Below are 70517 nucleotides of genomic sequence, written 5' to 3' on the forward strand. Positions count from 1 at the left end.
TCATGACGCATTGATCAAATGTGAAGCGCAGTTTGCTGCTTCTTTTGCTGCTTCTTTTGCTGCTGGCTCGGTGGATTTTGGTTGGAGAGACAAAACCTGCAGCTCAGAATCAGCGCAAAAAGACGTAATCACAGTGCGGACCGGACGCATCAGGATCGCTGAGCTCCGACAGCGTGTCCATCTACGAGCCGTCGGGTGAGAAAGCCGAGAAAGACAAAGCTGATTCTGATGCGTCGGGTCTGTGTTTACGTCTTTGTGTGGAGTCCGTGTACCTGCTCTCATCTGCTGTTTGGTTGTTGTTGAAATGGTTTTGTGAGCTTTAATCTGAGAATCTGGCAAAACACAGTTATATTTAAAAGTCAATTCAGGATTTAATGAATTGATATCGCTTTATTCAAGCTACTCACCTCCCACTTCCACCTGCACTTTCAACTGGACCACGGCCAATCAGAGAGGTCCCGCCCCTTACTATCTCTGATTGGTTTAGTCCACGATAGGGGCAAAATGTGTGTCTGTTGTTGACCACAGGGAAGGTTGCAGATTTTTTTTTTTGTTACCCGAACAGTTGGTCGATGCAACCAAATATTTTTTTTTAGTCCCACCACTGAAAAATTTGGTCGCATTTGCAACCAAATTGGTCGCACTCTAGAGCCCTGTGTACATGGAAGAAGTGGGAAAGAGGGCTTTGTGATCCTATTCTGGAACACCAGGGTAGGATCACATCTGTGTGAAAATCAAATCTTAGGGTGTACTACAATTCACCAACACATCAAATTCACCAGGGAGGATATGAAAAGTGGCAGGTTGGCCTTCTTAGACTGTGATACTTCCATCAGTAAAGGGGGACATCTAAAAGCTGATGTGTACTGGAAACCTATTTAAGGTTTAACCATAATATTTAAGGTTTGACTCTCATCATCCACTGGAGCACAAACTGGGTGTCATCAGGATGATACAGCAGCAGGGAAGCAGAAGAACTAGTTATGGTCATTATGCAAATGTACTGTTGCTAAGGAAACCTGCAGTCAGCTGAGATTGAAGAAGTCACCTGGATGAGTGATGTACATGCAGATGAACAGAATCAACTTTCTGGTAAGATAAAATCCTTCTATGCTACTCAAGTCTGGTGTTAGTCAGCCATGTGGCTGCAAACACTTATCCCACTAGAGGGCGCTCCGGTTTTACTTTGAACCAAGAAGAGGAGCAAAAACCAGCTACTGGTCTGCTACATTAATGTCTGCTCAGAGAAAATGTACTTTAAGTGGTCTAAGGAGCTTGGAAAGAAAAGCGTCTGGACTTCTTTAAGTTGCTTGAAGACGTTTCACCTCTCATCCCATAAGCTTCTTCAGTTCTGAAGAGAAACCAAGAAATGTAATCCTTCACTGCGCACATTAAGGCTGTGGATAAAAACGTAAAGTTCAACAGGGAACGCACAAAGGATAACTGTTTGCCTTTCCTGGACTGCACCGTGCACATTGAAGAGAACGGCAACCTCAACATTGAAGTTTACCGGAAGCCCACACACACGGACCAGTACCTCCTCTTTGACTCCCATCACCCTTTGGAACACAAACTTGGAGTAATCAGGACCCTACACCACCGGGCAGAACATGTTCCCTCTAAGCCTGAAGGGAAAAAGAAGGAACACACACATGTAAAGGAAGCACTCAAAACGTGCGGCTATCCTAAATGGGCGTTCTTAAAGTCAGCAAAGAGGCACAGAAAAGAAGAACAGACACCAGCGAGGGAGGATAAGAAGGACAGACGCAACAACATTGTCATCCCCTATGTAGCCGGTGTATCAGAGAAACTCAGGAGAGTTTTCTCCAAGCATGACATCCCGGTGTATTTCAGACCCAGCAACACGCTCAGACAGAAACTGGTTCACCCGAAAGACAAAACGCCAAAACACAAACTTAACAACGTGGTGTATGCTGTACAGTGCAGCGAGGAATGCTCAGACCTCTACATTGGAGAGACCAAACAGCCACTTCACAAGCGCATGGCACAACACAGAAGAGCCACCTCCACAGGACAAGACTCAGCAGTCCATCTGCATCTATGGCTACGTTCACACTGCAGGCGAAAGCACATCCAATCGACTTTTCTGACCCCATATCCGATCTTGCTATGACAGTGTGAACGGCACAAATCTGATATTTTCAAATCCAATCTGGGTCACTTTCGTATGTGGTACTGAATCCGATACATATCTGATGTTTTAGAAAGCGACTGCTGTTTGATGGTCATGTTGCATTAAATCCGTCTTTTATGTCACTGACACAAGACAGACGACAATTATCAGCGCCTGAGAAGACATCATGAACGCTTCCTGTCCATCCAGCGTAGATGTCAGTGAAACTGTTGGGAAGACAACGTTGGAGAAACGTGAACATTTTATTTGTACTGTATAATCAGCAGATTCTGACAGAAATTCGGAATCGGAATTGAGCATTAAGACCTGCAGTGTGAACGTAGCCTTAAGGTCAAAGGTCACTCTTTCGAGGATGCCAATGTTCACAGTTTGGACAGAGAGGACAGATGGTTTGAAAGAGTGAAAGAAGCATCTATGTCCACTGTGAGCGACCATCTTTGAACAGAGGCGGGGTTTACGACACCAACTCTCTGCCATCTATAATCCAGTTCTGAGATCCTCCCCAGACGCCTTAACGCCCACTCACATCCTGGGCCATCTGACCTCAGGAAATCACATGATAGGGTGGGGCCAGGTTTCCTAATGAGCTCACCCGAAACCCTGGCTGATTGGGACCCACACCCGTTTTCACACCACGGCTCATGTGATTAGGTAGAGGATCATCAGGGGGTTGTCTCTCTTGGGGAACCCTCCCATAGGGCTTTACAGCATCCTGCGATTGCATTTGTCCCTAACCATCGGGAACCCTCACATTAACTTTTATAGAGTGGAAAAAGGTTAGCGTTCATCGTCCAGCTTTACTGTGTCTGCTATGCTAACATAGCTGTGTCACTAGCGATCACATAGCACGTCATTATAAACCAACTAGCCCAACTTTAGTAACCCTACAAACATCACTGCTGTTTTGTGTTCTGTCTTCACTCATGTCTGAAGTGATAGCAGCGCTGTACGACTTAATTTTTTCTGAAATGCCTCAATCAGAACATGGTATATTATATTTCAATGGAAACTAGCGACCTAACTTCCTGCTAACTTCTCCGTTAAACTTAATAAATCCTGTTTTCCTGGATGCCTGGATGTTAAACATAATTGTTGCACCTGCCAATCAGCCACACTGATCATTTGATTAAATATGAAAGGATTTAGACAGTTTTTAACTCTCAGTGATGCTGCAGTGATCGTTTGACTTTTGGACCTGCAGCGGAGTTTGGGCCCAGACACAGCTAATGATGACAGACTTAAAGACTGGATTGGCTGACGTCTGAGGCCTGTAGCCAATAAATGCTCTCCAGGGCCTTTATAACTGGACTGATGCTGCATTCAGGGCCTCTGTGTTTGTGAAACTGCTGTTAGTATGTTAGTTAGGATCTGATCGTCTTTGTTAGCTTGTTGGTGTTTGTTAGCCTTCATTGATGGTCTTGTTAATTTAGCCAGAAACCTTGAGTGCCCATTCTATTTTGGTTTTCACCGTTTTCTCCTGTTTTTCCAGCCAGTTTGATGTTACTGTCCTCACTCGTAGACCAACTTGGGGATGCAACAACAGCAACATTTACTTTTAAGCAGGTGTGTTTGTTATTTTTATTCAGAGTTTTACATGGTATAATTTGGTGTTATTGCCATGACAACAGAGCCAACAGCGCACTGAAGCTAAACAGCAAAATAAAATCTGTAAGAAAAAAAAAACAAAAAACAATTTTTTTCCAAATGATTTAAAATTGTGGACACAACGGTACATACTGAATCTGCAAGGCACTTATACCAAACTGGAGCCCAGCAGCAGTAGCTTGCTATTGTGCCACACTGTCTTTAGTCTCCATGAGCAGCTACGATGCATATAGTTAACACAGGTGTCCTGCTTCTGTGTGATGGAGCATCAGAGATCAGAATCTGCTGCTGTGTCTCGCTTCTGTATCTGTCGAGCTGCAAAACACACAAAATAAACATGGATATGATGGATGGTTATAAATCATACAACTGCTTAAAGTCTGTTTCACTCTATAATTTACAAACTGAACATCATGTTGAAACTCTTAAGACTAAAAGGATCATTTTCTCAGAGACTTTTATGCAGTTGGACTTCTATTTGTAAACCTGCAAATGTGCAGCTGCACAAACATCTGCACTAAAGCTGAATCATGTTAAACTTCAATGAGTCTGAAAACAGTGATGATGAGAGCACAGAGGCTCTTTGAGCTCATCCACCTTTCCTCCGGGTAACAGCAGTGATGCTGATCATGATGATTAAGTAGAGCAGTCCAATCAGTGTGCGGACAGTCATGTGCCACAGGTGATCAGCAGCTGGAGGACAAAGAAACATCTGGAATCAGAGCCTCATCCACCACCAGCTACAGTCACTGATCACACAGTTATTCAGCTGTATGGGAACACAACTGAACACTTGATTATTCTGGTACGTTTGTCCTGAAACAAACACACTGGGTAACACTCAGAAATTAATATTTTGTCTAAATACTGGTCACAATAATGCAAAAGTCGTTCTTTGAATAACTGCTTTCATACCTAAGATTTCCTCAGGTGCTGCTGCCGCTGTTGCTGCAGTTCTTGTTGTCAGTGAAGTGGTCGTTGTTTTTGGTGGTGGTGTTCGCGTTGTTTTCCTGTCTGTGTTTAACATTTGAAAGATATAAAAGACAGAAAATGTACTTTAGAATAGTAACTTTACATAAAAAAGATTTTTTTAAAACATAACAGAACCCCATGAGTGTTGGTAATCAGCCCAGGACTCTTCGTTTCCAACTAATATTGGTCAGTTTTTGCTGGCCTCTGCAATTCGTCCTCTCAACCCACTGGCTCCAAAACCTTTCCCAGTATCCGCTCACGTTCGCCAACAAAGCATTGTCAGTAAATATATAGATCTAGCACAGCTCATTCTTCCACCACTCAACCAGCCCACTCCACCCATCATGCGCAGTCCGGCCCCATCTCAGGCAAAACAGCTCACTCCACTCGAGTTTTCTTTTGCATTTTCACTATACAGAGACATCTTCTGCACTACTTTCCCTTCCCAAAGACAAGTTCTCGATACCTAATTGACCATAATACTCGATCTCGCCCTACACTTCGGCAGCACCAGCTTTTACTAGTACCACATCCAGTTCACTTTTCAAGCAGCTGCTTGCCTACAACAGTTTGATCAGGACACATTCTGGGGCAGGAACTCTACTGTCGCTGTCCGATCTTCACTCTCCTGCAAGATATGCAGTGCTCCGTCACATCCTGCTTCCGTTTGTAGCATTCCAGCCCAAAGCAACTGACAGCCCATAAGCCACACATCCACTCTTACCTGCTTGGGTCCAGCCTCTAAACCAGAAATTTCCAAACCCACAGCATCCATTCCTAGCATGCCTTTGCCACAAGGTACAGACTGAAAGGGCGACCCATCGTGAACCTAGGAGGCCGCACCATTTGCAATAATTCCAACTCCAGAAACTGATTCCAGTTGCCTCATGTCTTAGTGCTGCTATCTTCACTCCTGCTCTTTTTGCGGCAGCGGCCATTCCTGCCCAGCATGCCCCCACAACCCCCCCAAACAATGACCAGTTTTATCTGTTTTGACACCTATACATATTCGCGCTTTAAAAGAAGCCTTAAAAAAAAAATCACCCTTACCCAGACTTGGTGAACTTTTTAGTAAAATGTTTTTAAGGTTTCCACCCAGGGATTGTTACCCAGCCATCAGGTCTCTTGTACCTGTAAAAACCTCCAGTCAGCTCTCAAAGACCCAGACGCCATTGAAAGCCTGCTCGCCAAAGAAGTTAGGAGGGTTTAATGAGTGGACCCTTTCCTAAACTGCCTGTTCCCCTTTTTCGCATCGCTACCAGAAAATATTCAGGCAGAAAGCGCATCATCATCATAAATGTATCTGCACCTCATGGGAGTCATGTTTTTAAATTAGAGATGTCATTCCCTGGAAACACCTGGAGAAACACAGCTGACCCAAATGAACCTGACGCCACCAGGGAAGCGAAACTGAACACATTGAACATGGAAACAAGACTTTCAAAATAAAACAGGAAAACATAGAGAGACGTAGACATGACAACCACACTTGACATTACAACAATGGTTTGTATCATATCTATCTAATAGACTCCAGTTTGTTCATGTAAATGGAGAGTCCTCTTCACACACTGAGGTTAATTATGGAGTTCCACAGGGTTCAGTGCTAGGACCAATTCTGTTTACATTATACATGCTTCCCTTAGGCAGCATCATTAGAAGACATAGCATACATTTACACTGCTATGCAGATGACACCCAGCTCTATCTGTCCATGAAGCCAGATAACACACACCAATGAGTTAAACTGCAGGAATGTCTTAAAGACATAAAGACCTGGATGGCCGCTAACTTTCTGCTTCTTAATTCAGATCAAACTGAGGTTATTGTACTCGGCCCTGAAAAGCTTAGAAATATGGTTGTGAAATGCACTACACACACACACACACACACACACACACACACACACACACACACACACTTCTTTATAGCGAGATGCCACGTTTATTTCTAGTTTTTGTTTGGTGTGACAGTCCAGTCTCAGCTCTTCCCAGCCTCCTTCCCGCTCCTCTCCCGTCTCACAAAAAAAGGGAAGAAACCGTCATCAGACCAAAAACCACCAGCTGTGTTCTCACCTGCCTCTCCAGCACCGCCCCGTTGAGCTCACTGCACCACTCCTCCCCTGCAGCTGAGCCAGGGACATACACCCCCACCGCCCGACTGAGGCCAGGGAGCCGTCTGGCCGAACCTACTTTCGTGGACAGGATGCGATAGCTGCCGTCTTCTCCACCTGTGGACGCACCTGCCTGCCCCCAAGTGGTGCCCCAGATACTGTAGCTGTGGTTGGAGAAGGGTGTTTTTTCCTTGGATTGGCAGACAAGGGAATCTGCCAGTAACCCTTGGTTAAATCCAGTGTCGTGAAAAAACGGGCTGTGCCCAACCGGTCCAGGAGCTCGTCGACCCGGGGCATGGGATAAGCATCAAAGCATGACCCTTCATTCACCTTGCGATAGTCGACACAGAACCGTATAGACCCATCCTTCTTCACCACAAGAACTATGGGGCTACAGCAGGCGCTGTGCGACTCTTCTATCACTCCCATTTTCAGCATTTCAGCCAATTCCCTCTGAACAATTTGCCGGTTATGCTCAGGAAGCCTGTAGGGCCGTGAACGCACCGTCACGCCAGGCTGTGTTTCAAAATGATGCTCAATGAGAGACCTTCGGCCGGGCAGGGGGGAGAACACGTCTGCAAAATGCTGCTGTAAGGCGTCAACATCCGCTTTCTGGGCCTGTGTGAGATGGTCATCACAAGGGAGGGAGGCGGGGATGATAGAATTTGGCCCCTCCGGCCCCAACTCCTCTCTCTCCTTAACCAGGCTTACCAGAGAAGCATTTTCAGGCTCTCTTCACGCTTTAAGGAGATTGAGGTGATAAATCTGCGGCGCTCTTCCCCTGTCTGACCTCATAGTCAATGTCCCCAATTCGCCGTGTGACCACAAAGTGTCCTTGCCACTTTGCAAGCAACTTTGAGCTGGAAGAAGGGAGTAATACAAGCACTGTCTCCTGGTGAAAACTGCCTGAGTCTAGCCCCTCTGTCATACAGGCGTTGCTGACGCTGCTGAGCCTGGAGCAAATTCTCCCGTGACAACCTCCCCAAAGTGTGGCATTTCGCTCTCAGGTCCAACACGTACTGAATCTCATTCTTGGCGAGGCCCGGACCGTCCTCCCAGCTTTCTTTAATCAGGTCGAGCACCCCACGCGGCTTCCTGCCGAACAGCAGTTCAAAGGGAGAAAATCCCGTGGAGGCCTGGGGCACCTCCAGCACTGCAAATAACAGAGGGTCTAGCCAGCGATCCCAATTCCGTTCATCCTCGTTAATGAACTTACGAATCATGGACTTTAAAGTCTTGTTCAACCGCTACACCAGCCCGTCCATATGAGGGTGGTGGACGCTGGTTAATGCCCAGTAATTCGTACAGTTCCCGCAGTGTGCGAGACATGAACGATGTGCCCTGATCTCTTTCGGGATTCCGACTCGGGACCTGAAACAGTGCCTGCGCCACACTCTTTGCAGAGATGTTGCGCAGCGCCACTGCTTCCGGGTATCGCGCTGCATAATCCACCAGGACTAACAGAAAGCGATAGCCGCGTGCACTCTGGTGAAACACCCCGATGAGGTCTGTGCCAATGCGCTCAAACGGGACCTCCATGAGTGGGAGCGGGTGCAAAGGCACTTTTGGTATGAACGGCTGATTAACAAGCTGGCAGGATGCGCACCAACGGCTCACATCCAGATGTCCGGCCAATAAAATCAGGCCGTTATTCACTCCAGAGTTTTTTCATATCCTATATGCCCTGCCATGGGGTTATAATGAGCCGCCTGGAAAATCATTGCCCCTCCATGAACTGCTCCAGCACCGACTTCTCCACCAGCAGCGTCTCCCCCTCTGACGATCCCGGCTGCAGCCACCACACCGCCGCGTCGTGTAGTTTCCGGGCCCAAGCAAACGGCCGATCCTCCCCGGCGAATATCCTCAGGGGCAAGATCCATCCTGTCCAACACCGCCCGGCTCATGTCCTCGAAGTTGCTCCTCGAGGAGCTCAGACGGCGGCCCTGAGTCTGCCGCCGTCTGAGCCTCCCCCGACAGCAGAGGAAGCAAACGTGGAGCCCACTAAACCTGCGGCCACTTCCAAGGTGGCCGCAGGTTTAGTGGGCCACCTTGGAAGTGGTTTAGCTCCAATCAGCCGCTCCAGAACCTGGGTCTGCCGGTCCGCCTGCTCCTTCAGCTTTGATCACGCTGGAGCGCCGCCTGGTCTTGGCTCATCTTCGCCATCTCTGCTGGCATTTGCGCCAGGAACTGCAAAGGCTGGGCAGCATGTGGGTCTGACATTCCCACCAGACAAGGTTTCGGCACAACTTGTGAAATGCACTTCACACACACACACAGTTCTTTATAGCCAGATGACATGTTTATTTTGAGTTTTTGTTTGTTGTGACAGTCCACAGTCTGGACAGCTCCGGTCTCAGCTGTTCCCAGCCTCCTTCCCACTCCGTCTCACTAAAAAAGGGAACGCCACCAGCTGTTTCCTCTCCAGCACCGCCCCGTTGATCTCACTGCACCACTCCTCCCCTGCAGCCGAGCCCGGGACCACACCTCCGCCACAGTGGTATCTAAGCAGATTCTTACTCTGGATGGCATTACCTTGGCCTCCAGTAACGCTGTGAGGAACCTTGGAGTCATTTTTGACCAGGACATGTCCTTCAACGCACATATTAAACAAATATGTAAGACTGCTTTCTTCCATTTGTGCAACATCTCTAAAGTTAGAAATATCCTGTCTCAGAGTGACGCTGAAAAACTAGTTCATGCATTTATTACTTCCAGGCTGGACGACTGTAATTCATTATTATCAGGAAGTCCAAAAAACTCACTGAAAAGCCTTCAGCTAATCCAAAATGCTGCAGCAAGAGTCCTGACAGGGACTAGAAAGAGAGAGCAGATTTCTCCTGTTTTGGCTTCCTGTTAAATCCAGAATTCAAAATCCTGCTCCTCACATACAAGGTCTTAAATAATCAGGCCCCATCTGATCTTAATGACCTTGTAGTACCATATCACCCTATTAGAGCACTTCGCTCTCGCTCTGCAGGCCTACTTGTTGTTCCTAGAGTATTTAAAAGTAGAATGGGAGGCAGAGCCTTCAGTTTTCAGGCCCCTCTTCTGTGGAACCAGCTTCCAGTTTGGATTCAGGAGACAGACACTATCTCTACTTTCAAGATTAGGCTTCAAACTTTCCTTTTTGCTAAAGCATATAGTTAGGGCTGGACCAGGTGACCCTGAATCCTCCCTTAGTTATGCTGCAATAGACGTAGGCTGCCGGGGGATTCCCATGATGCATTGAGTTTTTCCTTTCCAGTCACCTTTCTCACTCACTATGTGTTAACAGACCTCTCTGCATTGAATCATATCTGTTATTAACCTCTGTCTCTCTTCCACAGCATGTCTTTATCCTGTCTTCCTTCTCTCACCCCAACCAATCACAGCAGATGGCCCCGCCCCTCCCTGAGCCTGGTTCTGCCGGAGGTTTCTTCCTGTTAAAAGAGCAGGGGTGATGTGGTGCATAGAAGGGGTCCTGGTGATAATACGGGCAGCAGAGTTCTGGATACGTTGAAGCTCATGGATAGATTTTTGACTAAGACCAAAAGAAGAGAGCTGCAGTAATCGATCCAGACTGTGAACAAGAGTGTCAGCAGCATGTGGGGTCACTGTTTGATCAGACTTCACAAACAGGAAAAGACTCATGAACACCTGGACATTGATTAAACATAAACTAGAATAATACTCGACTTAACCATAACCAAATAATAACACCAGAACTTTGTGTTAATTGAATCTAACATTAGAAAATACAAAATACTCAAAACGCTGGTTTACGTGAACAGTCGAACTCGGTTTGTTCTGTGTCCAGTCCTCATTGGGGTCTATGCTGACTGGCTTACTGTACAGATGTGAGGTGATTCAGTCTCAACATGTAACTCTACACGACTTACAGTAGAGAGCAATGAAGTGAAAATCTACCTTTGTAACAGCGCTTTCTAAAGTGCATCACGTCATGAAGAGGACAGTTATTCACATCCTCTCTGGGACATGTCAACAGAAAACGATTCTAATATTACGTGTGGGTTTAAGATTCAAAAACAGAAAAAGGGAAGTGAAAGTTTGACGTTACCTGGCGGGATCACCCTCAGCTCTGCGGCCGTTTCGTTATTGCACAGGTATGTTCCAGAGTCTGAGACAGCAGCTCCACGAATGTGCAGTGACTTATCCACGAATGCATGGTAATGTTCTCCTGGATCATCGTGTCTCATTACACCGTCATTAAAAACTGTAAGTATGATAACTTTCCTCCCTTCTGTCTCTCTGCTCCAGGTCACGTTGCCCTGAGGGCGAGGACAGGGCAGAGTGATGGGCTGCTGCTCCTCAGCTTCTCTATAGATTAAATCTGTGAAACATAATCTATGAAAATATCTAACAATACCAAATTATCTGTTTACACATGAAAGGTGGAGTGTTAGAAGCCTGTACCTGCAGAGACATCAGAGCCCAGAATAAAAGCACAAAGACAGCAAATGTTCACCCACATCCTGATGCACTGAAATAACTGCAACAGCTGACCCAGGCTTCTGTTTCTGCTGAGAACAGGAACTGTGTGGTTTACAGGAACTGTGTGGTTTACACGCACATCTTCTGCATATCTCAGAGTCTTTTTATAGGAAATGAATATTAATGTTTCCTGTTAATATTTCCTCAGGATTTGTTGTTGACTACCGACAACAACAAAACTGTGTCTGTACTGGAAAGTGAAAATTACTTTTCTGTGAACAAACACACTACGCCACAGCTACAGTGGGGCAAAAAAGCATTTAGTCAGCCACCAATTGTGCAAGTTCTCCCACTTCAAAAGATGAGAGAGTTCTTCCATCACAGGTATGCGTCAACTATGAGACAAAATGAGGACAAAGATCACATCGTCTCATTTTTAAAGAACTGATTTGTAAATCGTGGTGGAAAATAAGTATTTGGTGAGTAACAAAAGTTGATCTCAGTACTTTGTTATATACCCTTTGTTGGCAATGACAGAGGTCAAATGTTTCCTGTAAGTCTTAGCGAGGTTTTCACACACTGTTGCAGAGGTGTGGACTCGAGTCACATGACTTGGACTCGAGTCATTAATTTTATGACTTTAGACTTGACTTGAAAAAATGTTCTAAGACTTGTGACTTGACTTGGACTTTTACACCAATGACCTGGGACTTGAACCGGTTTACTTGAAAAGACTTGATATTTCACCCCAAATCTAAAATTTAACACACACATTATATAGAAAGTGTGCATCATTAATTCAATTCATTCATTCGTTTATTCCAACCACACTCCGTACGTATGTGTGTGTGAGCTGTAGCACAGCCAATCAAATTAACCAGATTTCTTTTTTAAGAAGAAAAAAAACGCTCAAAAATGTTATTTTTTCCAGGTACATAAACTATGAAGTAGTCAACAAAAAACCGAAACGCAATATGCAAAACATGCAAGCAGAGAATCACAGACAGAGATGGAGCAACTTCCAGCAGTTGGAGTTGCATAAAGAACGGTAGGCGGTGCTTCATGACTTCATCTAACTGGCAAATGTTGTCCAGGCTCCGTTGGTGATACAGTTTTTTTTAATGTGTATGATATTTTTGTCATTTTAAAGCCGGTCCTACAACCGCATCCAAGAATAACATGCAGCTTATCTCAGAACTGTTGGTGAAAATTATTCTTGGAGCTAGGTTTAATTGAGCTGCATTTTAAAGAGGTGCAATTTCACAATTTGTGTATATTTTCTAAGTTCACTATTTTGTCATGTGTTGAGAAAAACAGATTTAAAAATCACACGGTCTAATATTTACATTTAGCATAACTGCAACATGCTTTTCTTTTTTTTTTTTAAGACTTGAAATTCAAAGTTTCAGACTTGTGACTTTACTCGGACTTTTACAGTGACTTGAGACTCGACTCTGACTTGAGGATAAAGACTTGAGACTTACATGAGACTTGCAAAACAATGACTTGGTCCCACCTCTGCACTGTTGCCCCACAGCCTGATGTTCCCACCATGCTTCACAGCAGGTATGCTGTTCTTTGGATGCAACTCAGCATTCTTTCTCCTCCAAACACAACAATTAGACTTTTTAGCAAAAAGATCTATTTTGGCTTCATCTGAACATATGAAATTCTCTCAGTCCTCTTCTGGATCCAAATGCTTTCTAGCAAACTTCAGACGGGCCTGGGCGTGCACCAGCTTAATCAGAGCGACACGTCTGGCACTGCAGGATTTGAGTCCCTGGCGGCTTCGTTAGCCTTTGTTACTTTGGTCCCAGCTCTCTGCAGGTCATTCGCTCGCGCCCCCCGTGTGGTTCTGGGATCTTTGCTCACCGTTCATGTGATCGACCCCTACTGGGTGAGAGCTTCCATGGAGCCCCAGGTCGATGGAGATTATCACTGGTCTTGCTCCCACAGTTGATTTCTTCACACCAAGCTGCTTGCCTATTGCAGATTCAGTCTTCCCAGCCCGCTGCAGATCTACAATTTTGTTTCTGGTGTCCTTTGACAGCTCTTTGGTCTTGGACATAGTGGAGTTTGGAGTGTGACTGTTTGAGGTTGTGGACAGGTGTCTTTTATCCTGATAACGAGCAAAAACAGGTGCTATTAATACAGGTAACAAGAGGAGGACAGAGGAGCCTCTTACAGAAGAAGTTACAGGTCTGTGAGAGCCAGAAATCTTGCTTGTTTGTAGGCGACCAAATACTTATTTTCCACCATAATTTGCAAATAAATTCTTTAAAAATGAAAATTTTTTACTCATTTTGTCTCTCATATCCTGGAACATCACCAAGCCATTGGTTCAGGTATGTGGATGACACCTGGGTGACAATCAAATCTCAGGACGTTCCACATTTCACGGATCACATTAACTCAGTGGACCGACACATCAGATTCACCAGGGAGGATATGAACAGGGGCAGGTTAGCCTTCTTAGACTGTGAGATTTCCATCAGTAATGGGGGACATCTACAAGCTGACGTGTACCGTAAACCTACACATACGGATCAGTATCTAAGGTTTGACTCTCATCATCCACTGGAGCTCAAACTGGGCGTCATCAGGACGCTACAACACAGAGCGAACACCATCCCCACTGACACAGCAGCCAGGGAGGCAGAAGAACATTAGGAAGGCCCTGAGTAAATGTGGTTATCCCAGCCGGACTTTTGTCAAAGCTGGGAAGGCTTGGAGAATCGAGGAGAGCATCCGGCAGGCTCTACGGGATGATAATAATAATGCATTGGATTTATATAGCGCTTTTCAAGGCACCCAAAGCGCTTTACAATGCCACTATTCATTCACACACACATTCACACACTGGTGGAGGCAGCTACAGTTGTAGCCACAGCTGCTCTGGGGCAGACTGACAGAAGCCAGGCTGCCATATCGCGCCATCGGCCCCTCTGGACAACACCAGTAGGCGGTAGGTGAAGTGTCTTGCCCAAGGACACAACGACCAGGACAGAGAGCTCGGGGATCGAACCGGCGACCTTCCGGTTACAGATGCGCTCCCCTAACCCTGACCTCCTCCAACCTCCAGATCGCCGTTTTGTTCCCACGTTCGGACTCACATATCTAAATTCTCCTGTCACCACAGAGCAGGTTGAACCATCGCCTTACCGAAGCGCCACTTCTGGTGGGAAACGTGCGCGGGAGTACGTCTCCGCCTGCGAGACCTGCACCAGGAGCAAAACCAGACTACTGCAGCCATTAGCCATACCTTCCTGCACTTGGTCACACATTTGTCTGGACTTCGTCACCAGTTTGCTCATCTCAGCAGGTAAATCCGTAATTCTCTCTGTAATTGATAGATTCTCCAAAGCCACTGACTTTATAGCCTTGGACAAACTCCCCACAGCTACTGAAACCGCTAAACTTTTGGTCGCTTCATCTTCAAGCGCCACAAGAGCTCAATCCGAGATCACCTCCAGCAGAGGACCCCAGTTCACATCACAGGGTTGGAAGTCATTTTGCTCTTTAGGGGACCAGGTCAGCCTCAGACCAACGGAAAGACTTCTTAGGTTCTTAGCTTTTGTGTTCTCATGTTTATCGCAGGTTTAGTTCAGTGTGTAGTCTGTCTCTCTGTGTCGTGTCTGCGTCTTTGTTTAGTGGTTTCCTGTTTTATTGTGAAAGTCTGTCTTATGTTAGTGTGTGCAGCTTTGCTCCCCCTGTCTCGTTAGTCCAACCCCTCCCAGCTGTGTCTCCCTCCTGTGTCGCGTCGTACCATCAGATTATGCCTGTGACAGTATTCAGTGTTCACTTCATGTTTTGTTTCCGTGCCAGCAATAAAGCTGAGGTTTGGAGTTGTATTCAGGGTCCTCCTCTCCCTCCGCCTGCACACAGAGCCCTGACAGATCAGATGCTCTCCTGAGAGAAACTGGGAGACGAGCGGGGATAAATCATGAACTCAAAAGCTATATAATAATTCAAAAACACAAAACACTGGGTCACCGACCCAGGACCGTGACACGTTCCTTCATACTTGACCCTCCTCTCATTTCAGATTTTTTCAGGTCACATCGCAGGTTGGAGGCTGCTCCTGCTGCATGGCTGCTGCATGGCTGCTGCATGGCTGCCAGCTTGGCCATCTGGAGTTGCACTTTTTAAATGTCTTTTATTTTCCAGCTGCCCTCCTTCTGTGTCACACACAGGTATCTCAGGTCCCAGCAACATGATTGGATAATTAGGTCACGTGTGTGAGTAAACCTCCCCTGACACCACACCCTGAATCCATTGCTCCACCCCTCCCAGGCAGCTGAGCCACAAACCACACCCCGCCCCAAGGTCACTACCATGAGATATTTTATATTCACTGTCTTATTCTCACCGCTGTCAGATTTCTCCTCTTTGATCACTTTTAGATAAGCAGCTGGTTTTCCATCACAGTGGTACAGTCCGGAGTCAGCAAGCTGAACATCTGGAATAATCAACATCTGGCCCACAGTGGAAGCATGAGGGCAGACTATCTGTTGTTTTCCAGCAAAACTTCTGCTCCACGATGGACTTCCTGATCTTCGACCAGCATGAGGGCATCTCAGGGTGACGTTCCTCCCCCCCACAACAGCGAGTCTCATTGTTCCTGTGCACAGTAAACATGAACATTACGGGGTCAGCACCTGTCTAAGGTTCACACACATGCATTCGGTCTGTCTTCTGACTTTCATTCTCCTCTCCAGGCTCTCCTCCACCTCTCCAGGCTCTCACTGCAGATCACAGTGTCGTCTGCAAACATCAGAGTCCACAGAGACTCCGGCCTGACCTCATCTGTCAGTCTTTCCATCACTGCAAACAGGAAGGAGCTAAAAGCCGATCCCTGATGTAATCCCACCTGCACCTTCACACCCGTCTCTCTGCTCTTATACATGAGTTGCACCACCCTCACTTCTCTGCCACTCCTGTCTTCCATCTTCAGTGCACCTCTCTAAACAAAATGAAATGTTCTCGAGAGACAGAGAAACATGGTCACATGACCTCACATATTCAGACCTGAGTTCAGGGTCATAAGCCTGGGCTGATGTAACGGTCAGAGAGGCAAAGCGTTTCTAGCCTGTGCTGTTTCAGATGCTTTTTGTGGCAGACACGCAGCTACACTGGGGCCATGCGGCACATGTTACCTGCTCACCAGCAGAGCCACACCAGTGAGCCAACGTTCATTATGCAAATTTAGATGTACCGGAAATTTACATAACGATGCAACGTCATAAGGGTTTCTTTTGAAAAGCAGGCTTTCCTAATTATAAACTACTACTATAACAATAATTCTCGGTATGTGGAGAAGACATCGTGTCATTTCTTAACCATTTATCAGTTTCTGTAGTTGCACCAGTGCAGCCAGTTTTGGCCCAGCAGGTGATGTCAGCGGGGAAGCTAAGCTAACCTCTGACCCACACTGACTGCTCAGATGTGAGCAACATCTGACTCAGAGACTGTTATGACCTCAGCACTGAGAAAATATCCACATCATGTTGGGAAAAACCCAACTGAAGACTGAAAAATCGAATAAGTTTGCTGTCACCTGACGGGATCACTGTGAGCGCCACAGCAGCTTTATTGTCACAGAAGTAGGTTCCCGAGTGCGAGACAGCAGCTCTGTAAATGTAGAGCGACAGGTCGTCGTATGCAGTGTACTGCTTGTTGATGTCATCGTGTCTTATTAAACGTCCGCCATCGGCTGTCAGGATCTCCTCTCTGCTGTCATTTCTCTCTCTGCTCCACGTCACTCTGCGCTCCTCGGAGAGAGGACACCTCAGAACAACGGAGCGCTCTTCTTCAGCCACTTCATGCATCAAACCTGCAAAACACAATATCATAAAAATACAAGTGAACATTTGGCTGCAGCTGGATTAAGATTAAATCTTTACTGAGGTTTTTTAAATTAAATCAGCTGCACCACACACCACTGACACAGGCTTCAATATGCAAACTTATCATTAAGGTGTAAAGAACAAGTTTAAACATTTAGGTCAACATGTTCAGAATGAATGTAAACGGTTCTTACCTGCAGTGACTTTACAGCTCAGGAAAAAGGCAAAAAGACAGCAGCAGATGTTTGCTGCCATCCTGATACAGACAGAAAAGATTTAAACTCTGACTTCATCTTTTCTTCATGAGAAGATTATCAGGAGTTATTTAGGAACGGCCTTAACACCTCTCACTGTCTTTTAATAGTGTTTCCTGTTTTGTGCGCATGAACGTGTGCAAATACAGTGTTGGTGCTAAAGGCGTTCGGGGAAGTGTGACTTCTGAAACACAAAGAGGATTTAAAGAAACCTGCATCAGAAACTGGCTGATGGCAGCAGAGACCCAGGAGCAGAGTGGGACAGGGCGCTGATGACCGGTCGGGCGGAGACGCAAATGGACCAGACGGTGTGGAAACCTCTGGTGAGACAGAGCTAGCTGCAGCTGTGCAGGACACGCAGCGTGCTCAGGACGCTTCTCAAGCTCAGGGAGCGACGTGGAGTTTGTGGCCGGCTGGAAACGCTCGCTCGAGCTCCCAGCTGATGCAGGAGGCTGAGACAGCTCGCAGCCTCCCCCATGTTACATAGTTAATGTTGGATTGCAGTCGGCACAGTCAGAGGACATATCTTACACATCGTGTTTAGACATTAAACTAAACATTACCCTCTGAACAATGTCCTGCTTCTCCTCAGTTACTTCATAGATTAAATCTTACAAACACATTTAAACACAAAAGACAAAATGCAGTGAGCCCAGTGAGTGTCTGGTAGTAGGAACTCAAGCGCAGAGCCGTAGGCGTCTCCAAAAAACAGTTTATTCACAGCACCAGTGCACGATATATACAGTGGAGGGGAAGCTCTCTCACACTCGCTCACGTCTTCTTGCCCAAACTCACACACGTTCACACGACTGGGGGGTCACAGGTACGGAAAGTCTGTCGCAGAAGAGAGGGAAGTCACACACGAATCACAGGTTCACCAGCGCTGGGAGAAACACTAACGTCTGTAGTACAACCACCCAGCGACGAGAGGATCTGTGTTCCAGCCTCAAATAGTGCTCCAGGTGATGACCGCTGATTGTTGACAGGTGTGTGGGCCAAGGGCGGAGCCCACAGTGAGCTCCGCCCAGGCAGAGAGAGAGAGAACCAAACAACACATGTAGCCCTGTGGGGCCGGCCGGGCGCGGAGACCATGACAGTGAGAGCCTATAACAACACAGCAGGAGATGTTCACTGTCACCATCGTTCTGTACTCAGATTAGCATCTGAGCTAATACTTCGGGCTGAGAGCAGGAACTCTGTGGTTACGTGTGGGCAAACCCACACGTAACCACAGACAAAGAGGTGCTTTATATACAAGGTCAAAAAAACTGTACTGAGTCCATCCACAACTCAGCTAAACTAAAGTTCGTGGATGGTTTTGTTTCTTATGTAATACCTCAAAGAGCAGCTCTGCTAACTCAAACTGACTCATGTGTTATTTTTACTTTAAGCTGAAAACAGGAACTGTGCGGTCGTGTTTGCAGGTCCTCAGCACACCACAGTGTCTTTTTAGACGCATACAGAAGATGTGTGAACTGCCATCAGACACATGCAGTGTGACGTTTCCTCCGTCTAGTCTGCGCAAGTAAAGAATACAACAGAATTCAAATGTCTGCAACAGCAGAAGACGAAGAGAGGACTCCTCAGCTGTGTGGCACATCGATCATGCAGGTGCACTGAAACCTGCTCCTCACATACAAGATATTGAATATTCAGGCCCATCTTATCTTAATGACCTTGTAGTACCATATCAGCACTTTGCTCTCAAAACATATAGCTGTAGGCTGCTGGGAGATTCCCATGATGCACTGGGAGTTTATTGTTCAGTCACTATGTATTTATAGACCTCTCTGCATTAGTTATTTTTAATCTGTGGCAGTCTTCACAGCGTGTCTTTGTCCTGTCTTCCTCCTCTCGGCCCCAGATGGTTTCTCTGTATTAGTGTAGTCTTTATCTTACCATACAGAGCATGCTGAGGTGCCTGCTCTTGTGATTTGTTGCTACAATGAAATTGAATAGAATTTGTCTAACAGCAGGAAAGCAGCACAGCATGGCTGTGAAAGCAGGGTTACGTCTATGAGACAGCACCGTAATATTTTGCCACTAAAATCAATAATTATTGTAACAAATAATTGGAATCAAATATTGATGAAAATAATTGTGATAATTAATTTGGTCATAGTGATGAAATCCAAATTACAAGGCTGCCGGTCCAGACGGTGTAGCTGAATGTGAAAAGGAAGCACGGCATCATCAACACCTGTCTGAGTCACACATGCCCACTCAGCCCTCGTGGAAGAAGTGTTGAAAAGGTGGAGCTGAAAAGCTGAGAGAGGAAAGCATGAAGAGAAACTAAAAATAGATGCAGCTGCTGCATCGTGAACATTAGTACCACCAACAACTAACCAACCAGCCTCAGGGTGCTGGACTTGGGGTGAAACCCTCCATGCATGGTCAAGAGCTTCCTGGACTTGATGTCAGTGGCTTCTATCTCCTTCTTTGGGCAGCTTATTATCCCAGCAGGGTACCTGATCACATCAGGGCAGGTGTTGATGGCCCGGGTCTTGTTCTTATCGTTCAGCTGACTCCTCAGGACTTGCCTGACCCTCTGCAGGTACTTGGTGGTTGCGGTTTTTCTAGCGACCTTTCCATGACTCCCACAAGACTTTTTTGAGCATGTTGTAAGCTTTGTGCTTCTTTGGAGATCCCAAAGATAATTACTGGTGGATTTTGATCAATCTTGGTTTTAAGAATATTAGACAGACAGGTGAAAATGTCACACCAAAAACCCTGAAGTGCATTTCCATAATGTGTCATATGTTTTTCACAGAGGGGGGAGCAGTCTGGGTACATTTTGTGAAGTCTTTCCCTTGAGTAATGTAACGTGTGTACAATGTTATACTGAATTAGGCAGTGACGGGAATTAATAAAAAGCCAAAAATCTTCCGATAGGGAAATCCCAAATTCCTTTTGGATGAATGAGTTGAAGGTGCACTCATCTCCTGTAGTGCGTCATAGAATAATGAGATTCTCTGTTCGGACCCCGGCTATCACTAAGGCTTCTATCCAAGGTGTCGGACGACGTGTGCAGATATTATTCCGTAGTTGAAGATATCTTAAAAGATGGCTGCGCTGTAGTCCAAATCTATCTATTAACTGTTGAAATGACATGAAGGCATCGTTTGAATACAAGCCTTTTAATTTACGAATTCCCAGTTCCTGCCACACATTGAAAGCTCCATCTGCACATGATGGAAGGAAAGAGTGGTTAGCTGTAACATACTCATCGATAGTGGTGGTATGGATCTCTGGTTATAGTTATAGTGTGCACTTGTCAAGGGAGTAGAAGTAATATTCCACCAACACAGTAAGGAAGGCAGTCCTGCAGACCGTGGGGGAGTAACGCTGTATCATCAAGTAAGAGGGAACTTATTCTTAAATTTGATGCCCAGTAATAATGCAGGCAGTGCAAGTCCTCCAAGGCCTTTACAAAGATGTTCTTTCTTTAATCAGAATCAGAATCAGAATCAGAATACTTTATTGATCCCTGGGGGAAATTATTTATTCTATGCGTTTTCCAGTTCCATATAAACGACATAATAATGGCATCCAACTTTTTGAAGAAAGATTTGGGCAAAAAAATCGGGATATTTCGGACCAAGTACAGATATTGCGGGAGAAAGACCTTACTGAGTTCACTCTTCCTACAAATGAGATAGGGAGCGTCCTCCAAAACTGGATGTTGTTTTCTAGCTTCTCCAGTAGAGGGAGACAGTTTTCTTTCACTAGTGAACTACATTTTCTTGTTATTGAGATGCCCAGATATGTAATTTTTTCACAAGTTATTTTAAATGGTAGAGATGTAAGCCACTCACTACTTTCAGATTTGATGGGCAATACTTCACTTTTCCCCCAGTTGGTCCTGTAACCGGCGAAGGGGCCAAATCTTGTCCCAATTGAAATTTCTCTAAGACAGCAAAGAGATAGGGCCACTCCACATGATCAAATGCCTTTTCAGCATCTAAGCTGAGTATAAGTAGATCCTGTTGCACCTTAGAGGAGTAAATTATATTAAATAGACGCCTTAGATTATTAAGGGAACTCCTATCTGCTATAAAGCCTGTTTGATCTGAATGTACCAGTTTATCTATCACCATACTGAGTCTACTCGCTAGTGTTGTAGCCAGGACTTTATGATCCAAATTTAATAAAGAGATAGGTTTGTATGATCCCACTTCCTCCAAGACTTTACCTTTTTTGGGGAGTACAGTAATAACTGCTTCATTCAATGTTGGTGGTAAGGTGCCCACATTGTATGCATGGTTGTACAGTTTAAACAGATATGGAGCAAGTTTGATCTTAAACTGTTTGTAAACCCATCTGGGTCTGGACTCTTACCATTTTTAATACACCGATAGATTTAGTAATTTCTTTTGTTGTAATCTCGGCATGTAATCTTTATGTAATCATGTAATCTTTAGTTGTAATGCCGAGATTTTTGTTTTTAATTCATGTCCTTATTTGCATACCATAGGTCAGAGCGGACACTGTGTCCTGTTGTGACAGCCTGTGGGCTGTAGCCTCGTTTTCTTATTGTTTCTGTGGCTGCTGTGGTCAATACAAATATGAAAGCATTAATTTATTTGATTATTGAATTTGTTTGTCTAGTTTCGTGCCCCCTGTCAGCAGAATGAACTTAAAAAGTAAAGTAAGTTGACTCAAACAACATCTACACAAATAACTCAAATCAAAAATGGACTCACTCTATTTGCAAAACAGTGAATGTAACACATGTAAAATTAACTGAGCTTCTAACATGTTTTTAACGCCTGTTGACTAAATGCAGCACAGCTCCAGAAACAGCAAAGACAAAGAAATGAGACGTGACGGGACAGGAACTGTTGAGCTGCAGGACGTTGAGAGGGCAGAGCAGCAAATACTTTACATGTAGGTCTGGATCACATGCTGAAGAATCTGTCGTCCCTCTGATGTTCAGACTGGCTGTTTGCTGTGTGACTGGATGACGATGAACTGATCCCAGTTCAGTCTGTACGGCTCTTGTTTCTGTGTGATGGAGGATCACAGGCCGCTTTCTGCTCCTCTGTCTCTCCTCTGTTTCTCTACCCGTCGAGCTGCAAGAGACAGAAATGAATATAAGATGTTGGATGATCACAAAGCAGAAAACCATCAAACATCTGCACTAAAGCTGAGTCATGTTAAACCTCAGTGAGTCTGAAAACAGTGATGATGAGAGCACAGAGGCTCTTTGAGCTCGTCCACCTTTCCTCCAGGTAACAGCAGTGATGCTGCTCATGATGATGAAGCAGAGCAGTCCAATCAGTGTGCGGACAGTCATGTGACACAGGTGATCAGCAGCTGGAAGACAAAGAAACATCTGGAATCAGAGCCTCATCCACCACACCAGGACTTGTCTGCTGGAGCTGTCAGTGGTTTAATTCTTGTCATACCTGCGTTTTCCTCTGCTGGTGGTGGCAGTTCTGTTGTTGTTACCATTGTTACCACTGTTGCTGTCCATTCAGTTGGTAAGAGTGGTGGAGCTGGAGGTGGAGGTGGTGGAGATGGACGTGGTGGAGGAGGGGCTGGTGGGGGGGGGGGCGGTTGGGGTGGTGGAGGTGCCTTTTTCCTTCTAGCTCCACAGTTTGTCAGGAGGCAGAAACAGCAGTTTGAGGTATCAAAGTGTTTTTGAATGGCCGTGGAACCAGGAGATAACAGCAGTCACAACATGAATTGTGTGATGTGCAACAAAAACATCTGGTATCACAACTGAATAGTAAAGTACACCCTCCCCCACTCGCCCCCAGCCATTCTTTGCACGTGTTCGTTTCTTTGTTTCCACGTCCTGTTTTATTTCGCTCGCTGCGCTTCTCTGCCACCTTGTGTATTTCCCTTTTTTGCCTCATGCTGAAGGATGTCTTATTTCCTAAAATGAATGAGGAGGAGCTACATCCAAGGATACATAGGTCTATCCTGTCAGAGATAAAGGAGGCATAACGCACAGCTGGAATATACAAACCACAACAAGGACTCTTTCCCCCTTCTCATTTTATAATTACACGTCCTCATTAAAAGAGCTTGATGTTACCTGATGGGATCACGGTCAGCTGTCCCCGAGTCTGAGACGGCAGCTCTCTGAATGTACAGGGACCCGCCTTCCAGCACTCTTTCTGCTCCACGTCACTTTGCCCCTTACAGAGCAACGGCAGCTCAGAATGACCTGCTGATTCTCCTGAACGGCTTCATGGATGAAACCTGCAAACACAGAATTCGTAACAAGACTCTGATCATTTACCTGCCCGATGCAGCGAGAGGACATAGAGTCCGCCAGTACAAACCAAGAGCTCACAGTTTAACACAGACCGTCATGAAAACAGTGAAACAAGGAGCAGATTAAACTGTTTGGTTTCAGTAAATGTGCAAAGTTCTTACCTTTAGTGACATTAGAGCCAAGAATGAAGACAAAAAGACTGCAGATGATGTTCACCTTCCTGTCAGGATGGACATTATGATTCACCAAAGGCCGACAACAGGAACTCTGTGGTCACGTATGTAGGTCTCTGGTGTGAGCTCTTTTTATACATAGCATCTAAACCACAAGAAAACACAGTGTGCAGTGTTGGTGTGACACTAAAGGTGGACACACGTATGTACGATTGTTTCTGTTGGTGTCACAGATCTCGGGGTTGGACACTGTCCTGATTCTTTGACTGAGTCTGGTTTTCCAGCAATTAACTGAAGAAACGCAAAGATTTCTACTCAACAAAGTGAAACAGAAAACCAAGTCACGTGACTCTGCATCCAGGTGCTTATTATGAATCATAACCTTACCAACTTTAATCTCAGTGATCAACAGGACATACTCGTATAAGCTGCATGTGTAGAATCATTTTAGTCCAAGTAGAGTTTTGAAACCTTGTTCCACTATGGAAGCATCTACCACCATGTTTTCAGACTCTTAAATTTAGGATTCTTTGATTATAATAATAGTTACATCGTTTCTGCTGCACCAGATTTCATTCATCAACAAAATTACAGTGATGTGACTGTCAGTCATTTGCACGTTTAAAGGTTTCAATAGTCAGAGCTGTGAAATAGAGCGTACACGTTCATTTGCTCTCAGAAAACCACATGAGCTCACTCACCACAGACCTTCAGTGCACAGCACAGGTTAGACCGCTGGGTTAGTTTAGTGCGACAACAAAACCAGGTGCATGTGTTTGGTCTGTGCTGTCACACTGACCTTGGTCCTGTGAAAGTCTCTGTGTTTTAGTCCCATTTTCACCTTGAAACAGTCCCTTACAGGAAAATCCAGGAACAGAAAAACATGTTTTTGAAATTCCTGTTTGTCTGCAGCAGATCACAGCACACCTGTGATCACCTGACATGTCTGCTCACACACCATTTTATTTTACAGCTGGAAACTTTTATTTATTTTTATTAACGCTCCGAGTGCGTCACTAGGAGGCGCTGTGCTCCACCTTCCACATAAAAGCCACAGCAGTACACCGGAAAGCAGCTGCAGCTCTCCGAGTTCCTCATTAAAACTTCCCCCTGCAGCGCGCAGCACCTGCGCCATCCTCAGGTGTGCTCCCAGTGATTAATAAAAACAAAACCCTCGTGAGGGGCTGCAAGCTGCCGCTTTCGCTTTGTCCCCACTCACGCTGCACTGTTATGTAACGACTCCCACGCTTCATCCCCAAAACTAAAAATGAGAGCCCCATGCCAGCCCCGCTAGCATCGTTTACTACCACGCGGATTGTTTTGTTTATGTGTGCACACCGGCTTCTTCTTAAATTCGTCCACAAACTGGACATAACGCAGAAATCATATCTCTCTGCCTGGATCCACGTGAGTTCACCAAAACTGTTTTTCTACTTCTAACCCGTGATTGGCTCCCCTTGCCTGTCAAACCCTGACATTCCTAGCGTTCACTGGCTTGCTACACATGTCAATCAAAATACGACCATTTGATTGGACCGAATCACCTTTAAAGCCCTTCCTCACTTGTTCTTCTCAACGATAGGCTCCCTGGCAACCCAATAGTAGTCTCTGAATTCTCCTATTGGCCCAATATTTAGTCAATCACACATCCCTGTGCTGTGATTGGCTTCTCTAGCAGACGTGGGCGGTAGCTCTGCCCAAAAGAAGCGTTTCCTTGTGCTGTCATATGCGACGTAAAAGGCAAGGACCTACAGTTCAAGAGGATACAGAAAGTTGATATAAATAAGGGAATTTAGAGCAAATATATATTTGATTAGTTTGAATTATAAATGATATCTTTACATCACACCGCCCAGCTATCTTGATGCGGACGCTGGAGGCGGTAATCTGTCTGTTTGTTTAGCTAGCTGCTATCGAGCCTCCTGCTCTTCAAACACACCGCCTGCGGGGCGATGGGTACGGATCTGTTGTCGGACTTGGACAGCCGCTTCTTCGCGGATAACCTGCTGACGAGCGAAGACTGGGGTGAGGCAGCATTTTGAAGCATTAAGGGTGAGGCTGAAGCATTCAGAGGAGGCTGACGTGATAGCGGGGGTGTGGATGCATCGAGAAGGCGAGGCGACGCAAACGGGGTCGTCGGAGCGTCTTCGGCGCTTATTGTTCTCACCATGACATCTGTGTTCACGACAGAACTGGTCAAATATATTCGTATATGATGATTTTTGGGTTGTGTTAGAGCGCACGCGACTGCAGGGCTGTCCTGTGCACGCGCTTCCTCCTTCAGCCTGCTCGCCCGGACGCGCCGGTATGTTCAACACGTTGGCTGGAAACGTGAGCTGCTTTAATTTAACCGCACACGTCGCCCTCTGCGTGTTGTTCCCCCATTTCCGCTAAAAACCCGCATTAAACCGCGTACTGTTGACATGTTTCAGGGCAAAGCTCGAGCCGCGGTCAGGGGGAGGAAGAGGGCTGTCACGACTGTCGTGATCAGCGCACGCTGTTATCGCGATATCTGCTGGAAACTGGTTAAAAAACCTCATCAGCCTTCTCTTATCTCCAGCTTCACAATAACCCCGAGAAAGGTGGTGTAGGCAGGTGGATGCAGGTGGAGGGTGTGCTGTTCCCTTTGTTAGAATAACATGTCATGGATAACCAGTCAGATAGAACAGCCGTGCTGTAGATGTAGCTCTCTCTGTTATGTTAACATTTTTAAATAAAAAAACACGTTTCCAGGATTTACCTGCCTGTTAAACAGTGAAGTAGGTTTACAACCCGTTTTATTGTAGCTGTTAGACCAAAGAATTTATAGCGCCCTGCCGCTGCGGTAAATACAGTTCCATCTAATCTCACCTGAGATTAGATGAAACTTTAATGATCCCCCTGAGAGAAGTGGGTCAGAGCAGCAGCAGGAAGAGTGAATACACCTGAGAACAAGAGACGCTTATAAAGGACAATAACGTGTAAAACACAGCTATTTCTGACCAAAGTGCATGCATGCTGTATGTATGCACACAGCAGCACAGGAGGCGGAGTCATCACATATAAACTTCTGTGTGTAAAAAGTTTAGGTTTTTTATTTTGTTGGTAAGAGAAACTCTGCTATTATTATCCACAGATCAGTGTGTATTTATCAGCTTCTAGAAAATAAAATGGTATCAGCATCTATAAACATGACAAAACAGTAAGAGGAGACATGAGAAACACCATTCAGCCCTGCTGTGTGTTAATGGTGCATAGTTTGTCCACAAGGGGGCACTCTGCAGCTTCCTCGTTGATAACAGCTATCGGGACATTTAATCTTTCTTAATCACAAAAATATCCTGTATTAGTCAGTAAATCATTTTAAAATCTGTGATCGTAGCGTCTCTGAGCTCGAGTTCTGGGATACTCGAATACTTTACGCCGTCTCCGGCTGAGCTGATGGACTCATTTCTAGTCCTGTCCATCTGCTCACACTTCAGCTCCGCCTCCCAACTCCAAACCATCACAGCAGGTCTCACCTCCATCTTTAAACCTGCTGCTGTCCTTCTGTCACAAATCCTGTGCAGAGATCTGGAGGATTCATAAAAAGTAAAGGTCACATGCAGATTTTTTGAGTGCTGCTCTGACAGCATGTGGCTTCAAACTCCAGAGGTGTGAGGAAAGCATGACGGGAGAAGCAGAGTTGACACCATCGCGGTGTGTGCGTGGTTGAAGCTGGTTTTGTTTTCTCTCATGTATGTGGACTCGTGTCCCCTGCAGATGCCTGCCTGTTCCAGTGTGAGAGCATGGAGGAGGGCGAGGACGGGGACTTCGGCCGAGGCTTGAAATACGACGCATCGGTACGTTCGACACACAAAGCTCACGCTCTGCTTTCTGTGCACGCCTCACATTGAACCCGACACCCTGCGACCAGCACTTTCACACGGTGATGAAATCCAGTGTGTAGCTCTGCTGCTACACTTACAGCTAATCCTAGATCATCAGCACTGTCAGATGATGTAAAACCAAAGTGTTCAGCCGCAACATTAAAACCACCTGCCTGATACTGAGCAGTGAAGACGGCTGTGAGCCTGCAGGGCTGTGTGGGCTCTGCCTCTGGGACCTGGCCTGCTGTGACTCGCTGGGCACATTTGCGTAGCCTCACAGAGCTGTGAGCTCATTATTTGACTGTCTGATATTTATGAAAATGACGACGCTGAGCCCAGCGATCGCTGCCTGATTGGGTCTTTCGAGTCGCTGCACTGCTTCCCTGATTCGTCACTCCACTATCACATGACCCACAAACACATCCTGGATAGCAGGAGATCAACATGTACAAGAATAAACGGACAAATAATTTCTGAAGTAGGGATCATTTGAGTTTTAACAGATAAATTGATTTTGCTCAACTACAGCAGCTTTGCATGAGTGATGGTTTAAAATAAGCCTTCTTATACTTCCACTGGACCTCACTGCAGCTGCTCAGTTCATAATCTGTCTGAAATGAACAGTTTGAGTTTGCCCCACAAACAGGTTTGAAGAGCAGGGGCGTGGTTTCTGTGGCCGAGACCTCCATATAAGGAATATTTCCCCTCTGTGGCTTCAGCTGCATCAAGAGTGGGAAACAGCTGAGACTTCTAGACATGTTTAATATCTACATCAGCCATCGTAGCTGCACAGGCAGGAAGACAAAGAAAAGCAGAAGAAGCTTTTTTTAGCACCAGAATCTTTGTTTGCTTTGTTTGTTTGTTTGTTTGTTTGTTTGTTTTTTAAATAGAAAAACAAAACTTTCAAAGTAAAAGTTTGTTTTTCTGGATTTTGGTTCTTCAGATTAAAAGTCTCTGAAACAGACTGACACATGACTGTTTTGGTTAGCAAGCTGCTGTGAATGCAGTGTTTGCTAGTTTAGCTGTGAGCTTAAAGTGCTGCAGATGGTGATTAATAATTGTTATGACTTTAACGATCAGCGGTGACGTGGCGTGTGTTGCGGAGCTGCTTCCTGGTTGAAGCTGCAGGTTCAGCAGGATGTTTCCTGGTGTTTTGTTATCTGTGATCTGCAGGACGTGACCGACAAGTTTACTGAATTGCAAACAGTTTCTGCAAACGTCCCACCTTAAAATAACGATGGAAATATTTGGCGTGCTGCTTTGGCCCTCAATGAGGAGAAATGTTTGCTTCATGTTTATCACCTGCTTCCTGTGACCTTTGACCTGAATTGAGTTTCCACATCACAGCTCCTGATGCTTCATGATTCAGCAGATTTACGTCCTCACAGAAACTCAAGTTTTTGTCTGAGTTGTTGTAGCTGCAGATCACAGCTCCGCCCACTTTGCTGCTTTGGTGACAGCGGTGTGATAATGAGACACACACACACTCTCGTTTTGGTATCTTAGTGAGGACATCTAATTGACATAGGCGTTCCCTATCTGCTAACCGTTAACTATGAATGCCTAACCCAACTGTGACCCTGACACTAACCCCACACTTTAAGTCTCAAACATGCAAACTCGTGAAGACGGGCACGTTTGGGCTGTTGGTCCCCACAAAGATATCTAAACAGGCGCATGCACACACACACAGTTGCTGGGTCTGATTGTTTACTTTCTTTGCTCTCTCTCTCTCTCTCTCTCTCTCTCTCTCTCTCTCTCTCTCTCTCTCTCTCTCTCTCTCTCTCTCTCTCGTTCTGCCAGTTCGACAATGACCTCGTGCTCACCCTCGATCCTGACAACCCTACGTCGCCCTGGCGACACCTTGACGACAACCTTCTCACAGGTACATGGCGGTCAGCGGACCGTGGCGACCTTAAACCACCACTGTTTAGTGTGAGTTTGATGTAAATGAGCTGTTTCCTGTGTGTGTTTTCTTTGAAGCTGACGCTCCGGCCATTAAAAACGAAATGACAATAACGCAGCCGCTGCCGGTGGAGATGTGTAAGTCCCTGTCGGGTTTCTTTTCATGGGGTTTTGGATCGTTTGTACGTTTCCTGTGGTTTCACTGTTTGTCGTGTGCAGTGTTTCAGGTGAAAGCAGAACCTCCCTCGCCCCCGTCCTCGCTCGAGTCCGAGTGCTCGGCCTCTCCACCTGACCCACAGGTGTGTCTCAGTCAGTGGGTATATTATAGAAAGCTAATGAACACAGACGGGTTTGTTATGGCGTTTAAAAAGATGTCCTCGTTTCTCTCTCCTGCTCAGATCACCGTTAAAGGCGAAAATCCTCCGACTCCTCCCTACATGTACGGAGACGTGCTGTCGCCTCCTCTAGGGTCCATGGAGGTTACCGTAGCAACAACAGCACCCCCAACACAAACCCAGATTGCTGCGGTGACACAGACGCAGCTCCAGACGCCGCTGACGACGCCGATCCCGGCGGTCATCGGCGGGCTACAGACGCAGGCTACAGGTACGACCGCTCGCCCGCTTATCCACTGAAATCAGCCAATGGGAAAGCTGGGTGTGGTTTGGTTGCTTTGGTGATTGGTGCACGAGCGCAAGTTTTCCAGGTGTGGCTACAGAGGACCAGTGTTAGCTTAATGAGCAGCTTCCCTGGCTGGGAGTCATTCTCCACGTCAGGAAGCATCAGAAACATCAGGCCTGCTTCTCCAGCTTCGTGTAATCAAATGTAACCTTTGTCCAAGAATCACACAAAACAAGAAGAACGTCTCCGAGGCGCCTGGTTAGCTGCTGTGACGCCGAGGTCAGACTTTAGCCTTTTGACACAGTGATGGACAATCTGAAGCTCAAAGTCTGATTCAGGGTTCTCAGTTTAATGAGCTGTGATCAGCTGATGGCCATGGAGTGATGTAACAGCCACGCGTTCAGAGTTCATCAACCTGCAGGCTGATGACGAGCTGCTGATTCAAGCCTGATGTTCAGTAATGACAAATAACCAGCAGGCAGAAAGCGTCGCTGCAGGGAGGCTGTTAGAGGTGTGTGTGTGTGTGTGTGTGTGTGTGCGCGTGTGTGTGTGCGCGTGTGTGCGTGCATGCGTGTGTGCGTGCATGCGTGCGTGTGTGTGTGTGTGCGTGTGCGTGTGTGCACTGATACACGTTTATAGGGGAGGTCGGGTCTCTCGGGGAAATGTAAGTTTGTTTTGCATAACTGCACTTTAAACATAAAAGTTGTTTTTAGGCAGGCGACGTCATACGAGCTGCAAAAATGAGCGAATGTCTGTGTGCAGATTGTATTCTGCTTGGTGTTGTTTGTTCGTGGCCGCTGCACACGTCGCTGCACACGTCGGTCTAAAAACAGGATGTTCCCGTGCTGGTTAACTTTGGCTCTGAGCTGCACTTCAGTGTGAAGCAGCTGTGGACGAGTCGGCGAGCACAGCACCGGCCCTTTGTGTGAGAGGTGAAAGAGTTCAGGTGTGTGAGCTCTGCCTCAGTGGCTCTCTGCTGTTTCCAGGTGTAAGCCTGCTCAGAGAGCCGGTGTGAATAAGGCAGCAGCTCAAAGCAGCTTTTATCTGAACTGTGGGGAAAACGGAGCGTCGGCGGGTCGCTCGAGCTTTCATGTTTGGGCTCCGCCTGAAGGGAAAGCTCTCAGTTTACTGGGCGACTGTGGAGGTGGAGCCTGAACATAATAGGTCAGTCCCAACAGACATGAATGTCTCATCTGCTGCAACCTGATCCTGGTTAAAGGCAGAGAAAAGGCGAGTGTATCATCATCATCATCATCACCACAGCGACTCACTCTGAGGCTCGCCGCTCACCTTAAAGTGTCTCTAATGAACATCAGAGGGTTTGGATTATAAATCCTGGCAGTGATGGCCGTATGAAAGCACACGCTGGTGTCACGTTAGCTTACCTCTGTATGCGTGTGTGCGCTCTGTCAGCAGGATGTGGAGGAGTTTAAATCCTGCTCAGGGTCAGACGTGTCGGGTAACCATGACAGCGAGAGGACATCACTGAGTGAAATATGTTTCCAGAAGTTTCTGAGTGATTGAACTCAAACTGCTGTGTTTATCTTCTAAAATCAAGTTTGTCATTAAAAGTTTGGAGCATTTCCTGCTCTGTTGTGGACAGCACGCCTGCAGCGCCTCCACACCGGTTGTTCTGTGCGAGCATGCAAACGACGCACGCTAACAAACCTGTTTGTGTACTTTGGATTAACTGCAGCGTGCGCGCTCCGTCCTGTTTGCATGCTGAGCCTTAGCGTCGGGTTTCACTTACGCTGTCGTTTAACCAAAGAGCCGCGAGGTTCCAGTCTGACCTGTGAGCGCCGCTGCAGCGTCTGTTAAACGGCGCCGTTTTAACCTCTGACGCCGCCTCTTTGTCTCTTTCAGTCTCTCTCAGTCCGAGCTCGGCCACGTTAAAGGCCAACACCATCCTGAGCACCAAACCCCCCATCCAGCCCCGACCCGTGTGCGTCGCCACCCTCCCCGTCTCCCAGACCGCCACGCCGGCCAAGGCGCTCATACTGCAGGGCCTCCCCTCCATGGACCAGACCAGACCTGGTAACAACATCCTGTTTCTTCCTTTACTAATCCTTCTGTTTATTTCCTTTCCCATCACCGTTTCTTTTATACATATCTACTTTTATGTTTCACATCTAAATAATTTAATTTATTATTATAAGTTAATATATAAATTTATTTCTGCCTTTGCTTTTCGTGGCGTTTCACTTTGTGCAGCTGATTTAATAACGTAGTCGGGGAATGAGTGATGACGGAGGGATGCTGGAGTCCGACCTTTAACCTTCCTAAACAGTCATGTGTTCAGTTCTCGTGTGTCGAGGATGCTCTGAGCAGATTCGTCTTCATCTTCTCCTCTTCCTCCTCCAGTCGTCATCTCTCCGTCCGTCTGCCTCGGCTCCACGCCGGCCATCGTCAAAATGGAGCCCGTCTCTCCCAGCATCCCCCAGCACTGCTCCAGCCCCACGGCCCCGCCCACCAGCAAACCCATCGTCCCGGCGACCACGACTTTGCCCGGCAACAGCTCGAACGGCATCGATGTGAGTACAGCACTGACGTTACAGCCAGTACCCACAATTCCTCACTCTGAGCCTGTGAACGGATTACATCACACAACTTTCACACAGCTCCTCCTCTTCTTCCTGTCCTCTCTTTTTAACTTCCTCCTTCCTGTTTCCCTCACTGACCACCTCCTCCTCCTCAGATGAAAGTGCTGAAGCGGCAGCAGAGGATGATAAAGAACCGCGAGTCGGCCTGCCAGTCGAGGAAGAAGAAGAAGGAGTACCTGCAGAACCTGGAGGCTCAGCTGAGGGAGGCCCAGCAGGAGAACGAACGGCTCCGCAAGGAGAACCAGGCACTGAGGGAGAGACTGGCAGGGAAGGAGGTGAGACTCCAAGAAACATCACAACACACGAGTGAAAGGTTTGATGGAAACCGCGCGTGAACCGTTCTGCCTGCTGTTAAACTGTAAACGCCGGGAGCAGCAGGACAGCAGCGGACACACCGGTTGGTGGAGTCCTGCGAGCTGGACGTTCTGGTTGTTCGTGTTTTCCCTCTCAGCTCTTCAGCTTCACGCCATTCCTCAGCCTTGTGATAAGGATCTGATGCGTGACAGCAGCATCAGAGCGCCAAGCGTGGCGTTCAGCGTAATGTCGCTTAACCTGCTGCTGAGTGAGGAACGTTCTGTGAGACGCAGCGTCTCTGCGTAACGACACTGAATGATCTGCTGAGGGAGCCAAAACCACCAACAGGAAGTAACTGAGACAAAAGGGGAGGAGTCAGACGAATAAGAACAGAGTCAGATGGACCTGCTGCGTCAGCGTTCAGGGTCATTCTCTCATCGTGTTCGTGTCATTTCAGGGCGCCGAATCAGCGAGTAACAAGAGAGCCGTGTGCGTCATGGTCGTCCTCCTCTTCATGACCTTCAGCTTCGGACCCGTCAGGTATCGTTTGCGACTCGTCGTGAAAATATTTGCCGCCGCAGATGTCGGCGCCGCTTTTGATCAGCACGTTCTGTTCTGCATCACAGCATCACAGACAGGAAGCTGGCGACGGGTCTGCACGAAGACGTGGTGTCGTTTACAGGACGGCGGCTGCTGGAGATCGAACAGCACCAGCAGGCGCCGCCGCCGCTTACCAACAAGGTGGAGGACAAGACGGAGACGGAGGAGGACGGAGGAGACGAGCGATGGAAGAGAGCGGAGGCGAAATACGCCGCAGAGCCGTATCAGTTCAGGTGAGAGGAAGCTGATGTCGGCGTTTTGTGACATCACTGCGACTGTCGGCTTTGAGTGTTTGTGCTGCCATCACACCACAGGAGCAGCTCTGAATACAGAGCGCTTCAGCAGAGGCGGAGCTTTATCACACAGAGAGGTCAGGGGTCAAACACCCAGCCACAGCAGCACCAACACACACACACACCCACTGATACACCAGTGGGTGTGTGTGAAAGAGTCCACGCTGTCACAGTTATCAGCTGACAGACACGTTTAACAGAAACCCGCCTGCATCAGACCGTTTCTCCACACTGAAACAAACGTGTGTGTGTGTGTGTGTGTGCGTGTGTGTGTGCGTGTGTGTGCGTGTGTGTGTGCGTGTGTGCGCGTGTGTGTGTGCGCGCGTGCGTGCGTGCGTGTGTGTGTGTGTGTGCGTGTGTGCGCGTGTGTGTGTGTGTGTGTGTGTGTGCGTGTGTGCGTGTGCGCGTGCGTGTGTGTGTGTGTGTGTGTGTGTGTGTGTGTGTGTGTGCGTGCGTGCGTGTGTGTGTGTGCAGAAACCTGAGCGACGTGTTCAGTGATGTGAAGGACCTGGTTCTGCAGGACATCGACCGTTACTTCACCTCCTCTGACTGCCGGCAGTTCAACCGCTCCGAGTCTCTCAGGTGAGTCTGACTGTGTTAGGATCTCCACGCTGGCGCTGTGGCTCGCGCTGATGTGAGGAGCTGCAGCTGTATTTAAACCTTCCTGCTTCTGTTTCTTTGCTTCCTCTGAATCTTGCAGGCTGGCGGACGAGCTGAGAGGATGGGTCCATCGACACCAGATCGATCGCAAGAAGTCCGGAAAGCCGAAGATGGCCAAGAAGGCCAAAGTCGCCCAGGTGAGGAGTCGTCTTCATCTCCCAGAGTTTTAATCCTTTAATGGAGAACAGTAGTTGGTCTTCAGCTCACTGGGATCTGTGTTTTGTGTCACTTGTGTCTCGTTCTGCAGCAGAAAGCTCAGCAGAGGAAAACCAACTTCTCCAGATATCTGCCGATCCAGACTCACCGCTCCATAGAAAGGTACGACGCGCTCTTCATCGCCGAGCGCAGACCTGCTGATGGTGCAGCAGTCAGCCTCAGCAAGTCAGACAGGAAGTGACATACATGACCATCGTTTAAAGAGTCTTTAAAAACATCCAAAGCTTAAATCGCTGAATGTTTCTGTGCTGCTGAAACTCAGTTATAAAATATTTGTGCTGATTGTTTAAAAAAAAAACAACTTTTATTATAACGTGAGCTCATGTTAGCTGAGAAACACTTTTGCTGTGTTGTTGCATTAATGTTGGTTACTGTCCAGCCTGATGAGTCTCTCCCTGCTGCAGTCAGCTGCAGGTGCTTCCTGGTCCTGAGGTCACCTACAGCGACTTCCTGGACGCCATCGACCGCAGAGAGGACACGTTCTACGTGGTCTCGTTCAGACGGGTATGACGCACGCACACACACACACACACACGCACACACACACACACACACACACACAGCAGGCTCTCACAGCTGTGCGTGTTAAACGGCGTGTCTTCCTGCAGGATCACCTCCTGCTTCCAGCCATCAGCCACAACAAAACCAGCCGGCCCAAGATGTCCCTGGTGATGCCGGCCATGTCTGTAAACGGTGAGTGTGCACGCTGTGGCGCGACAGGCTGCAGTGCAGCTGTGAATCACTCGGCGAGCGCCGCCGTGCTGACTCGGTCACGGCGGCCCAGCGAGCGCCGCGCCCTCATGGTGAAGATAAAAGGCTGTCATTGGCTCAGCTGCTGTTCTTCTCCTTATTGATACAGCTGTCCTGATGATGATGATGATGATGATGGTTACTGTTATTATCATTAACCAGCCGCTCTTCCTCCATCTCCCTCCTCTTCCTCAGAGAGCCTCTATAACTCATCTCAAGGCTACGAGATGATGATGCAGGTCGACTGCGAGGTCATGGACACTCGGATCGTCCCCATCAAGTCGTCCGCCGTCCCCCCCTCGCTTCGAGACCCACCCCCGCCTCCCCCCTCCTCCCACGGCAGCTCCAACCACCACCACAGCAACCACACCTCACTCCGAGGACGCCACCAGCACCACCCCTCCTCTTCCTCTCCGTCTCAGAGGCAGCCTTTACCCGCCCGCCGACGGACAGCTGAATACTTAATCAGCCAATCAGAAGGAGTCTGAAGGTCGGAGGTTAAAGGTTGGAGAAAGACTTGAAGTATAACCTCACTGTCCCTGCACCAGGTAACGGTTCCTCCTCCAGCAAACAGGAAGCTCCTCTCCGCACACAAGTCGAGTTTCCTGCCGTTTCCCAAAAGGTGAAAATTCAAGAAAACAAATTGAACTTGAGGACGTCCCACAAACGCCAGCATGTTTGTAAGAACGACAGCGGCGTGCATGCTGCGTTTTAATGTTTAACAGCGAGAACGCAGCGTGGAGAAGCTGCTCCATGAAGCGCCCACAGCCACACATCTGTCACCTAAGCTCCGCCTTCTGTACCTCATAATTCAGACAGAGGACGAGCTGAGCTGCTTCTTTCACGTACAAACAGGAAGTCTGTTCTAATGCTCTGAAAGATCCGAGTAAACGTCAGAAATAAACTTTACAGAATAAATTCAGCTCATTTACAGGATCAAGTGTAACGTTCATCCTTCAGAGACACCGAGCACAGCGCTGAGACGTTAACCGGCGCCAGCGTGTTTTTCACGTTTTAGTGAGTCGTAATTATGAGATACAGAAGCCCAGAGGAGCTGCAGCGCCTCTCAGCTGTCAGTCCGGCAGCTGCTGCATGAAGCAGGAGCCGCAAAGATGTGACGCCGTCCGTACGGCGCGAGGTGTGGCATCTAAAATATCGCCAGCAAAAAGCCAAACCAATGAAATTCCACTGAGAGTGAAACAAAAGCAGCTCGTTTGGTACTTTTGGGTTTTCTGTGGTACAGCAGTGAAATCGTTTCTGCGTCGTGCGTCAGCCGTCGCCTTTATCAATGTTTTGTTTTTTATGCTTGTTTTGGAGCGGTTATTTAATAGTTGTAAATATGAGTGTAGATATCTTGTCACCTTTTTTACTTTTTCTAATTTTTGTTTTTTCACAACAAAAAGTAAAAAAACAAAGAAAAATATTTTGTATTTGTCGGACGGTCCGGCGTGACTCTGTGCTGGTCGTTTGAACTCGGGATTATCTCCTGATCTAAAATATTTATGGATATATATGCAGATTTTTGATCTTTATTATTGTACAGAATTAACGTGTAGAAAACTTCATACAGTTTGTTTTATTGTGAAAAATCTTGGCCTGTTCTGCTCACTTCCTGTCTTTTTTTTTTTTTTTTTTAGTTTAGACTCTAACAGAGCAGCTTTGCATGATCCACAGTTCATAATAATCCTTCTTTATCTGATACGGGGCCAGTTTATCCTCTGTGTGGAAAAATAAAAAGCTGCTTTGGCCACTCCCCTTTAACCTTTCTTTTGAATTTTGGGTGGGGCTTCTGTGGCTGAGATGACCATATTAGGGATGCTTTCTTTGTGACATCATCCAGAGCCACAAGGAGAAAAAAACTGCTGAAATTTTCCATTTGAGCTCCTGGATCATAGGACGATTGTCCATTAGTGCACATATGCTTGTGTTTACCACGAGCACGGAGGGCGGGGCAAGAGACCTGGCGGATGAAAGCAACCCCCAAATGTACAGAATAGCTCCGGCCCGCTGAGCTGACGCTGTGACTTGTTTTTGAGTATGTACGAAATTTTCAATCGTTTAAAAAGTTTAAAGCGCCCAAGTTTCACCCATCAGGGTCACGTTTGCTCAGCATTATGGGAAATGTAGGATCTGCAGCCTTTCTTACAGTGAACATGTGGGAAAACCTCCTCCTGTGTTAATGTCGTTTCACTTCATGGTGTTTTCCTTTCATACTGATGTTACTCTTCATGTGTGCAGAGAGGAACGTGGAGGATATGAAGGTAAACTTTTCCTTTTAATGGTGGTTTGAGTTTTAAAACACAGATGGAGCAGAAAAACGAGATTTGTCAGCTGCTCGTTGGTTCTTTCACACACAGTCGGCTCATGTTTCACTTCCTGGTTTCTGTAATCTGAAAACGCACTGAAAGCTGTTACTGAACCTTTGGGGTGCTTGTTGATCAGCTGACATTATGACATCACGCATTTAGATAAATCCTCAGGAAATGTTCTGGTTTGTGTCTGTTCATCACAAGAATGACGTTTGCATTCTAAATGTGGTTCAGACGTACCTTTGACCTTTGACCCGCTTTAAGAGCCACCGTCTGCTCTGCAGCCTGTTCTTGTACAAACCAGATTGTGAGCTTGCTGAAGCTGCACATATGAAAATGTAAACTGTCCTTTTTTATGTAAAGGGAATAAAATCATGAATGTGTAAATATTTCACAGGCTCCTGCTGATTGGTCGCTGCGTTCATGTTAGCAGGAAATGAATCAGAATCAGACGGCTGAAGGTTCAGAGCCGCGAGCTCCGAGGAAGCCGGAAGACTCACTGACCCCTCACTGACCCTTCACTCACTGACCTTTCACATCACAGAGTCAAAGGGGACTTTTATTTTTCTCACTGCTCACACTGGATTTTTAAAAAAATTAATTGTTCACATTTAATTTCATAAGTCAGGGAGAAAAGAAAGCAGGTTGAGGAACAGACAGGAGAAAAGTCTGTCCATCCAGCAGAGGGCGCCAGAGTGCTGCAGACTGACACTTCATGAAAGAAGAACACTGACGGAGGCTTTACCTGTGCAGGTGAGGAAGCTCAACCTGAAGAGACGACCTGCCTGTAGCAGACTGAGTCACAGCGCAGACACGGAGCAGTGAGGTGGCGCTCCCTCAGGCATGAATACACGTGTAGTGAAAGGCGGGGCCGCCTCACCTGCTTAGATTACAAAAACAATCAAACACTTAAAGTCACCTGTCATAGGAGACAAAGACTGCAGCAGCATGGGGTCATCACTCAGTCACATGACCTGCTGTGATGTTTAGTTTCGCCTCAGTTTCAGAGATCAAAACTCAAAATGTGTCAGTTTGATGGTCCGTTAATGTGAAAAACTACAGATGGAAGAATCTGAAGACATAAAGATGAAATATTTTTAAGCTTCCCTCTAAATTCAGATCTAATACCTGGGTCGTGTTTGTGGTTTCCTCATGACGGCCGTTTCGTGCAGACTGAATAGATGCTGAGCACTTCAGCGTGCTGATGCTTCAGGCTTATCTGGCACGCAGTCCCAGCGTGGATGTTTATTTGCTCGTTCAGTGAGACGCTGTGTTTATAATGGAAAATCGTCCACATGCAGTGTTCGCATATACGGCTCCCTGTTACAGGATAATCAGGACAAACTAATTCTTTATTCTTTAAGACGTTTCCTGACTGGCTGTAAACAGATAATACTCGTAATTACCAGCCTGTTAAAAAACAAACAGCAATTAAAGGAGTAAAAGGAGAATTTACTGGCTCGGGGTGACGTCAGCAGCCGGCCGCCTGTTTGTTAGCAGTGTTTGTGTGGGAGACAGTTGTGTGACGCGGTAGTCGCACACAGCTGAAGGAGAATCTGTTTTGGTGGAACTCTGCTGTGTGAGGTCGACTTTGGGCCGGTGTTGTGCCAAAAAGTGATTGTCTGCCAAAAAGTGATTTCCAGTGTTTCTGTGTATTTTTTATGTGTAATATCTTTACGTATGTTCGTAAATAGACTTCGGTGAACAGGGGATACAAAGGGGTTACATAAAGAATTAAAAAATTATCTGTTTTTTAAGTATCTTTACAACTTGTACTTACATTATAACCATATCCGGTCCTTTATCCCCACTTAACATATTTTTACAGAACTATTGTAATATTTGCTGCCATTTCTGCTGTGCTCTTGGCCAACTTACTCTTACAAAATACATTTTTAATGTTAATGAGATTTTTTTTACTGCATAAATAAAGGTTATATAAAAGTCGCTGCCAAAAACTGATTGCGGCTTGTATCTTGCTACACGAGTGTTGTTTGTGGCTCAAGATGACTTTATGTCATCCATAAGGGATGCATTTGACATATGTTTAACATATTATAGCCCAACAAGTTACTTATAGCACTTTAAATATGAGCAATCGCTTTTTGGCAAATACCGGAAATCAGTTTTTGGCAGACAATCACTTTTTGGCACAACACCGGCCGTCCAGACGGAAGTCTTCACAAAACATCATCCAATCCTGAGCCACGCTCGGTCAGTGGACGTGACCGAGCGTAAAAGCAAAGAATCGAGCTCCCGATCAGCACGTGGAAGCATCCAGCCATGAACCAAACACCAGTCATGTTTATAACCACATTTTAAAGACGTTTCTGCAGGACTGAGGCTCAGTGAAAGCTGCTGGTGATGTCGCAGAGCTCTGTGTGCGCGCTGCTGTTAAACAGCTGTTTAGTTTTGTTTCTGACATTTGGGGCAGAGCTCTGTGAAGAGCCGAAGCTTTAGCACCACGTCCACAACGCAAATAAACTATCAGAGCCGCGGGCACAAAGTACGACTCTTTATACCAGCACAGCTGCTTTCTTCTCCAAACGTCTGAGAGGGAAGCGCCTGCATACGCATCAGGTAGGCTGTGAACACACCTGCGGCCACACCTGTCAGGCAGCAGTTTACACCTCCAGCAGAGCGTCCCGGGCTGCCAGCTCTGGACTCGACCCTCAAACAGAAGCTTTTGTCTGTAACTGAGACGTGCTGGCGTGAACGTAGACCGGGAGGAGCAGCAGTCCTGACATGAAACAGGCTGCAAAAATCATTAAGGCCAAAAACACATTGAGACTGTGAAGGTTTGAAGATGAGCCCCGACCTTCCCCCTCATTCAAAGTGCTGTTTGTAAAACTCTGTGCACCAGATTTCATTCAGTCTGATCCTTGTCTGCGCTCTGAGATCACGGGTCTACATCCCATCATAGCTGCCGGCCTCAGACGGAGCAGCTTAACAGTCGCTCGTATAAACCGCAGAGCACAGTTTGTCTCGTCCTGAGTGAAAGTCTTTTATAGACGGAGCGAGGCCGGAGACGCCAGGACAGACGTGTTTTAGTGTCGGCGCGAGTGACGTCTTCGTCCATCTCCGAGGCTTCAGATGAAAAACTCATCAGGCTACCAGACGCAAGACGACAGTTCAGTGTCCCGAGTTTCCGAGTCCATCACGAGTGTTTCCAGCGAGCAATAATATGAAGGTCAGCGAGAGGAACGAAGCGAGGAGGGAATGAAAACACACGGCAGTTTGTTTTATGAGGGACTCCTGCAAACCTCAAGGACGTGCACACGGCGTCACGAGATGACATCGACTCAATCGTCTCACCTGCCAGAGACGCCAAAGACGAGCCGAGCTCACGGTCTCTGGCTGCGATTTAAAGGAGGGGAGGAAAGAGAGGTGCAGTGGAAACAAGGCAGCGAGTGTCTGGCAGCTGACGCGTGTAAATCGGTGCTAATCTGGTCCTGCGGCTTTAAAGAGGAAAGTCGTATTTTCTCTTTGCCTGCCTCGCAGAACAAAATCATCCGTCTGCAGGAGGCTGAACGTAACTGCACAGTAATCCAGACCAGACCTGGAAAAGTGTGCAGAAGCATCAGCATCGACCAAACACCAACCAGTCCACATAAAACACCATCAGATTGAAATAATAATGGTTTAGGGTACGTGGGGAGTCTTTTGATGCTTCCTGCATCGTGTCATGGTTCAGTCATCATGTTTCTCTGAACCTCACAAAGTGTTTTGTTGCCTAAACCTTTATAGAACCACTAGGATCTCTGAGTGTTTCCCAGGTGGGCGTGGCTCTCCCCCCGTCGGGGTGCCGGGCACACCTGTGCTCCATCAGCTCACAATCAGAGCCAGTATTTAAGGAGCAGCTGCAGCAGCCTCTCCTCACCAGACTGCCTGCTGCTTTCTGATGGTAGCGTTTGTGCGCCGTGTCGTTATCTCGATGTCTTGCCTCTCCTGTGCTGACCTTGTTGTCTGCAGGTTACCTTGGCCTGGGCTCAGAATCCACTATGTTACCTGTTTCGCTCACCTGGTCCCTCGTTGCCTTTTTCGTCCCTCGTCGTGGCTCGTGTCTGAACCTGACCTTCAGTTCTGCACGAGCCTGCCCTCCTGGACTCCCTGGACTCTCAGACCCTGGACGGATTCACGCCGAGCATCCTTCCCCTTGACAGGATCAGTGCTCCCCGTTCCCCAGTAAGTTATCACGTGTCACTCCCACTAATACTGTCACGGTCTGGGGGGCAGACCGTGGGGGATGTTGGAGAAAGGACCCAAACGCTGGACTTAATGAAATGAACAGTGGGTTTATTTACAGTGAGGTAAATGTACACCACACATTAAATCTCCAAAAGTGCTCCCTCAACTCCCGTGACGTGTCTTCTCCCAAGTGCTGGTATCCCGTGCTCTCTGCCCCTGTGCCTTCACACACCCCGTGTGTCTTGCAGTCCTGTGTTCCGCTGTCCTGAGGAAAAAACACAGACACAGCCGTTATGGCACCAACTCCAGCAGGCATACACTGACCAGCACTACAAACACTGACATGGAGTCTAACTCAACGATCCTGCGCCGGAGGAAGCTCCATCGCTCTGTTAAGTAGCTCCCCCGACGATCCTGATCAGAAGCAGGTGTGTGGTAAGCTAGGCGTGACCAGCAGCTGGCAGGGCCACACCCATCAGGCCTGCAGGTGGCTGTCCTTCATCCTCCAGCCTCACACACATACACACACCAGCATTGAACACAAGAACACAGTGCAGCAAACATACATCCAATACACTAATAACAATAAAGGTCCACACTGTTCACGAACCCCGAGTCCCCGGAACCGGGTCCGTGACAAATACACCTGCTCAATTATCAGCTGACCCCGGTGGATCCACAGAGGTCCCTGTTCTCTCTCTGCGATCACCTGATGCTCCAAACATTTGTGTTGTAAAGCTTTGAGTCCAGGTTTTACTACGGCCGGCGTGGACCTCGATGTTTGTAGCTGATGGTCACGCCGGCACGTGCGTGCATCCATGTGGGCAAACGCCATAGATGATTTCACAGCTTCTGTTTCCTGCCAGCAGTGACGACACTATGAAATCATCCAGCTGTTGTTGTTTTCTGGGTAATCTGAAGCCTGGGCCGGCGCTGGAAACTCTGTCGTTGTTTTGATCGCTCGGTTTAATCAGTGTGGACGTAACTCGATCTAATTTTCACCCACAGTGGACGTAAATCCAGATGTGGTTTGGTTTTCTGATGATGATGAAGTAGGAGGAAGGAGCAGCTCTGGCAGTTCGAGCTGCAGTGGAAAAATAAAAAAGGAGACGAGGATTTTATTTGACGGTAATCTGCAGAGCCGCACGCTCGTCCTCTGGAAACGTCCTCCCAATTCTGGTGGCGATGCGTGAGGCGCTGCTGCTGATTGGAGCGTTTAATACGAGCAGATGAAAAGAGCGGAATCGTAGCGGGATGGGTCGAGTTTAGCCCGGAGCCGGGCCCACGGGATGGAGACGTTTATTCCAGCCTGAAATACGGCGTCATGATGGAAACGAGCAGCTGCTACACGATGACTCAGAGTGAAAGTCACAGTGAATCAGGGGTTCTGGGAGAAGCTGGCAAGCATTTGTCCTAAAGTAGAGACAGATGAGACAAACTGGGAATACTGGGAATATGAATCTGTGACATCAGCTTCCTCTGTGGGTTTTACTGTTGGAGCCAACCTGCACATTAAACACGTCAACAACAGTGAATGATAAATCTGTTAACTTTAATTTCAATACTAAACAGAACTGACGAGATGAACCGTGTGCTTCAACTTCCCAGTCTGAGTGTTTTCCTCCTCATATTCCAGCCGTACGCACACAGCACAGCTCTGCTACGGACACAGAGTCCCTGTCACAGCACGCCTCCACTCCTGTGGATATATTCACAGCACATCTGTATATAATCTGCTCTCTGCACTTCTGATTGGATGCAAACTGAAGCTAAAACTAAACCCTGTCTCAGACCTGGTGACTTGCTGGTCAGTGACAAAGCTCACAGGAACCTTTAGCTGAATAACTTTTACCTGGTGCATGTTGGGAGCAAAGCAATCCCAGCAGTCCCAGTGCTTCTTCCACTCAGGACGGCCTCACTGCACCGATCTCTGCACCTACGACTGCATGAGTTAGTGCTGGTGACAGATCCACTGTGTGCAGGTATGCACATCCCCACATTCGTAGTTGATATGAATGAGACTGGGACTTAGTCGTGTGTCAGGACTGCAGTAGATGCAGCAGCATGAATGTCAGAGTCCTTTCAGTCAAACTGATGCTGTGATGAGGCTGGTGGAGTCTGCGCCCGTGTGGGACTAGTTTGTGTTTGTGGACCGACTGGTTCTTCGGGGTAAACTAACTGTGGCAGGATTAAGTGTTAACATGTACGTGCTGTGTGTGCGGGCTCTTTAATGACTCGCACGTTTCCCTGCTGCACTTTAAATAACCGAGGCCTGTGCGGCCATCGCTGGATTCCCGCCGCTCAGCTTTGATCAGCGTCGATGGGAATCTCTCATCTGGCCCCAAATGTGCTCGCCAGCATCGTTTTAAACATGTAGGGTTTGAAACAGACGTAGTAAATGTATTTTTCCACCTGTGTCTGCTTTACCTGCTCCTCCACAGTCTCAGCCGTGCTGTGGTTTCCAGGCAGCAGTGGGCTCTGATGGGCTCAGAGGAGCCGTTAACAGCCGTGTTTCCTGTGGAGGTGCAGGGAGCTTTAGCTCAGCCAGATGTTTAGGTTGCACCGATGGCTTTTACAGCTGTGAGGGAAATATGCTAATGTGACCCAGCGTCCTGCTGACTTCTGTGTGTTTCTCTTTAGTTTAACATAACTCTGCTTTTTTCTCCCAGCACACACAACAGCTCAGCTCTTTCTGTTTCATGCTCTGCAGCTTCAAGTGAATCTGTCTGAGTTTCTGAGTCTGTGAAAATCAAACTGGCCTCTCCAGCTGGAGGCTCGTTGCTTTATTTTTATTATAAATATACAAGAAAGCTGAAGACGTGGAAGTTTGCGTTTCTTCATCACAGGCATGGATTTCTCTGTAATTCCTGGTTCCCTCTGCTGCACCTGTGATTCCCCGGCTGGGTCCACTCCCACTAACCAGCCCTGTGTGTATTTGTAGTGATGTCTTCACTGAGGTCACTGTCAGAGCATCTGTTTAGACCCACTGTGGACTGGGATGTGGTGACTGTGGAGTCTGATTACAGTGATGGCTGTGGTGTTTAAACAATGCTCAGTCGGTGCTGATGATGCAGAGTGGGTCTCCACACCATCAGCCTGACACACAGCAGGGCTGCTTCAAACGGACTCATCAGCTCAGGCAACATTTTCTCCAAACTCGACCAGTTTCCAGATGTTAGCCGCCAGGAGCAGCAGCTGGTGTGGTTTTGTCCCACCTGCTCCACAGTCTGACACGCTGCATGGTCAGACGTGTCCGTCTGCATGCCTCGGCTGTAACGCTGATTATCTGAGTTACTTTTACCTTCGCAGCCTGAATTTTTCCCCGTCAGCATATTTGGCAGCATCATAATACACTGTTTCTATAACATGATTGAAAACCATTAAATGTTCTTCCTGCTGGATGTAAATATCTTAGCACAGAGCACAAGGTGCCGTCTCAGAGCCTTACCTGGGGACTCCCGGTCAGCCGGAGCAAACAGAGCGCCGTGCTGAGCAGAAGAATTTATCACATCATAAATCCATGTTTATGAAACTGTCCAGGCAGGACGGAGAGACAGTTGGCCACCAGTCAACGTGCCTCGGAGCAGGAAGCAGATTCAGGAGTTGCAGCTGCAAAGCTGGAGCTTAGATTTAGTTCCACTGGGTCGACCCTCCAAACCACACAACGGGGGAACCGAGTAAATACACACAAACAAACCGCCTTGTGTTAATCTGTCCACAGAACACGGGTCCAAAACAGCTGATTCACGTCCCACCTACAGGTTTTTACTTGTAAACTTTTATATTTTGATTTAAGTTAAGTGCAACACTGCTGTCATGATGCCATCTGAGATTTTACAGGAAATTACTGAGAGACAAAGTCAAGTATTAACTGGACCCTTCGTGTTTGTCAGCTGTCACAATGAATGAGGCCGACGAACGCAGCTCCCAGCACCACCGACTGTTTGATATACTGATGACTCTGGATGTTAAAGGAATGATACGTCTGCAAATAAGGTGGGAATACCTGCTGTGACTCCACCCGCTGTGACTCCACCCGCTGTGACTCCACCCGCTGTGACTCCACCCGCTGTGACTCCACCCGCTGTGATTCCACCCGCTGTGATTCTGGACTCTGCATCTGTCTCAACGTCTTTATTTGAAGCCAGGTGTGACGATACGAGGACAACAGAGTGGGTTTATATGCTAATGTTAGCATGCTGCACCAATAACCTGTATGGATGAACCCACAGACACACACATGTGCTAAAGTATGCTAACGCTCACTACATTGTTATAATGTTATTATTACCTCACGTGACTCTGTGGGGCTCTGGATCAGGGCACAGCAGCTTCACACGACCTCGTTTCACACAACACGCATAAATGGGAAAAACTCCAGGCTGAAAAGAATCAAATATTCTTGAAACAACAACAACAAAGCTCTTTTTGAGCCCAAAGATCTTTTTAGCTTTGACTGCATGGAGCTGTTTCCTCCTCACAGGCTGTTTAATGTTGTCTGCAGGGCTTCACCATTCGTGCAACAGATGAAGTAAATATTAGTCATCAGGCTGTTTCCTTTTCAACATTTACTCAGCCTCAGTTCATCCCCTTCAGTCAGCAGAGGTCCTGTTTGCTGCACCTTTGGATCAGGCTGCAGGCACGGCGGCACAGAGACTCGCTGTGATGAAGGAATGAAGCCGAGTTTGTCTACCTGAGACCGGCTCCTGAAACCACATCCCACAGACGCCGTGTTAGCGTGTGAAAGTAAGATGTTCACAGCCCGGAGCAGAAACAGGCCCCTCTGTGCGTGCAGATGCAGACTGATGAGGTTATGGAAGCAGCGTTCTACCTGAGACCGGGTTACCCGGCCGCTCAGCGCGCCGTCATCTGACTCCAGCACATCAACATGGGAGCAAACAGTGAAACGCTGAGGGTTCAGAAACAGCTGTTTCATGGTTCTGACTCAATGACGTTAAATACTTTTAAAGACGAGAATCAGAGGGAAGGAAGGGGCGTGACTTCCAGAGACATGATTACCCTCAAAGATGGGAGCTGTTATCAGCTGGTTGGTGATGGGTCAGCGCCTCAGGCGTGTGGTCGCGTGTATATTTTAAAGAAAACAAATCTTTTGTGTCATCTTTGACAAATCTGAGGAAAGTTTACACAGACAGAAACGTGACAGAGCTCCAGACGCTGTAACTGAATTATTCCCATAACAAACATTAACATGAAACATCCTGTTTGGATTCAAACGAGTGGCTTCACTGTGAATGTGAAGTACGGGGTGGGACTGTGGAGCGAGATGTTTACCTAGCCCGACAGAAAAGACTGACCTCAGAAAGAACGTGAGCTCCTCCACATTTTAGAAAGCCGCAGGCTGGAGCTCATATGAAGCCATATTTGTGCTCTGAGATTAAGTCGAACCACATGGACCTGCCGGGACTGACACACGAAGCCAGAGGCGTCCGAGTCAGACGCTCAGTGTCGGGTTAATGATGTTTGCTTAGCTCGTGGCTGCTGTTTGTTCTGGGCTCTCCGCGATGTGTTCGTGCGCAGTGAGACGATCCGTAAAACACATCCTCAAACACGCCGAGCATCATCCGACAGGCTGGGGGTCAAATCTGATTCGGCACATAACGTTGGTCTGTAACACAAACAGGAAGTCCTTACATCAGACAGCATTACTGTGAGCGCTCAGGCTTTATCCGTCTGTCCTGGGTTATGTTACAAATGAGACGCTAATCACTAAACAACTCTAACTGATCGTCTTTGACACAAGGTGAGGACATTCATAATAAAACTGGATATCAGAGCAGGAGTCGTTACACTCGTCACAGGATGAAGCTCTGCTGTAGTTTCTATGTATTCATGTAAGTCCATCAGATTTCCCTCCATCACCACACACAGCTGATCACATCCCGGAGAAAGAAAAAGCTCGGCTCCAGATGGGATTTCATTTGCAGGTGTAATTATTACTGTGGACATAAGGCTGAGAACGTGCCTGGGACTGGATTACAGTCACAGGGCAGATGGAGTTCAAACCCCTCTGCTGTTCTTACACGAATGCTGCTAAACAGGCCGAGAGGAGAGAAACCAGGAAATTCTTTTGCCAAAATGCAATCTTGAAACCATCGGCTGACATCTGCTGACGATTTAGCTCTTTGTGACCTTTTCTCATCTGCATCAGCAAACAGTAACCAGCAAACATTAAAGGATTAAAGTCGGCCGGGCGTCTCCTGACTCTGGCTGAAACCTGCTCGCTGTCCTCAGAGGCTAACGCCATGTGGACAGGCTAACGTAGAAGATGGTCCAGCTTCAGGTGGACCACAACTGTCAGCCTCCCAGTGAAGCTCCAGAACATTGGAGAGAGTCCCGGATGGTCTGTGAGTTTGGACCGTCTGCAGGTGCTCTGTGAACTGAAAAAGGCGTAAGACTGCAGGCGTCCCCAACTGTAGGGTAGATGATGGGGGGCGAGACCTCAGTCCGTGCTGCAGACGATACATTAGAATAGCCGTTGGTGGACTCTGATCTCTGCCCAACATCATCGGCTCCTCATAATTTATATAGAAGGAATTTTGAGATTTTCTCTTCCTCTTTCGTTCCTCAAACCGTGACAGGAAGCAGCTAAAATGAGATTTAACACCTGGAGGCCTGAACTCAGCTGGAACAGGGTGGAGTCTGACGGGCGAGTCGGTGCAGCATCTGTGACGATGCTGAATCTGTTTCCTGCCTTCACCTCTGCTCATCAGCTGTGAGCAGTGAGTGAATAAGATCACCGGTAAACCAAATGATGTCCGAGCTCTTCATTAAGCTACATGTACTCTGCCAGCTGTGCAGCTGTGTGTCTGCTAAAGGTGATGAAGACGGATGCACGTACAAACTTTGTCAGCTTTTTAAAAATGGTGTTTGTTACAGGTCGCTGCTTTCTTGAGAAATGAAGACGAAGAAACGATGACATGATGAGAAGCAGTTTCTACACGTTAATGATGTTTGAACCAGGACAAACATCTGCAGCAGACTGAACCTATCAATGCATTTGTGTTTGTGGAGCAGTAAAGTGTTTATAGTGAACGATAAAATGATGTTTTACTTTTCCACACACAGAGCTGTTTAATGCAGAGTACGGTGCTACTTACTGCACACTCCTCTATTAAGCTGCTGCCTGAGTTGAAGCCTGTGGCCGCGGTTCAGCGACGTCTGCGTGTAACATCAGGAAGAGCTGCTGCAGAGGGACTTCAATGTGTGTCAGCACCGTTTCAGGTGCACCGGCGGCTGCAGCACATCTGCATACTCCTGATGTTTCACCTCAAACAGGACCAGAGCAAACATAAAGTGTCCCTGCAGGCTTCTGCACGGCATCGTGCAGAGAGGAGCCGAGTCCTGGGTGATGGCGAGGATGATGACGGTGCTGCTGGACCTGCATGACATCACTTCTCTCTACAGCGTGCCTCCAGTTAAAGATTCAGTTACCGAATCCCCCGATGATAAACGAAACCAGCATCACAGATGTGAGCTGAGGAGCTGCTGGCTGCAGCAAACAGAAGCACCGTTGTGTTTTTAACGAGCGCTCGTCACACGACGGCTGCGTTTCACGTTTGGATCGCACACTGGAAGCATTTGGGACGTCCGGCATCACTCTCACATGTTTTTATCCTTTTCCTTGCTGAGTCCGTGTCATAGTCAGAACGATAGATCAAGGATCACCACAGCAACGTTTTTCCATATCAGCGTGGAAAACGTTGATGTTCCTCACATGAATTTACCAAAGTGTGAAAGACTGAAGGGCATCTGTTTTGGTTTGTCGTGAAAACGACGGCAGGCTTTTGTTGTTTGCATGATGAGACTCATTTTTATTTTCTTAGCACGATATTGAGTTTAGTTATTATTTTTATTACGTCGATATTTGATTGTTCAGGTTAAATGTTTGGTTTTAAATATCAAATGTAAAAACGTCTCGATCACAGACAGTCAGGAAAACTGCACGTGTTCAAACATCCTGTTATTATAATAAATCTTTCTCTACAACAGAAACTTTATGAGAAGTGTTATTCTCACTGTGACTGTAGCAGAGGTCAGAGGTCAAACATGCATAGGCTTTTATCAGTTTTGGACCGTTGACCTTGGCGAGCTCGGTGGATGCGAGCCAAATATTATTGGATGGTTGCCATGACTCCTCGCTGCACCGCTGCCAGACACGTAGAGTTATTACAGATGATAAGAAGCTGTTATTACTTTGTTATTGCTTTTCTCTCTGTCGCTCCTCGCTGCTCGGATGTTTGCGACTCTGCATAATTCAGATTCTCTTTCTCATTTACGTCGGAATACTTGGGATTTCACGGAGGACTTTCCTCCTCCACGCGGGCACAATGGCTGCTTTCAGCTTCCGTGGGAACACGTCTCCCAGACGTGACTTTTCATTTTTCCTGACAGTGACATGAATTTTCTTTGCTTGTCATATTTACATCTGCAAACACTTTAAACACCAGATGAAGCGTGTTTGGCTTCGTGTGTTTCTGTGGTTAATATCCATCGTTGTCTCGCTCGGAGGTCTTTGAGTTTCGTGTGGATTTGACTCCCTGTGGGTTATCTTCAGCCTCAGTGGGGTTACAGAGTGACATGTATCATGTCATGGTTTGCCTCGCTGTAGTTATTTTGTGTCTGTTCGATAGAGTTTTTAGAGCGACGTGTTCAGACCCTTTATAATGGAGGCTGGGGCCCTGGGCCCCCGGGGGCCTATAGAGCTGTAGTCGCCTGGATCGCGGTGTGAGGAGAATCGAACACTGCGTCACCGGCTTCGGACCGTACGGGGCGACTGGGCTGGAGGCTGCAGACGGCTGACAGCGCTCTGTGTGTCTGTGACATATGAGCAAGCTCGCAGGCATCTGTGTCGGCCTACAGCGAGGCTTTTCCCACGGCGTGACTCGGCCCAAACAAAGGCTGCCGCCGACGCTGGAGCGCGTCCAGCTCCACCATCTAACCTCATATTTCTGGGACACATTCAACCTTTCACAATGAAATATTTCCTCCACAGCAGCACGAGAGGCGGGTGAAGGCAGACGGAAAACCCCGAGCCTTTGAGTCACCCGCCTGTCCGTCTGCTTTTCAGTTATTTTAAGATAAAAGCAAAGATTTTTCATAAAGACATGAATGAAACTGTGGTTTTAAAGCTCCATCTGTCTGTCAGAGGTGGAGGCTTCCTCCACGTCTCTGTCCTTCAGCCTTTTTTTGAGATGAGATGATCGGGAGCTGCACATGCTGAAGGAACGATGGAGGGGAAATGAGACAGAGGGAGGCAGAAGCTCTTATAAAATCTGCCCCCACGCTCCCTCTCCGCCTCTCAGCGGGGCGATCGCTGCGACGTGTCTTGATGTTCTTCCAGCATCGCTCTGAGATGGAGAAACCAGAGGTCGGTGGCAAACGCACAGAAACACAAAGAAAACACATCAACAAGCAGGAGAAAAGCCGATTTTCCCATGAAAGCTGATATTAGCGAAACCTCGGCGTGACCTGTGCTGCTGATTGTGTCGCACACGTGTGTGCGCACGTGCACGCGTGTAGATCAGTCTAAAGAACGTGCGTATTACGATGGCTTCATGACAACCTGACCTGTCGTCGCTCACTGCCAAACTGAACAAAGCTCACCTCAGACCTGCTTTGCTCGCATCATTCACTGTTCATGCTAAGCTGCTCAGCACAAACCAAACGCAGCACAGAAGCTGTTCACGGCTGCAAATGAAGGATTTCAGTTCATGTCAGTGTTTCAGAAGTGCTTTGGAAATATTTTGGATCACATGTGCAGATTTAATAAACCTCATTGGTTACAGGCTTAGCCAATAAGACTTACTGGATCCTTCAGAAACACGTAGCAGGAAGCATCAGAACCGAAGAAAAAAACTTTGAAGGTGGTTTCTCTTTGAGTTTGTAATCCGGTCATGCAACACAGTTTTTCTACCCTCGGATCTTTGTGATGTCATAAAGATGGGCTAACCCTAATATGGTCGTTTTTACGAAGTTGTCTTCAGCAGTTTGGATGAAGTGAGCGGGGTCTGTGAATAAGCAGCAGAGGTGCACTTTACCTCCGAGTCATCACAGCAGGTTGTTGTTGTTTGTTCTGGAGATTTCTGATCGATGTTTGGTGTGTGTGCACATTTTAGTGCACCAGTACTGTAACTAGTCTTGTATATTTTTGCATTGATTCTTTATTATTGGCCATCGCTGCACATATTTATAAACTAGAGCTCCACATCTGCCCGGCTGACAGGCAGCTGATTGGTGGAGACGCTGCTCTGGGTTTGTGTAGTAGGTGTGTGTGACTCGCGCTGAGGTGCTGAAGCTGCTTCGACTGGAAAATGTGAGTCAGCGCTCGCAGCGGCACATGCGCCCATCTTTTACCCGGCGTGCGTTGGCCTCCGTCACAGTCATGCACTGCAGAGGCTGCGTTTCTGCTATGCTCATCTGCTGCGACGGGAGCTTGAAACCTGCAGCCTATGAGGACCCGGGTCAAATACACAGGACTGTCACATAAATCAAGCTGTTCGATAAAAACCTCTCTCACCCTTTTTCAAATCCAGTGTGTATTTGAGGATTAAGCACATTATGTGAGGTTTGGGAGGCTTTAAGACTTATTTCAGGTTTAGCCCAACACCAATGACTGAGGGGAAGATTATTGAGCCTAATTATTTGGCAGGCAGCACTTTGTTCCACATCACCCACCACGGGGCAGCTCTGGGTTCTGCGTCTTTGACCTCTGCACGCCTCCGGCTTGTGGGCAGCACGTGTGAGGCGGAGCTGCTGGTTTAAAGACTTCATTCATGTTAAAGCGGCCGTGTTTATTTTGTGCAGATGTTTAAATGCATGACCCTTAAATGTGACACGAGTCTGCTCCCTCTGGTTGTCAAACTGACGGTTTTACAGCGAGGCGACGGTTAATGACCCGTTAGCGCAGGGATCGCTTCCTTCCCGCGCTGCAGACCGCAGGTCAGCAGGTCAGATGCAGAGGACGTGTTTGGGCTTCAGACTCAACCGCCGCCCGTCCCAACACGCCGATTTTTTTCAGCTCAACTTTGTGCTTCTTGTCCGTGTTTGCTTTGCAGAGCAGAATCAGAGTTGGCAGGTTTTACTTTCAGTTTCTCACAACTGCTGCTTTGTTTGGCAGATGTGCAGCTGTGTTGTAGTTCAGGACGTTTGTGCTGCAAAAATCATAAAACTGTGGTCAGGTACCAGTGGCTACCATGAACATCCCTGATGACGGCGTGGTCTCTAACGAGTCAGGAAGGAGGATGAACCCGGTACGAACAAAGATGCGTCAAAAACAAGCCGACTTCCTGGTCAGCTGACGATCTGTGTCCAAATGTATGTAAGACTGATTATAACTCATCTGTGTGTGTGAGAGTGTGTCACTGATTTAGCTCTGTGACGATCAAAGCTACAAAACCATCATGCAGCTGAGCCTCGGGCAAACCCAGCGCTTTACAGCAAACTTCCAGAGAAACTCTTCAACAAAGCAAAGTCGAGTCCAGGATGCTGCCGAGAATAGAAACAAATAAACGAAACGAGTCCTCAGAGTCGCACGCAGACGTACCTTCATACCTGCTGCTGTGAAACACCAGTAAAACCAGAGGCTCTGTGGGTGACGTGGGCTCAGTGCCTGCTGGTGGCTGCAGCATGACATCAGCGCGGGTCAGATTTTCATTGGCGTGCACGGCTCGCGTTCAAACAGGCCCATCAGGACCCGTCCGTCTGTCTGGCTGCACGCCTGCTTCCTGCACGCGTGCAGAGGGAAAACCTGCACAATGAAATGCTCATAACTCATCTGTTTAACTCACCAAGCGTCTCTTACCTAACGGAGCGCTGCTCTACGCTGCGAGGGTCCCGCTCCGACGTTACAGGACACCAGGGGAAAGTCGCACAGCTAACCAGGCGAAACATGCACTTTGGTCTTTGTTCGACTAATTCAACCCAGGCGGACGATTTATGACATAAACTATGTTACAACTTTCAACAGACTGTTTATGGACGAAGGATTTCCCAGAGTGCCGTTTGGATGTGGCAGCATCATCATTCTTCTTGCTGCCCGCTGAGGCCGGATGATGGAAACACCCACGGCTCCTGTGAACGATGTCTGCACGTCGGAGCAGGAAACACTGACGTCTGTTAGCTGCTCACAGTGCTGAAGCTCCTCAGCTCACCTGTACTGGGTTCTCACCAGTTTAGCACCAGTTTGAGAACTACAGGATAATCTCCCCTGTGGGTTTGTTGGTAGAGACTCATGCAGACCTGGGCGTCCTTGTTGCACCGCTGTGCCATGTTCGACACGTCGCCAAAATCATCTCCAGAGACGATTATTAGGCAAGCGAGCCTCGTCATCATACCATCAGTCATCTGCATATGTCCCAACTCCAAGCTGTAAACACTTCAGTGCTTATTCAAGTGTTTACTCTGATTTTGTGGCAACTCAGCTTTTCTCTGAAACACAAAGAAACTGAGTTTTGTAACAAAGTCACATCTGCCCGTCGCAGCTGCTCGCGTGTGGTTTCGTGGTGGAGGTGAGAGCAGGAAGTCATCAGAGCACAAACGGTTAGCACGGTGGAAGCTCCGAGTGAGGCGGCACACAGGGAGCCAGTCATGAGGTCGACCGCAGAGCGGTTTTTCACTTCCACATGAATCAGGTTCAAACCGCCGTCGCGTTCTGTCTGACTCGGCTCGATCTCATCGTCACATATCCAACAACAGAACGTCAGCCTGATGCTGAGCTGCAGACGTCTGTTAGGATGGCCTCTTTCAGACCTGTCACATGATTATTATCCGGTCTTTAAGTGATGACGTGACGAATCCTGCTTCCGGGTCTAAAGTAGTCTGCGTTTAATATGGCTTTTGTGTTGTTAACATGTTTAATGTTTTGTATTTTCTTCTATTTGATCTCAAAAAGCTCCTAAAACAGTCAGTGATCCCTGTTGACCTCCCTCGGCTTTTATTACCGCTAATCATTTATTTAAGCTCAGTTTTTAAAACCTTAGGATGTAACTACAGCCCAGCCCATGCAGCAGTATATGAATGACTAACCTCGTATTGTGGATGGATTATCTCAGTTGTTCTCCTGGCTGAAGTTTGGTCCTTTTACAGCATCCTGCCATGCGATTACATTTGTTCCTGACCACCGAGAACACTCACGGTAACTTTTATCGAGTGGAAAAAAAGTTAGCTTGTTTATATTATGCTAACATAGCTGTGTCGCTAGCATCATTATATACCAGCTAGCCCAACTTCAGTAACCCTACAAACGTCACTGCTGTTTAGTTTTCTGTCTTCATTTATGCTGGAAGTGATAGCAGAGCTGTACGTTTTAATTTGTTTCCAAAACCCCGCAGTCAGGACATGCTATATTGTATTTAGATAGAAGCTAGCGAGCTAACTCCCTGCTAACTTCTAACTCCGTTAAATGTCATAAATTCCGTTTTCATGGATGCCTGGATGTTAAACTCAATTGTTACACCTGGTAGAGCAGAACGCTGATCATTTTATTAAAGATCAAAGACTTTAGACAGTTTTTAACTCTCAGTGATCCTGCCGGGATCGTTTGATTTATGGACCTGCAGCGGAGTTTGAGCCCAGACACGACTGGTGACGTCAGACTGAACGACCAGATTGTGATTCTCAGAGTTAAGAGGAAGTTCTGGATGTTGTGCACGATTAATGGACCGTAAAATGTTTCGTTTCTCTTTCATCTTCTTGATTTATTTATTTTTAATGTTTGAAACATTCAGAGTGATTCACTGTTAAGTTATTTCAAACAAGCGTCCTCTCGTCTCCACGCCGACCTGCTGAGCGTGGGCGAGCGCAGTTTCTGAAGGCCGTCCAGGTTCAGACGCCGTACACGGGCCTCCATCAGTACTGATGGAATATTGATTATTTATTTAGTCCTTTTAACTGGAGATATGAAATGAGTTCCAAACTTGCACCAGTGCAGACGAAGAAAAGCTCGTTCCTCCTCGTTGTCGTCTCGAAACTTTGGAGGAAACTGTATTTCCGGGCTGCTCCTGGTTTCCTCTATGAGCGTCTTCTTCCTGCTCCTCTTCCTTACTTTGGGTTTCTTGCTTGTTTCGTTCGTCGCCTCTGTTTCAGCCTGTGATGTCCTGGCTGTCAGACAGACTCTTCGCCCTGCTAATGAGCCGTTCCCTCTGCTGTCATTATGACTTCACCTCCTCTCAGACTTAAATGGCTTCTTTCCTCATTTCTTCCTCCAACTTTCCCCTGAGGGAGCGACCTGCTCTGTTTCCACTAAACTTAAACTAAGTTAAACATCAGGAGCATCGAATCCGTCAATCAAACAACAGGATATGAAACACGTGCAGCAGCGGGAAAACCTCAGCGTCCGCCTGTTTCCTCGCGTTAGGACTAAAGTGTGACAGCAGCAGCTCCCTCTGAGGAGGTCCGCTCGCCACAGCGCTAAACTCTGTCTCCACCCACTTTAACCACAGACTGCTTCATCAGCATGAAGAGCCTCAGCTTCTGAGCAGCTGATCAACAGTTTTTAACTTTATTTGTCATAATTAATAACCTTCAGTTACTGTGGTTTGGACTCATTAAGGTCAGACTGCTCTAAGTAAAGTTTCATATGTATGATGTCACTGAATGGGTGTGGCATACGGGCATCTCCACCCCCACCTGCTGCTTGTAGGTGAAAGCCAGTCAGAAAAGGGTGACATTAGAATATGTGGAGCAGGTCAGGCGGTTCACTGTGTTCAGCATCTTCAGGTCAGATAAAACTCATTTCTCCACATTGTCACGATTTCTCTTTGATGAGTGCTTGTTGGAAGTTTGCTCCGACAGGAAACAGGCCTGAGCTTTACACTGCTGCTCGCAGAGCCCAGCTTTGCACAGCAGGTCACAGAAATGAAGACGTGCACGAGCAGCGGCGACGCCGTCATTCACGAGTACGACAAACCGTCAGCAACGCCAGCTGCATCGTGCACGACGGCATGACTGCGATGAGCAGGGTCAGGGGGTTGCAGGGGAAGCTTGAGTGGATTTAACCCCAGCAACACACGGTGAGTGATGCTTTAATGGGCTCTGTGAACGGCCTGTTGTGTGAATGTTGCACATGTCTGGATCCCTGCAGCCAAGAGATTCTAACTCACGAGGTGTTCACGCATCACATCCTGTTTGGCAGCACATCTGGACAAAGAGCTGCAGTTTTTAGACTGAGCTGTGGTGGGACAGCAGCACTCAGAGCTCCACAGTCTCTGCAGGACTTTCCACTTTTCTTACTTTCATGTGTATAAAATTCACCAATTACGTTCTAACAAATATGGATCAGGTGGACAGAAACTCTGGACTCTATAACAGCGAACTCGATGCTCAGGCTGAGCTTTGACACAAACCAGAGTAGTTTGGGTCATTAGTGGGTCAGAAAGTGCCAGAAACCTCCATGGAAACCAAATAAATCAGTGACCTGCACCGGCTGTTTCCTCAGACTCGATCTGTCACAGTTATTGACGGGACAATCAAGACGTGGGCGTCAGCTTCAATCGCTCTTTTCCCACTTTTACAAGCTCTGGTTGCTGGCTTGGCTCGGCCCGCCGCACATGTGGTACAATTAGCCTTCGCTTCATCGCGCATGTGTTCCTGGTTTCTGTGGTATTTCAGTCATTTCTGAGCTCCCACGGGAACCACAAAAGCACCGCCGACCAGCCGCGGGGGCAAACCGAAGACTTCTGAGGTCTGCAGTTAAAGGTGGCAGTAAAGACGGTGAGCTCTGTGAAGCACACGAGGGAGCACACAACACTGCATGCATGTGTACGAGCATTACAGATGCTTTAGCTACACAGAACAATCAAATATTAATACTCAGGTAAATGAACCGTTTTAGTTTGTTTGCAATTTAGAATTAGGATCATTCATTTGTAATAATTGTAATTATACAATAATGAGTTTGGTATTATGTTTCAAACTCTCAAATTTACATCATCTCAGTGTGAAGCTGCATCAGCTGACTGATCTTCTTCTTCTGTAGCTTAAAATCAAGTTTGACTCGTTCCTGTTTGAGGATGTATGAAGGTAAATATCTGCGTGGTTTCATTAGAAACCTGGAAGTATTGTCCCCAGCATCAAATCTTATTTTGAAGGAATCACTGGGAAGTTGCTGACCTCTGCTAAACTTGTGTCGGTAGAACTGTGAGGTTTTCAGACTCTTTATGATCTGAGCAGGATTTAAAATTCAGACGAGGTCGCAGCCTGAGCGCACCACGCTGTGAGACTGCACTGCTGCTCTCTTCATGCACAAAGTGCAAATATTGCTGCAAAATCCTCAAACAAAAGCACGCCAGAAAGTCACGGAGCACCATGGTAATACAAAACAGGGCTCGTGGTGAGAGGGTGGAGGTCAGTGGGAGGTCATCGGGTCATGAAGCTGGTGATAAATTTGGACCATAAAGCCCTGAGTGTGCCTTCAGGTGTCGTCTCACACCACACGTCTAAACTAAAGGCAGCTTCAAAACTGAGTCACTCCCCAAAGACACTCACATCGCTAAGGTCTGCAGTTAGGGGCGTGGGCAGGTGGCTGCAGGTGTGCAGTCCGGCTCAGGTTGGACGTGACCTACCAACAAGGCTTGCAAACATCATCCAAACACATTCTTGCAGCAATAAAACAGCACGAGGGACTAAAAATGTCTCCCAGTCCCAGGAGTCCTTCCTCCATCTTTACTTACAGTCTATGCTTTGAATCAGCACACTGTAACTTTGTCCAAACCTGCAGTCACACATGAATGAAAACTCTGTCACGCACCTATTTTACATCCTCTCTGAGCAACACGAGCGCCCGCAGCCACGCGCCTGTGTGGAGTCAGCTGGGTCCTTCAGCGCCCGCTAACCAGCAGAGCGTCCTGCAGCGGGGGACGCAGACCCCTCTGAAACACATGAGCCCCTGAAAACATCTAAAAATCAGATGTTTTCCATCTCCAGCCCTCCGCCCAGCGGGGACCTGTAAAGCCCACAGAATTACATCAGAGGGAAACAGAGGAGGAAGAGAGGAGAGAGGGAGGAAAAATTCTTCAAGTATGAGAAAATTTTACTGCACTCCTCCTCCCCTCCCCTCCTCTCTCGCTCCGTCCATCACCCTCCTCGTCCTCCTCCTGCCGGTCAGTCAGCGAGAGAGCCGGACTGAGACGAGACTTCAGCACCGCTGAGGGAAACTCCTCACCTCTCTGAGCAGGTAGGATGCTGCTGCAGGACCAAACTCTGCTGAGAGCGAGGTTCATAAACATTTAATATGAATGTAACGCAGAGCAGATTTCATTTGAACATTCATCATTTAAACAGCAGAACTGTGCAGCCATGATTGCTGCTTTTCTTCATTCGAGGACGAGGGTGAAACGAGCAGCTGCTGTTTTACATTCAGTGCCGACGATGTTTCAAAAGGTTTTAGCTTCATGTTTCATTTATTTTAAATTGCTTAGATATTTATCTCTTTATTTTTTATGAGCTTTGCAAGAACACGAGTTTCATATTTTGGTCATTTTTATGACTTTTACAAATAAACTGAAAAGATTTCTTTTTATTTGTTGGTTGAAAAAAGATTTAATTGTTGGACTTTTGAACTTTTGTCTGTTTTCTGTCAGTTTAACGACCAAATTAATTTGATCTCATCAGCTGTAGCTTCACAGGGGAGGATTTGTGGGTTTTGGTGATAATAATTGGCAGCAAATGGAATAGATTCATGTTTTTCAGACATTCATTCATGTAAAAAATAAATCATAATTTCTTTTACATGATCCAACGATGTGAAACGTGCCGACTGCTGCAGAGCTGTGACGGAAATCATAAAGCAAATATCCAAATCAGGATTTTACAGAGAACCAGGCAGTAATGATGCAGAAATACAGACAAAGTAAAATGTTTTCAGTTTTATGTATAAAGCCAAAGATCAGAGAGACTCGTGCATGTAATAACGCATCCTGCAGCAGAATCGATGCAGGCTTATGTTTGGACGTCGTCTCTGTGACACTGAAGTCTCCGTCCTCTGTGATGGACTGAATCAAATAACTGCTTTGATTAAAAAAAAAAATCTGCTATTTCACTCATCAGCAAGTCAATCAGCAACCTGCAGGACTAAAAACTTACAGCAGTTCGTGACTGCCAATAACTGCAGTTCCTCTAATGTCCACTAGAGGCCACATGTTAGAACATCTGACTTCACAGCAGAATCAAACATTTACAGGTTTACAAGCTGCTAAACAGCTACTTTCCCCCCTTCATGGTAACTGTGTACTGCTGCTAGCTTCATCTCTGAACTGCTTCTTTTTAATGCACTTATCTGACCAATAGCATGGCTGCTGTGAGGGTACACACACAGTCCTTCCTAACATTTCATCACTTTGTTACTTGGCAAACATTAGCAGGAATCTCTGCACCCACTTTATGGAAGCAGCTTGCTAACTGGGCTAGCTAGTATTAGCATTTACCTTAGCGCGCCGCCCTGTTGTCCATATATGCTAACCGGGTTGCAAAAACACTGAGCCCTCAAAACACAGAATCCAGAAACCAGTGGCTGATGTCACAGTAACAACTTCCATTTTTTATGTACAGTCTGTGTTGTTGCACCCACAGCTGCCAGATTTCCTCACTGGACTCTTGCTGCTGTGATCCTCTGTGGTCTCGGGGAAGCTTTTGGCCAAAGCATGTAAATGTGCTTCCTGATGTTCCTGATCTTTCATCATTCTGTTAGCACAAATGTTAAAGTTTCACAAAGTCAAACCCGTTTCCTGTTTCTGAGACCTGAGATCGCTCATGTATGTCTGAAGGTTGTGACTGTGTTACTCGATATTAACTAGGTAATAGTAGTTTCTGGAGTTGCACCCCTGCTTGCTGGTTTGAAGCCAGAAGAACATTTATAGGGTTTATAAGATCTCCTCCTCCTGGTCATTACAGTGCTATCAAATGATTAACCTGAGTGTGGGCGTGGAGCGACAGGTTTGTCACATAGTCTGGAAGCAGTGAGGGAACAGCCTCCAGCAGCACTGAGAGTAAAGGTGAAGAGCACATGAGAAGCCTTCATGGTGTATTTTGAGAATTTGTATTGCCCTCCTGAGGTTCTCCCGTAGCAGCTGGAACAGCTGTCACAGGCAGCTATTTACAAGGTAATCGTTCTCACTTAGACCCACTGAGCAGAAACTGGCCGAGGTCCAGACTGAGATCTAAATCAAACCGCACATGCAGAAGCCTCTGTGTGTCGGTCGAGTTAGCAGCAGAGAAACATGTGGACAGACGGAGAGGAAAGGTTCAGGGTTCAGGGTTCAGATCCAGAGCTGAGCTGAAGCAGAGACATGATGGACGAGTCCTGAGGACACCTGCATCAAAAGTTAAATTATTCTCATAGGAGGCTTTAAAACAGCCAAAGACAAATAACAGATAGAAGTCAGGCTGGTGCAAGCTGAAGCTGAAGAGGCATCAGGATCCACTCATCACAGCTTCACTGCAAACATGCTTGTTTCACTCCAGTGGACTGAGAGGACACACGGGTGGTTACTGAGGCCGACAGACCATTCACAGAGCTACTTGCTGCTCATAAATATGCTAACAATGTAAAGTAAAAGTCATGTAACCAGGAGGAGTTTGCAGTGTTTCCTCCTGCACATGAACAGGATTTAAGGTGTAAGTATCTAAAGAAGTCTTACAAACATTCACAGAGCTTCAATTTTGCCTCTTTTTTAAGTAAAGAAACTCTAAACTGGGATCTGTTTCCTCAGATGCTCCACACATAATCGGCTGTTTGGGGCCAAATTGCACTTGAAGTAATATTCGGCGTTGCCAGGCCCCGGCCTGATCCGCATGTCAGAAAATCGGCTGCAGGATAACAAGCTACTCTTTCAGACCAAGTTACTTTTTCCATCGGGTTTTTATTGGCCGCCATGCTCCGCTGACGGGCCCATAAACAGCTAATGGCCCCCTATTCCGGCTAATTGTGGCTAAAGTGGAGTCTGCTGCGCTAACATGAAATTTAAGGTGAGCTTAAATGTGTAATTCTGTGTCTCTTCCAGTGGGAAAACCCATGGAGAGCAAAGGCGAGAGGAAAAAATCCATCACCTCTGTGACTGAAGCGAAGTGAGAGCAGGTCCAGATCTGCAGACTCTTTCCAACTGAGTCCTGGAAGCAACCGGCTCCGCTGTTACCGGCAAACGTCCGTCAGCATTGATTTCCCGAGCGGTCCGGCATCTTTCTCCTCAAACACCCAGGGAAGTCTTCTCCTGGTGCCACCCTGGCGATGCTTCCTTTCATCCCCTGCCTCCTCCTCTTCCTCCTCCTGGCCGGCCCAGCCCTCCTGACCCCGTCAACCTCCAAAGAGCTACAGTTAAGGGGTCAACGGACACCAAGGGACACCAAGCAGGACTCCTTCAAGGTGATTAAGGGTTTAGCTGAGATAAATGGGCCGACTCACGGCAGTTCAGTGGTCATCTGGGTTAAACGAGGGTCAGTGTGGTTAAAAGGTTCAGGGAATTCTTCTTTATCTGCTTTTATTTGATGGCCCCTGTAACATCTGACTCCGCAATCACAGGAGTTTTAAGTTTTCATATCTGTCTGCAGATGATTCCTTATTGCAGGAAGAAGCCAGTGAAGGCCAGTAATGAACATACAGGCATCTCATTGTTAGGACGTTTGAATCCAGAAATCTGCTCAGGAGATGATGCAAAAGCCAACTGCACAGTCAGAGTTCAGTTCCAAGCCGTCTGCAGTCCAAGCAAAGAATAAATTGCAGAGATCTATCATCAACAAACTCTCGATGTGTTTTAACTGATGACTGACGTCTTTGCTGCCCTGCGCTCCAGCACATTTTAATGTTGGAAAAAGCAGAAAGTTAAAGCCATAAACCTCCTGCGCCTTCTGTAATATATCTACCCCGGCATCGCCGGACTAATGTGCAAATGTGAATTTGTCTGGAACCTTTTTGTTGAGCTCCAGTTTCCAGCGGGCACAGAGCAAACTCAACTAGATAGACGAACAGCCAATCAGAGGAGCTGCGATGAAGGATAATGCTAATGGACTCTTTCAGAAATGACACTTTGTGCTCCAGAGCAGCAGCGATTATTTCACCCCGAGCTCAGTAACATGAAAAAAGGTGGCTGCAAGAAATCCACAGTCCAAAAACCTGACAAAGTCCAAACACAGTCAGGAAGACGACTCAAAGGTTTAGACTCAAACACACTGATGGGAAGATGGACAATACGACACAGGAGGACTCAACCAGGACAACAGGAACGTAGAAACATGAGAAGCCATATGTGGAACAAACCAGCAGAACACAGCATTGAGAACATGAAAACTTAACATGAAACAAAGTGCAATGATTGGTGTTTTCTGCTGTTGCAGGTGGTCATCTCAGAGGGCTGTGCCACTCAGGGTGATGCATCTGATGGGAGTACAGGAGGTAAAGAGTCTGACCTGAAACAAGAACATCCAGAAACTGTAGTTTTTCACAGCAGTGGGGGGTGTTGTAGCTCAGCTCCTACTGCAGAATATAATCACAACCAAATGTCCTCGTTTGCAGGTAAAGAAATTGACCTGGCGCCTGGTTCTCCTCTGGTTCTGACCCATAAGATCAAACTGGTTCCCTCAGATTCGGCGTCTGGGTCTGGATCTTGTGGATGCGACGCCGACTTTGCTCCGCTGCGGGAGCGGCTGGAGAGGCTGGAGAGGGAGGTGTCAGCCCTCCGGGAGACGTGTGGAGGGGCTGAAGGAAACTGCTGCAGCTCAAACGAAAGCAAAGGTAAAACTGGATATTTCTATTAGATCGACCACGTTTCTTACCTTCAATATTTATCTGTAGAGCAGAAAGATGCGACTATCAGCGTTAAAGAGGGCACACTTTTATGTCAACAGCACTCTTACAGAGCGCTAACAAGCCTCCGTTACAGATCCCTGTTAGCATGAACTTGGCAACAGTGGGAAGGAAAAACCCACTTTTAACAGGAAAACTCCATCAGAACCAGGCTGAGGCAGGGACGATCATTTGTTCTCCAGATCATCCATCAGTGTGTGAATGTTGGACACAAAGCATAGAAACACGGCTTTAACCCTTTAAGTCCTACCATAGAACCAAGTCTGCCAGAGCTTATATTATATTTTTACATGCTGTGGAGCCATTTTTGGGAGCATTTCAAGTTGCTATACATCAATACAACCATTATAGCCCAGATTTTAAGGATATGTCTGCATTAAGTGCATAGTAATTACACAAATTGCAAAAACTTGCAATAAACTACAAAAAAATTGAAAATCGCTTTTGTTTTTTTAACATATATTTCTAGTGAGAGAAATTTAAGAGGCTTATCCCTCAAAACTGTAAATACAAAAAAGTTTCACAAAATAGTTTCCCACCACAGGAAATTTATTTTGAGTGTCTTCATAGTTTTATTTTTGAAATACAGCAATTTTTATACACTGCAGGAAAAACGAAAATAAATATTATAGTGCAAATTTGCAAAAAAACAGCATGTGCATCAAAATAAACTATTTCCAGCTGTGCAATATGAGTCCTCAGCATCCCAGAAACGACACAGAAAGTCATAAAGTCAAACATAACTTTTAAAAACACCAGTATCCGATTATTAAGTGATGACGTGACGAATCCTACTTCCGGGTCTAAAGTAGTCTGCGTTTAATATGGCTTTTGTGTTGTTAACATGTTTAATGTTTTGTATTTTCTTCTATTTAATCTCAAAAAGCTCCTAAAACAGTCAGTGATCGCTGTTGACCTCCCTCGGCTTTTATTACCACTAATCATTTATTTAAGCTCAGTTTTTAAAACCTTAGGATGTAACTACAGCCCAGCCCATGCAGCAGTATATGAATGACTAACCTCGTATTGTGGATGGATTATCTCAGTTGTTCTCCTGGCTGAAGTTTGGTCCTTTTACAGCATCCTGCTATGCGATTACATTTGTTCCTGACCACCGAGAACACTCACGTTAACTTTTATCCAGTGGAGAAAAAGTTAGCTTGTTTATATTATGCTAACATAGCTGTGTCGCTAGCGGTCACGTAGCACATCATTATATACCAGCTAGCCCAACTTCAGTAACCCTACAAACGTCACTGCTGTTTAGTTTCTGTCTTCATTTATGCTGGAAGTGATAACAGAGCTGTACGTTTGAATTTGTTTCAAAACCCCGCAGTCAGGACATGCTATATAGTATTAACTCCCTGCTAACTTCTAACTCCGTTAAATGTCATAAATTCCGTTTTCATGGATGCCTGGATGTTAAACTCAATTGTTACACCTGGTAGAGCAGAACGCTGATCATTTTATTAAAGATGAAAGACTTTAGACAGTTTTTCAACTCTCAGTAATGCCACAGTGATCGTTTGATATATGGACCTGCAGCGGAGTTTAGGCCCAGACACGGCTAGTGACGTCAGACTGAACAACCGGATAGGCTCATGAGGCCCTGATGGTAAAAAAAACTACATTTCCAGGAAAATGACGCCACTTCCGGTTTCGGGCAGGTCATGGCGGACATGCGATAGTTCGCGCTGACGTCTGTTCCAAGGTAGGAAGTGTTATGAACAGCTGATCGGATCGGCAAAGCGTGTTTCTGGAATATTATGTTTTTGTTGCTGCAAGTGCTTTTTATGCAGTTTTTGCAAAACTATATGTGGAAGGAAACTGTGACCGAGGACAAGCTGATGGCATAAGATGCAAGTACAACTCCTCCGGTTTCATATGCAAAAAAATTATTGCGCTAGCTTACGTGGTTGCAGTGCTACCGGGATTTAAAAATAGTTATGCAAAACAGAGCGTGCCGCTCCGACCGGCTTTAAAGGGTTAATGGGTGAATGTTGTATAAAGAGCTTGGCGTGAGTGGAAAAAGTCACCTGATCAAGCCCTACGATAAGCTTTCACAGCTTTATGAACTCTCACTCAGCACTTTTCCCTTCTTAGATCCCTGAAGCCAGTGAGGAGCCGATCTGATGCTTCATGGACGTTTATAATTTTAGCATCTTCATTTTAAATATTCTTAAAGTTCATCACATGCCGAAGCTTTAATGACCGGCTGCATTTCTGTCATTGTCATATAGAAAAGCCACATTTTCATGTCACGTCTAAACATTAAACGAAACGTGAAAAGTTTTTCATTCACGTGCAAAAAAATAAAAATTCAAACTGAATTTGAGACAGTGATCAAAATCATTCGTCATGCATGAACGAATTCTTTATACCAGGCTGGAAAAAATGATGTTTTTTCATACCAGAGGACTCAAAAGACTTAAAACAGCTGGAGGAGCAGGACCTGCATACAAACCTTTAACAGACACAAAGTCGAGGTCGTGTTTGTTCCACCTCAGTGCCAAAAATCCAAAAGTAATAAATGAAATAAAAATCAAATGTTTTCAAACTTTATCAGAAAGACGTGCAGCAGATCGTGAGTCATGTTTTCAAGGCCTCGAAGCTTCGAGAAGAAATAAGTTCGGGAGCTTTAGGAAAGCCGAGGTTTTCCATCACATGGCTCCAAAGTCACCCACAGTTGATTTCATCAGTGTGGAGCTGATGATGTCCTGCAGCAGCTCCACAGTATGAACCCCAACCAGCCAAAGATCCACTCTAAAAGCACCTGAAGCATGTTGGTGAGGTTAGCAAACAGAAACTCCAGACCAAATGGAGCAATCAGCTCACGCATGGATGAAAAAGTAAATATAAACCGAACTCTGGCACAACCAGCAATAATCCTATTTATGAAAATAAACACTGGGGATGTTTGGGAGGATTCTGTGGCTGCTGATCAAAGAGACGCAAACAGAAAAACATCGCAAGGAGAGGAGGAAACACGAGAGAACAGCGATTAATACGAGTCTGCATCAGCAGGCGCTAACCTCCCCGCCGCGCAGCACGGCGGCGCTCGGCATACAGAGCAGCAGTCGGTCTTACAGCGGCTGATCTTTAGCTCGTAATTACAGTGAAAATGACCCAAGATGTTGTTGGTCTGCAGCACAGTGTGTGTTCATAGCAACATATGTTTAACAAACACTGGACTCTATTGGATTTGTTAAAGAAACGGTCCCTGTGTGCGCTCCAGGTTTTTTTTACTGCCGAATTCTTGTTTTGTGAGGGCATCGCTTTGCAGCAAAGTCTGTGACAGCAGCGTCCAAACATCGACAACACCAAACGTGTACCCGATGCCAAAAATGACACGCCGGAGGAACGGGCCACGAGGAGATGGAGGTGCCGCTCTCTGTTTCCCAGGACGTCCCTTTTCAATCTTTGCTCCACGATGACACTCGGATTCATAAACCTTCCTTTTCACTCGCATTTAAAACACAACCAGAGTGTCAACAGCAGCGCAGGATCCATCGACTGCATTACTGTGTGAATCTGCCTCGCACCGTGACCTCGAGCAATAACAGACCAATGAGAGGCCACAGACATGTCTCTGCTGACGATTAGCTCTCTGAGCATGTGGTTTCTATTCTGTAGGTTTTTGTCTTTGTTTGTTTTTTAAGTTGATTTCTTGAAAAGGTTTCTCATCATTTCACATAGAAGTATACAAACATTTATCTGCGTGCAGGTTTTCTGCAGTTTGGTAACGAAACACAGGAAGTGTCGTCTGTGAAGGTTCTCAGTCATCCAGCTCATCGTGGTCTAAGAAGCTCGGAAAGAAAAGCATCTGGACTATTCTCTACTTAATCACATTAGCCAGGTGTGAATCGGTCGTAGGTCACGATCAGCCACGCTTCAGGTCAGCTCATTGTGAAACCCAGCCCCACCCTATCATGTGATGTCCTGAGGTCAGGTGGCCCAGGATGTGAGTGGGCGTTTAAATCTAAATCTTTCTCTTCATGTGTGGAAAGCTGACCTGACAGCTGAGCAGTCTCTGACAGGGTTACAGGGACCCACAGTGGGAGGCGTTATCTACACCTGGAGGAAACGTTAACACTGTGAATGAATGAAATATGAAACATCTAATACAGAGCAAAGCGAAATGAAAATGAAAGTTTTTTGACTTTATTTAACATTACTGGGCAGCTACCTGCTGTTTCCTACACCCTCCTTCATGCTCTCTCAGACGTGCATCAGACCTGTTGAATATTTCACCACCATCTGTTATTATGTGTTCTAATAGCTTTATGTTAATCTAATAAAAAAGTAAAGTAGACTAAAGCTGTATTCTACTAATAGAATATGTGTTTTTCTTTGAGTGTGTGATTGGATTAATTTCAGAGATGATCACATTACAAACTGGCAGAGATTAACCTGTGAGCTGTGTGTGTGTACTTGTATTACCTGAAACATGGGGACCCATAGATTGTGAGGATATGGGGGTCTGATTTGTGTTAGGGGGAATAAAGTAAGACTGTAATTTACTCCAAAATCATTACCCAAAACTGGATAAAAAGTTAATGTCCTGTTTTTAGTTTAGCTTCAGAAAAGTGAATGTTTTGTCATCTGAAGTGATGGAAACGGGAGAGGACTGTTTGTGCGTCTCTGTCTTCAGCTCTGTGCCCAGTGTGATCTCAGCCCCCACCTCCGCCCAGTCCACCCTCTGCACCGCAACAACACACACACACACACACACACACACACACACACACACACACACACACACACACACAGGGGATAATCAGTCACAACAAGGCTGTGTTACACTCTATTTAGAGAGGATTAGACGTCCACCCCCCTTCACTCTACCCCCAAAACTGAGGCAGTGCAACAAAGGGTAACTATCTGGTTCTAACTCATTCAAGACGCTTCATTCATCCTCCAACAAACCACATTTATGACTGAAGTGATGCTGATGGCCGTCTTATGTTTTGGATATCTAAGAATGCATTTGACCTAGTCATTACTATGATGCAGGATATCTGCATACTGTCAATTAATGCTTCAATCTTAAATATGATCAACCTATCTCTAATAATCAGCTATGTACCACAGGCCTTCAAGCTGGCTGTAGTTAAACCTTTACTCAAAAAGCATCTCTAGACCCAGCAGTCTTAGCTAATTATAGGCCAATCTCCAACCTTCCTTTATATCAAACATCCTTGAAAGAGTAGTTGTCAAACAGCTAACAGATCATCTGCAGAGGAATGGTTTATTTGAAGAGTTTCAGTCAGGTTTCAGAGCTCATCACAGCACAGAAACAGCTTTAGTGAAGGTTACAAATGATCTTCTTATGGCCTCTGACAGTGGACTCATCTCTGTGCTTGTCCTGCTAGACCTCAGTGCAGCGTTCGAGACTGTCGACCATAATATCCTATTAGAGCGATTAGAACATGCTGTAGGTATTACAGGTACTGCACTGCAGTGGTTTGTATCATATCTATCTAATAGACTCCAGTTTGTGCATGTAAATGGAGAGTCCTCTTCACACACTGAGGTTAATTATGGAGTTCCACAGGGTTCAGTGCTAGGACCAATTCTGTTTACATTATACATGCTTCCCTTAGGCAGCATCATTAGAAGACATAGCATACATTTACACTGCTATGCTGATGACACCCAGCTCTATCTGTCCATGAAGCCAGATAACACACACTCGGGTTTCCAAAAAAGAAGTCAGGATTTCTTTTAGGATCTCTGAACTGATGTCACAGATACTGTAGCTTGGTTCAAAATGGTTTAAACTGAATTTAGTTTGTTGCCGTGGTGATCAGGAACCTGTTCTTGACCTCTTCCTGTCCATCAGGTGCAGGATGCTCCATCAAACCAGAGACCAAGGAGTGCCCCAGTGAGTGCAGTGATCAGGGTCACTGCAAGGATGGCAAGTGTGTCTGCTTTCCTGGATTCAGCGGGCCGGACTGCAGCCAGTCCAACTGTCCCGGGGACTGCAGCAACAACGGGAAGTGCGTGAATGTTCAATGCGTGTGCGATCCTGGTTTCACCGGTCCTGACTGCTCCCTGAAAGCCTGCCCTGATAACTGCAACAATCACGGCAGGTGCGAGAAAGGCAAATGTGTGTGCAACAGTGGTTTCACAGGTCCCAGCTGCTCCGATGAATCCTGTCCCGGAAACTGCAAAAAAAGAGGGGTCTGTGTTAACGGACAGTGCGTGTGCAATCCTGGTTTCACCGGTCATGACTGCTCCCTGAGATCCTGCCCCGATAACTGCAACAATCAAGGCAGGTGTGTGAACGGCAAGTGTGTGTGCAACAGTGGCTTCACAGGTCCCAGCTGCCTCAACAAATCCTGCCCCAGCAACTGCAACAGGAGGGGGCGCTGCATTAACGGGCAGTGTGTGTGTAATCCTGGATTCGCTGGGCCAGACTGTTTAAAGAGGACATGCCCAGACAACTGCAATGACCGTGGGAGGTGTGTTAACGGTAAATGTGTCTGCAACAGTGGCTTCACCGGTGCGGATTGCTCTGAGGCAGTCTGTCCTGAAAACTGCAACAACAGGGGGCGCTGTGTGAATGGACAGTGTGTTTGTGATGATGGATTCACTGGCGAGGATTGCTCTGAAAGAACATGCCCAAATGACTGCAACGACCGTGG

General features: G+C 46.8%; 3 protein-coding genes and 1 long non-coding RNA gene across 12 annotated transcripts in view; 2 read left to right on the forward strand and 2 right to left on the reverse strand.

Annotated features, from left to right (window-relative positions):
- Positions 1–3479: 3479 nt before the first annotated feature.
- LOC113015394 (uncharacterized) lies at positions 3480–18526 on the reverse strand. 5 transcript variants are annotated; one of them, XM_026157415.1, is made up of 7 exons: positions 18142–18526; positions 17317–17378; positions 16834–17109; positions 15646–15897; positions 4676–4774; positions 4358–4453; positions 3485–4075 (listed from the first exon to the last, which is right to left on the reverse strand). In XM_026157415.1, the coding sequence occupies exons 2-7, from the start codon at positions 17375–17377 to the stop codon at positions 4029–4031; spliced, it is 831 nt and encodes a 276-aa protein (XP_026013200.1). In that variant the 5' UTR covers position 17378; positions 18142–18526; the 3' UTR covers positions 3485–4028. The 5 variants fall into 5 exon arrangements, with proteins under 5 accessions (XP_026013203.1, XP_026013200.1, XP_026013201.1 ...); XM_026157416.1 differs by lacking the exon at positions 18142–18526 and adding an exon at positions 17589–18132; XM_026157417.1 differs by lacking the exon at positions 17317–17378.
- A 4377-nt stretch (positions 18527–22903) lies between these two features.
- LOC113014497 (uncharacterized) lies at positions 22904–25188 on the reverse strand. Its single transcript, XR_003270971.1, has 3 exons — positions 23764–25188; positions 23420–23586; positions 22904–22963 (listed from the first exon to the last, which is right to left on the reverse strand). It is a non-coding gene; the product is annotated as an uncharacterized LOC113014497 (long non-coding RNA).
- Positions 25189–25503: 315 nt separating this feature from the next.
- atf6b (activating transcription factor 6 beta) lies at positions 25504–36471 on the forward strand. Of its 3 annotated transcripts, none has more exons than XM_026156070.1 (17): positions 25504–25800; positions 27517–27596; positions 29427–29508; positions 29607–29666; positions 29748–29827; positions 29927–30134; positions 32013–32183; positions 32511–32680; positions 32845–33024; positions 33501–33583; positions 33670–33876; positions 34411–34518; positions 34637–34733; positions 34847–34914; positions 35217–35316; positions 35421–35505; positions 35758–36471. In XM_026156070.1, exons 1-17 carry the CDS (start codon positions 25728–25730, stop codon positions 36048–36050), a joined length of 2145 nt encoding a protein of 714 aa, XP_026011855.1. In that variant the 5' UTR covers positions 25504–25727; the 3' UTR covers positions 36051–36471. The 3 variants fall into 3 exon arrangements, with proteins under 3 accessions (XP_026011855.1, XP_026011854.1, XP_026011856.1); XM_026156069.1 differs by having other exon boundaries at positions 25505–25800; positions 34844–34914; XM_026156071.1 differs by having other exon boundaries at positions 25792–25827; positions 34844–34914.
- Positions 36472–59067: 22596 nt separating this feature from the next.
- Positions 59068–70517, forward strand: part of LOC113014508 (tenascin-like) — a 55900-nt gene continuing 44450 nt past the window's right edge. For 2 of the 3 annotated variants that reach the window (XM_026156090.1, XM_026156091.1), the window contains exons 1-5: positions 59068–59250; positions 62075–62433; positions 63402–63459; positions 63580–63798; positions 69713–70517. The exon at positions 69713–70517 is cut by the window's right edge. In XM_026156090.1, the coding sequence (XP_026011875.1) occupies positions 62299–62433; positions 63402–63459; positions 63580–63798; positions 69713–70517 (1217 nt within the window). In that variant the 5' untranslated portion in view covers positions 59068–59250; positions 62075–62298. The remainder of the gene's footprint in view (positions 59251–62074; positions 62434–63401; positions 63460–63579; positions 63799–69712) is intronic. The other variant, XM_026156092.1, reaches the window with a different exon arrangement.

Source organism: Astatotilapia calliptera, chromosome 22, assembly GCF_900246225.1.
Source record: "Astatotilapia calliptera chromosome 22, fAstCal1.2, whole genome shotgun sequence".
NCBI lineage: Eukaryota > Metazoa > Chordata > Actinopteri > Cichliformes > Cichlidae > Astatotilapia > Astatotilapia calliptera.

Coding starts and splice junctions, on each gene's coding strand:
- LOC113015394 (XM_026157415.1), bottom strand. CDS start 17,377: ATGGCAGCAAACATCTGCTGCTGTCTTTTTGCCTTTTTCCTGAGCTGT. Junction 4,775..15,645: donor AGAGGAGAAATCTGACAGCG/GTGAGAATAAGA, acceptor TGTTAAACACAG/ACAGGAAAACAACGCGAACA. Junction 4,076..4,357: donor TGCTGTTACCCGGAGGAAAG/GTGGATGAGCTC, acceptor TGTGTTTTGCAG/CTCGACAGATACAGAAGCGA.
- atf6b (XM_026156069.1), top strand. CDS start 25,728: ATGGGTACGGATCTGTTGTCGGACTTGGACAGCCGCTTCTTCGCGGAT. Junction 29,509..29,606: donor TGACGACAACCTTCTCACAG/GTACATGGCGGT, acceptor TTTTCTTTGAAG/CTGACGCTCCGGCCATTAAA. Junction 29,828..29,926: donor CCTCTCCACCTGACCCACAG/GTGTGTCTCAGT, acceptor TCTCCTGCTCAG/ATCACCGTTAAAGGCGAAAA.